Here is a 72089-nt window from a genome sequence, read left to right as displayed (position 1 = left end):
TTCAAAAAGTACTTGGAAAGTCACAAAGTAATATGGTTACAGTGGTTGGAGGTCAATCAACAAAGCCCCAGGACATCACTGCAGGAGTTCCTCAGGGCACTGTCCCAGGCCCAACCATCTTCAGCTGTGTTATGTATGCAACACTTTGTAACCACCATTCTACTGCCACCAGAGGGAGCATCTGTTGGTGTCCCAAGGAATCCCAGCATCCCTTGGGAGCACTGCATATAAGCAGGCCTCCCATGCTGTGCCGGCTGTGCCGGCACTCTGGAGTCAGAATAGAGACTAAGGACACACTTACTCTAGTCGACAGTACTCAGTTACATTGCTTTATTTGAGACATCACAACTGGCGACGAGTAATAGGTAACGAACCATCACGCAAAAATGCAGAGAACTGTTGGTATCCTGGAGAAATTCTCAGAAGATGATGATTGGGAAGCCTTCGTGGAGCGACTCGACCAATACTTCATGGACAACAAGCTGGAAGGGAATGAGAACGCTGTCAAACGAAGGGCGATCCTCCTCACCGTCTGCGGGGCAACAACCTATGGCCTTATGAAGAATCTTCTAGCTCCGGTGAAACCAACAACCAAATCGTATGAAGAACTGTGTATGCTGGCCCAGGAGCACGTAAATCCGAAGGAGAGTGTTCTGATGGCAAGGTATCGATTTTATACATATCAACGGTCTGAAGGCCAGGAAGTGGCGAGCTATGTCGCTGAACTAAGGCGCCTTGCAGGACATTGCGAATTTGGTGGATTCCTGGAGCAAATGCTAAGAGACTTTTTTGTGCTTGGCATTGGCCATGAGGTTTTTCTTTGCAATCTATTGACTGTTGAAACACCGAACCTGAGCAAAGCCATAACGATAGCCCAGGCATTTATGTCCACCAGTGATAACACCAAACAAATTTTGCAGCATAAAGATGCATCGGCAAGTACTGTACACAAAGTAACGTCATTTTCAGGCAGGAATGCATATGGCAGAATGTACACGCCTGTAGCTGCATGACCTCATTTGACTCAGAGTCTGCCATCAAGTGTTAAAGCGAGACAATTAACACCTTGTTGGCGCTGTGGAGGTGATTATCGAGCCCATCAATGCCACTTCAAACACTATGCATGCAAAGGCTGTGGAACAACGGGACACCTCTTGCGAATGTGCAGATGAGCTGCAAACCCTGCAAACCACCACGTTGCAGAGGAAGACCGATCCATGGCAGAACAAACTGAACTAGAGACTCGAACCGAGGAGGCAGAAGTGTATGGGGTACACACCTTCACCACGAAATGCCAACAATCATGTTACAAGCTGAGATGAACAGAATTCCAGTGTCCATGGTATTAGACACGTATACGAGTCAGACTATCATGAGCAAAAAGGCCTTTGAGAGGCTGTGGTGCAAGAAGGCACACAGGCCCAAGCTGAGCCCTATTTATACCAAGCTGAGAACTTACACTAAAGAGCTGATCCCTGTAATTGGCAGTGCAGCAGTAAAAGTCTCCGATGATGGAGCGGTGCACGAACTACCACTATGGATTGTACCAGGAGATGGCCCTACACTGTTCGGCAGAAGCTGGCTGGGAAAAATCCACTGGAACTGGGATGACATCCGAGCGCTTTCGTCTGGCGACGATGCCTCATGTGCCCAGGTTTTGAGCAAGTTCCCATCATTGTTTGAGCCAGGCATCGGAAATTTCTCTGGGTCAAAGGTGCAGATCCACTTGGTTCCCGGTACACGACCCATCCACCACAAGGCACGTGCGGTGCCATATATGATGCGACAGAAAGTGGAGATTGAGCTGGACAGGCTGCAATGCGAGGGCATCATCGCACTGGTTCAGTTCAACGAGTGGGCCAGTCCAATTGTTCTGGTTTTCAAGGGCGATGGCACAGTCAGAATTTGTAGGGAATATAAAGTAACGATTAACCGTTTCTCGCTGCAGGACCAGTACCCGCTACCCAAGGCAGACGACCTATTTGCGACGCTGGCAAGAGGGAAGACGTTCATCAAGTTGGACCTGAACTCGGCCTACATGACGCAGGAGCTGGAGGAATCTTCGAAAGGCCTCACCTGCATCAACACACACAAAGGTCTGTTCATCTACAATAGATGCCCATTTGGGATTTGATTGGCCGCGGCTATTTTTCAAAGGAACATGGAGAGCCTGCTAAAGTTGGATACCGCGCACCGTGATTTCCAGGACGACATATTGATCACAGGTCAGGACACCATCGAACACTTGCAGAACCTGGAAGAGGTTCTAAGTCGGCTAGATCGTGTGGGACTCAGGTTGAAACGCTCAATGTGTGTTTTCCTGGCGCCAGAGGTCGAGTTCTTCGGGAGAAGAATTGCGGCAGACAGCTTCAGACCCACCAATGCCAAGACGGAGGTCATCAAGAACACGCCGAGACCACAGAACATCTCGGAGCTGCGGTCGTTCCTGGGACTCCTCAATTATTTTGGTAATTTCCTACCCGGGTTAAGCACCCTGCTAGAACCTCTACATGTGCTGCTACGCAAGGGAGATGACTGGGTATGGGGGAAATCACAGCGACTGCTTTTGAGAAAGCCAGAAATCTGTTATGTTCCAACAAACTGCTTGTTCTGTATGATCCATATAAACGTTTAGTGCTAGCTTGCAATGCGTCTTCATAAGGGGACGGGTGTGTGTTACAACAAGCAAATGAATCAGGAACATTGCAACCGGTCGCTTATGCGTCCAGGAGTTTGTCCAAGGCCAAAAGGGCCTATAGCATGATTGAAAAAGAAGGTCTGGCAAGCATTTATGGGATGAAAAAAATGCACCAGTATCTGTTTGGGCTTAACTTTGAGTTAGAAACTGACCATAAGCCGCTCATATTACTATTCTCAGAGAGCAAAGGTATTAATATCAATGCCTCTGCTCGCATCCAAAGATGGCCGCTCATGCTGTCTGCATATAAATATGTAATTCGCCACAGGCAAGGCACAGACAACTGTGCTGATGCTCTCAGTCGGCTACCATTGCCCACCACCGGAGTGGAAATGGCACAGCCTGCAGACTTCTCTTGGTGATGGATGCATTTGAAAACGAAAAGTCACCCATTACGGCCCGCCAGATCAGGATCTGGACCAGCCAGAATCCTTTACTGTCCCTTATAAAAATATGTGTCCTCCATGGGAACTGGTCTAGCATCCCAGCGGAGATACATGAAGAGATCAAGCCATTCCAGTGGCGCAAAGATGAAATGTCCATACAGGTGGACTGTCTTTTGTGAGGTAATCTCGTGGTTTTGCCGAAGAAAGGCAGGGAAACATTCATACGCGACCTACACAGTACCCACCCAGGCATAGTAATGATGAAAGCTATAGCCAGATCCCATATGTGGTGGCCTGGCATCGACTCAGATTTGGAGTCTTGTGTGCACCAATGCAACACTTGCTCTCAACTGAACAATGCACCCAGGGAGGCACTGCTAAGTTTGTGGTCATAGCCCTCCAAACCGTAGTCTAGGATCCATGTTGACTTTGCTGGCCCGTTTCTAGGCAAAATGTTTTTGGTTGTTGTGAATGCTTATTCAAAATGGATTAAGTGTGCAATAATGTCTTTAAGCACGTCCACTGCCACCATCGAAAGCCTACGAGCCATGTTTACCATGCACGGCCTGCCTGATGTCCTTGTCAGCGACAATGGGCCGTGCTTCACCAGCGCTGAATTCAAGAAATTCATGACCCGCAATGGGAACAAGCATGTCACATCTGCCCCGTTCAAGTCCGCATCTAACGGCCAGGAAGAAAGAGTAGTCTAAACCATCAAGCAAAGCTTGAAATGTGTGTCGGAAGGTTCCCTGCAGACCCGCCTATCCCAAGTCCTGCTCAGCTACCGCACAAGACCCCACTCGCTCACCGGGGTTCCCCCTGCCGAACTGTTCATGAAAAGAGAACTCAAAACAAGGCTCTCTCTAGTCCACCCTGATCTCCATGATCATGTCGAGGGCAGGCATGTACCATGATCGTGCAAATTGGTCACGCGATATTGAAGTCAATGACCCTGTATTTGTACTCAACTATGGACATGGTCCCAAATGGCTTGCTGGTATTGTTGCAGCCAAAGAAGGGAATAGGGTGTTTGAGGTCAAATTGCAAATGGACTAACTTGCAGAAAGCATTTGGACCAAACCAAACTGCGATTCACAAACAGCCACGAGCAACCTGAAGAGAACACCACCAACTTTGACCCTCCGATACACACACAAAGGCAACCGACATCACGGTTGACCACAAAGCTGAACTCATCACCCCAGCATCCCAGCAAGGCCAGCTGCGCAGCAGCCCAGCGAAGGCCCAACCAACTCACCTGTACCGGTGTTTGTACCGAGACGATCGACTAGGGAGCGGAAAGCCCCAGATTGTAAATAAGTGTACTATTGACTTTGGGGGGAGGATTGATGTTATGTATGCAACACCTTGTAACCAGCATTCTACCGCCACCAGAGGACACATCTGTTGGAGCCTCAAGGGATCCCAGCATCCCTTGGGAGCACTGCATATAAGCAGGCCTCCCATGCTGTGCCGGCACTCTGGTGTCAGAACAAAGAGTCTAAGGACACACTTACTCAAATCGACAGTACTCAGTCACATTGCTTTATTTGAGACATAACAAGCTGCTTCATCAATGACCTTCCCTCCATCCTAAGGTCAGAAGTGAGGATGTTCGCTGATGACTGCACAGTGTTCAGTGCCATTTACAACTCCTCCGTTAATGAAGCAGTCCAAGGCCACAGACAACATTCAGGCTTGGGCTGATAAGTGGCAAGTAACATTCGCACCACATAAGTGCCAGGCAATGTCTAACTCCAAAAAGCGAGAGTCTAACTACTGTCCCATAACATTCAATGGCATTACCATCACGGAATCCCCCCCCAATCAACATGCAGGGTGATATGTCCTTACTATACAGTACAAATGCACATGAGGCCCATGCCTGAGAGAAGGTCACTCTGTGACCACCAACTTTTAGTCCCGCAATGAAGTGATGAAGGTGGGTGGAGCTTCCCCTTTTGTACCTGAAAGACCAGGTTAGGAGTGTCTCCCACAAGTTCACCACCTAGTGGTCAGTGTTCTCACGGTGTACAACTTAGGTCAGTTTATACATGGGTTACAATGACAGTTGAATATATGACATCACCACCCTCCCAAAGTCTTATTGGGATCACAGGTTAAGTCTCTCTGGTGGTTTACGCTCCCTTGTAGAGCGCCTGAGTTGGGACTCCGGTTGTTGGGCGCTGGCCTGATTTATAACAAGAGACATTAAAGGGGGAAGTGTAAAGTTTACATACTTTCACAAAAGGCACAGGAAGAGGCCGCAAACTAAAAATGGTTTAAAACAAACTTTTGGAACTGACTAGGTGGGAAAAAGGGCATCAGGTGGTGACTAATCACCGATTAAAAACAATCTCTGCGGTCAAGAGCTAAACCTGATTATGCATCAAAACAAAGGGATTGATACAATCCCAGCGAGGAGCCCCTGGATTGATTGGCCGGAGGGGGAAAAACAGTTCCCTGTAGAGACTACAAGTCTGCAAGAAGCCAGTACAACAAAGGATCCCACAAAGCATGTATTTTTGGATAACGGGGCACTAAAAATAAGGAGTTATCTTTTGCCCTGTTGACTCCGTGTGCAAATTGTGGATATCCAGACCCATCACCGCAGCCAGTTAAACGGATCACCACAAACAACAAAACCGATCCAGACGCATTAACGGAAACCTCAGCTCAGTGGGACATTTATTCATAAAATGGATATATATGCATGAGCTGGAAGCAGCTCAGAATGCGCGCATGGAAAGGAACAGAGAACGAACATGGAAGAGAAGGGAAGAGAAGAGAAGAAAGAGGGAATATCGGAGAGGAACAACCGGTCACAGAATGAACGACCACGAACCGACAATTGAAGATAACAGCAATTAACTGGATGGGTGATTGTATGGTGGCTCTGCTGCACAGGAGGGCAGGAAAAAGAGTGGGAGAGCTATAGTGATAGCGGATTCGATTGTAAGGGGAATAGATAGGCGTTTCTGCGGCCGCAATCGAGACTCCAGGATGGTATGTTGCCTCCCTGGTGCAAGGGTCAAGGATAAACTAACATAGCAGGGGGATGGAAACCTATGCAGGGAGACAGAGGGAAATAAAATTGAGGCAGAAGCAAAAGATAGAAAGGAGAATAGTAAAAATGGAGGGCAGAGAAACCCAAGGCAAAAAACAAAAAGGGCCACATTACAGCAAAATTCTTTTGGGGCAAAATGTGTTAAAAAGACAAGCCTGAAGGCTCTGTGCCTCAATGCGAGGAGTATTCCGAATAAGGTGGACGAATTAACTGCGCAGACAGCAGTTAACAGATATGATGTAATTGTCATTGCGGTGGAGGAGGATTTCCTGGAGTGTATTAGGGATGGTTTTCGAGACCAATATGTCAAGGAACCAACGAGAGAGCTGGCCATCCTAGACTGGATGATGTGTAATGAGAAGGGACTAATTAGCAATCTTGTTCTGCGAGGCCCCTTCGGGAAGAGTGACCATAATATGGTAGAATTCTTTATTAAGATGGAGAGTGACACAGTTAATTAGGAAACTAGGGTCCTGGTCTTAAGGAAATGTAACTTTGACAGTATGAGGCGTGAATTGGCTAGAATAGACTGGAAAACGATATTGTAAAGTCCTTGCTCTATAGTATTAAACCACACAAGGCACCTTCTGGGGACAAGGTCACTCTGTGACCTGAACTCTTTTTTCACAGGACTCCAAAGATCGTGACCCTGCGTGGGACCTCCCTTTTTATACCTGTGTGATCAGGTAAGGAGTGTCTCCCACAATTTCACCCCTTGTGGTCAACGTGTGCACCTCGGTTGAGTGTATACAGTAATATAGTGGTGTTACACTGTGGTTACATACATGACATCACCTCCCCCACAAAGTCTTATTGAAATCATAGCTTTAGTCTTTCAGGTGGTCTACGCTCCCTCGTGGAGCGCCGCAATTGGGGCTCCGGTTGTCGGACACTGAAGTGAGTGTCTGTCACCTGTGGTGATTCCGGCCTGTCTGGGCTGACCGCAGGGACTGTGCATTCTTCTGATTGCTCTTGTTGCTCGTTCACTGGCGGTGTTGTGAGCTCCATCTCATGGTCTTCTTCAGGTGACTCCATGTCGATGCTGAACCTTTTTTTTACTTGGTCCAGATGCTTACGGCATATCTGACCATTGTTGAGTTTTATCACTATGACCCTATTCCCCTCTTTGTCAATTACAGTCCCCTCAAGCCATTTGGGCCCCATGGCGTGATTGAGGATGAATACAGGATCATTTATTTCTATACATCTCCCCCTGGCATTACGGTCATGGTACTCGTTTTGTGACTTGCGCTTGCCCTCAACTATGTCGGTCAGGATTGGGTGAATGAGGGAAAACAGAGTTTTGAGTGTCCATTTCATTAGTAGCTTTGTGGGCGGGACCCCCATGAGCGAGTGTGGTCGGGATCTATAGGCCAGCAGGAGGCGCAATAGGCGGCATTGTAGGGAGGGCCCTTAAATCCTGAGCATACCTTGTTTGATGAATTGGACCGCACGTTCCGCCTGGCCATTGGAGGCCGGCTTGAACGGTGCGGTCCTGACGTGGTTGATGCCATTGCCCGACATAAACTCTCGGAATTCGTAGCTTGTGAAACATGGGCCATTATCACTAACCAGGATGTCCGGCAAGCCATGGGTTGCAAAGATCACACATAGGCTTTCCACGGTAGTGGATGACGTGCATGAATTCAGAATGATGCACTCAATCCATTTCGAGTACGCATGGCCTTCATCAGCACAATGCGTTCACTGTGGAGTTCCCTGATGAAGGCCTCCCTGCTCTTCTGGGGCATAACTACCCATCTGCCCCATAGTAGGCAGTTGGCTTGGATGGAGAGCTCATCCATCCATCTGTGGAACGGTCTGACCTCCTCAGGGCATGCTCCGTGTGCGGGCGCCCAATCCCCAGGATAGGAGGGGATCTCTGTTTGTCCAGATTTTGATCTGGCGGGCTGTGATGGGGAAGCCTGCGCTGTCAAAGGCATCGACAGCCATGACCATCTCGCCGCTTTGCTCAGCTGCCCCCTCAGTGGTGGCCAGTGGAAACCTGCTGAGCGCATCAGTGCAATTTTCAGAGCCGGGCCGGTGCCGGATGGAGTAGCCATAATCAGCCAGCGTGAGAGCCCATCGCTATATGCGAGCTGATGCGTTGGCATTGACAGCATTGCTGTCTGACAACAGGGATGTTAATGGCTTGTGGTCCGTCTCTAATTCAAACTTCCTACCAATAGGTACTGATGCATTTTTTTTACACCATAGACACATGCAAGCGCTTCCTTGTCGACCATCCCATATCCCGTTCTGCTTGAGAGAGCGACCTGGAGGCGTAAGCCACAGGTTGTAGTTGACCCCCAGCATTGCCCTGCTGCAACACGCACCCAACCCCATAGGACGATACATCACATGACAGAACCAAATTTTTACAGGGGTCATACAGGGTCAACAACTTGTTTGAACAAAGTAGGTTTTGCACCCGATCAAAAGCCCGTTCCTGACAGTCCCCCCAAAATCAATCGCAACTCTTACATAGGAACACATGTAGCAGCTCCAACAATGTGCTCAAGTTCGACAGAAAGTTCCCAAAATAGTTCAACAGTCCCAGGAATGAACGCAACTCCGATGTGTTGTAGGGCCTGGGTGCTCGTCGAATCACCTCTGTTTTGGATTTGGTGGGCCAAATCCCATCTGCAGCAACCCTCCTGCCCAGAAACTCAACCTCAGGAGCTAAGAACAAACATTTAGACTTTTTGAGTCGCAGGCCTACCTGGTCTAGTCGGCGTAGCACCTCCTCCAGATTGTGGAGGTGTTCCTCGGCGTCTCGACCTGTGATGAGGATGTCGTCCTGGAATACGATCGTTCCAGGAATGGATTTAAGCAGGCTTTCCATGTTTCATTGAAAAATCGCGGCCGCTGATCGAATGCCAAACGGCCACCTGTTATAAATAAACAGTCCCTTGTACATGGTGATAGTGGTCAGTATTTTAGATTCGGCAGCCAGCTCCTGGGTCATATAAGCTGAAGTGAGGTCTAACTTGGTGAACAGCTTGCCGCCTGCCAGCGTGGCAAAAAGGTCGTCCGCTCTCGGGAGCGGGTATTGATCTTGTAGGGACACCCGATTGATGGTGGCCTTGTAGTTGCCACAGATCCTGACAGAGCCTCCACTTTTAGTATGGGAACGATGGGGCTCGCCCAGTGGCTGAATTAGACAGGCGAGATGATGCCCTCTCTCAACAGCCGGCCCAGTTCGCTCTCGAGCTTTTCCCGCATCACATATGGCATCACTCTGGCTTTGTGGTGCACTGGCCTGGCATCCGGGGTGATGTGTATCACCACTTTAGTGCCTTTGAAAGTCCCGACACCAGATTGGAATAGTGAATCGAATTGTTGTAGGACTTGTGAGCACGAACTTCGCTCCACAGATGACATTGCATGAATATCCCCCCATTTCCAGTTCATCTCGGTGAAACAGCTCCTGCCCAACAGAGCGGGACCATTGCCCAGGACAATCCAAAGCGGCAGTCGCTTCACTAACCCATTGTGTGTGACAGCCAACATTGCACTGCCTAGCACGGGAATGATTTCTTTAGTGTAAGTCCGTAATTGTGGTCAACACTTGCTAATTTGGATCTACTGGCTTTAAGTGGCCATAGCTTCTCGAATTGCTGAACGCCCATGAGTGACTGGCTGGCCCCAGTGTCCAGCTCCATGCATACAGAGATACCGTTTAATAAAACCCTCATCATCATTGGTGGCGTTTTGGTGTATGAACTGTGAATATTTGCCACATGGACCTGCTGCACCTCGGCGTCCATCGATTTGCCCCAAAGATCATCCTGCCTCAAAGAACCCTCTTCTGGTCCATCCGCCTCATATATTAGTCTGGTTGCAGGCTTCCTGCACATTCGAGCTAAGTGGCCACTGCGATTGCAGTTCCTGCAGACAAACTGTTGAAATCTGCAAGATCTAGCTGAGTGTTTTCCCCCACAGCTCCAGCATGAGTTAAAGTTTCCATTGTTGGGAACAACAGGGCTGTGACCAGGCATTCCGCGCTAACTGTCCCTTTGACTACTCTTAAGTACCCTATAAGTGGGTGTCAATGGTCCCATCCCGGGCCGCATTGTCCACTGTGATGGCGTGAATGTCCGTTCAGCCTGCCATTGTCTCTGTTGAAGTCCTGCTCTGGGGTCTATTGCTTCGGACTGCCCCTGCCTGCCTGCAGGGTTCTGAGTCGCATTAATGATGTTGACTCCCTGATCCATTGCCACGTTAGAGACAGAATTGCACGCGTATATTATTTTCGTTTCTTCCTCCCCCGCCATGAAAGTTTGAGCCATCAACGCCGCCGCTCCCAAGATCAAATCCTTGGTCTCAATTAATTTGCGGAAAATTCCCGCATGATTGATGCCCTCGATAAAGAAGTCCCTTAGCATCTCCCCCCTGCTGGCGTCTGTGAACTTACAGAGGCTGGTCAAACGCCGGAGGTCCGCTACGAAGTCCGATATGCTCTGTCCTTCATGACGTCGGTGGGTGTAGAATCTGTGTCGGGCCATATGTATGCTACTCGTCGGTTTGAGGTGCTCCCCGATCAATTTGCTAAGCTCTTCAAAGGTTTTGTCCACCGGCTTTTCAGGTGCTAGTAAGTCCTTCATGAGCGTGTAAGTCATTGGTCCGCAGCTGGTCAAGAGATGAGCCCTTCGCTTGTCGGCCGCTGCATCCCCCAGCCAATCTTTCATAACAAAGCTTTGCTGAAGCCTCTCGACAAAATCGTCCCAGTCTTCCCCAAAACAGTACCGTTCCTCTGTGCTACCGGTGGCCATTCTCGTGGGTCGTGAATTCCCGTTTCTCGTCGCCAATGTAAAGTCCTGACTCTATAGCATGAAACCACACAAGGCACCTTCTGGGGATAAGATCACTCTGTGACCTGAACTCTTTATTCACAGGACTCCAAAGACCATGACCCTGCGTGGGACCTTCCTTTTTATACCTGAGTGATCAGGTAAGGAGTTTCTCCCACAAGTTCACCCCTTGTGGTCAAGGTGTGCATCTAGGTTGAGTGTATACAGTAATATAGTGGTGTTACATTGTGGTTACATACATGGCAGATACTTAAAGGGTTGATGGTGGATAAGCAATGGCAAACATTTAAAGATCACATGGATGAACTTCAGCAATTGTACATCCCTGTCTGGAGTAAAAATAAAATGGGGAAGGTGGCTCAACCGTGGCTAACAAGGGAAATGAAGGATAGTGTTAAAACCAAAGAAGAGGCATATAAATTGGCTAGGAAAAGCAACAAACCTGAGGACTGGGAGAAATTTAGAATTCAACAGAGGAGGACTAAGGGTTTAATTAAGAGGGGGGAAATAGAGTACAAGAGGAAGCTTGCAGGGAACATAAAAACTGACTGCAAAAGCTTCTATAAATATGTGAAGAGAAAAAGATCAGTGAAGACAAATGTAGGTCCCTTGCAGTCGGATTCAGGTGAATTTATAATGGGGAACAAAGAAATGGTGGACCAATTGTACAAATACATCGTTTCTGTCTTCAAGAAGGAAGACACAAATAATCTTCCGAATGTACTAGGGGACAGTGGGTCTAGTGAGAAGGAGGAACTGAAGGATATCCTTATTAGGCGGGAAATTGTGTTAGGGAAACTGATGGGATTGAAGGCCGATAAATCCCTGGGGCCTGATAGTCTGCATCCCAGAGTACTTAATGAAGTTGCCCTAGAAATAGTGGATGCATTGGTGATCATTTTCCAACAGTGAATTGACTTTGGATCAATTCCTATGGACTGGAGGGTAGCTAATGTAAAACCACTTTTTAGAACAGGAGAGAAAATTGCTAATTATAGACCGGTTAGCCTAACATCAGTAGTGGGGAAAATGTTGGAATCAATCATTAAGGATGAAATAGCAGCGCATTTGGAAAACAGTGACAGGATCGCTCCAAGTCAACATAGATTTATGAAAGGGAAATCATGCTTGACGAATCTTCTGGAATTTTTTGAGGATATAACTAGCAGAATGGACAAGGGAGAACCAGTGGATGTGGTGTATTTGGACTTTCACAAGGTCCCGCACAAGAGATTGGTGTGCAAAATGTACTGTACTGACGTGGATAGAGAACTGGTTGGCACACAGGAAGCAGAGAGTTGGGATAAACGGGTCCTTTTCAGAATGGCAGGCAGTGACTAGTGGAGTGCCGCAGGGTTCAGTGCTGGGACCCCAGCTCTTTACAATATACATTAACGATTTAGATGAAGGAATTGCGTGTAATATCTCCAAGTTTGCAGACGACACTAAACTGAGTGGCGGTGTGAGCTGTGAGCAGGACGCTAAGAGGCTGCAGGGTGACTGGACACGTTAGTTGAGTGGGAAAATGCATGGCAGATGCAGTATAATGTGGATAAATGTGAGGTTATCCATTTTGGGAGCAAAAACACAAAGGCAGAATATTATCTGAATGGCGGCAGATTAGGAAAAGGGGAGGTGCAATGAGACCTGGGTGTCATGGTTTATCAGTCATTGAAAGTTGGCATGCAGATACAGCAGGTGGTGAAGAAGGCAAATGGTATGTTGGCCTTCATAGCTAGGGGATTTGAGTATGGGAGCAGGGAGGTCTTACTGCAGTTGTACAGGGTCTTAGTGAGGCCTCACCTGGAATATTGTGTTCAGTTTTGGTCTCCTAATCTGAGGAAGGACATTCTTGCTATTGAGGGGGTACAACGAAAGTTCACCAGACTGATTCCAGGGATGGCTGGACTCTCATATGAGGAGAGGCTGGATCAACTGGGCTTTTATTCAATGGAGTTTAGAAGGATGAGAGAGGATCTCATAGAAATGTATAAGATTCTGACAGGACTGGACAGGTTAAATGCAGGAAGAATGTTCCCGATGTTGGGGAAGTCCAGAACCAGGGGACATAGTCTTAGGATAAGGGGTAGCCCATGTAGGACCGAGATGAGGAGAAACTTCTTCACTCAGAGAGATGTTAACCTGTGGAATACCCTTCCGCAGAGAGTTGTTGATGCCAGTTCATTAGATATATTCAAGAGGGAGTTAGATATGGCCCTTATGGCTAAGGGGATCAAGGGGTATGGAGAGAAAGCAGGAAAGGGGTACTGAGGGAATGATCAGCCATGATATTATTGAATGGCGGTATAGGCTCGAAGCGCCAAATGGCCTACTCCAGCACCTATTTTCTATGTTTCTATGTTTCTATGTCTTCAGTCAATTCTCTCAGAAGACTTGATCTGTAATTTTTATTTGGTTTTTGCGTAATAAAACTAACAGTTAGGTTAAGCCTAAACTTTGTGTCACGTGTATTCCTTTCCTGTAATTCCCAAGGTCTACGAATCAAAATGGAGTGTAAAAGCAAACACGCTACAGCAAGAAGCTCAAAATGGCAGGAAGGCAGGCAGGTTCTTTGTTCTCTCTCACCAAGGTCTGTACGGATGGACCACACCCAGGTCTTGCGACTTCTCCTCCTCTCCACCCCCAACTCATTGCAGTCTTATGACTTCTCCCCTTCTCTCTTTTCCCTCCCCCCCCCGCCCCCGCACCCCCGATCCTCCTGCCCCCAAACTCATTGCAGTCTTCAGAAGCCTTCCGATCGGCACCTCGCTCCCCGGGCTCAGTGCAGACAGCTTCCGCTCGGTCAGCACCTCCCCCTCAACCTCCCTCCCTCGGGCTTGTTTTCCAGCAGAGCTTTGAGCCCCGAGCCCCTGTGTCTGGGTGCAGGGCCAATTCTGCCAGCCGAAGCTACGAGCCTCCAGCCCCACTTTAAGACTTTCGGTGGTGGCGTGTGAGTGAGTAAAAAAATGAGAGAACTTCTGAAAACGAAAAAACTTCTATTTCCTACGTTGACAGATAAAAACAGTTGAACATTATTATTGATTTTTAGAGTGTTCTTGACACCCTCCAAAATCTTTGATTAAATACAATGGTGTCTTTCAACGGCGATTTGTCAATGTGCGTTGGTTTTCTTAACTCACCAGAAGGTTTTTCTGGAGTGGCCAGATACGCTGACCAAAGAGGAAAAATTTTGGGCCAAACTGTGAAAAATTATGAAAACCAGCACACACACATGACGTAAAATAAAAACTGGCCTAGAAAAATCGTAACAAAGTCAGTTACGCCGGCGCAGATCACAGGCGGAAACTTTGAAAAAAATAAATACACCAGAAAAAACGGCGCAAATGACCCGGGAAAATTGAACCCTTGGTTGGGCCAGCAAATATGCCGGGCACACCAGTCTGGTGCAGGATGAAAGCTTCGTGGCTGCTGCCAGGATACCGGGCATTAACTGCCATGATTTTGCGGTGGTGGTCGCACACCAGCTGCATGTTGATGGAGTAGAATTCCTTGCAGTTTCTGAACATCTCAGGATTGTTCTGTGGCGTCCTCAATGCAATGTGGGTGCAGTCCATGGCACTCTGGACCCTGGGGAAACCCGCAATCCTCACGAATCTAGTCTGCTGCTCCAACTGCTTCTCCCTGCTCATCGGGATGGATATGTAGTCCATCCTCCTCTTACAGAGCATCTGTCACCTGACGGATGGAGTTATGCGTGGCGATCTGCGAAATGTTCGAGATGTCTGCTGTTGCAGCTTGAAAAGATCAGTCGCATAGAAATTGAGTGCTATAGTGATAGGTGCGGCCAAATGCTTCATGGGTTCTTGGGCCTGCATTTCTTGGACCTTTGCAAGTTCCTCTACTTCATCTCAATTGTACCATGTGTCACAACCTCCCTCCAAGGCATACTGATTCTCATCTCGTTCTAAGATGCAACATCATAGCTAGAAGTAAGCAAGAATAATGAGTAAAAAGTACAGACATGGTAAAAAGCCCAAAAGTACAAAAATTATTCATTACCCAGCAAAATCATGGAGTCACAATGCAGTCAAGGTTTCAAGAAAAACACCAAGAAAATAACTTAAAAATGACTCTCTAAGAAGTCTATTGAAGTAGGTGCGATGCCTAGGACTCTGGTGTGCCCAGTTTTTATTGGTGAGGCTAACACTTAGTGGAGCCTCCCCAAACTTGCCTGAGTGGCCTAATATTAAATATTAAGATGAGAGTCTATGTAACCTGGGGTTGTATGATCTCTCAACTGCTCAGAATCTGGTTTTGTAAAATCGTCAACAGAGCAAGATCGCATGCCTGATTTTACAAATATGAAAATAGTTTGAGATAACTGTTCTGAAGACAGCAGACTGAGTTTTCTTCCCTGATAGACGAATGTATCAGTTGCTGATTTGATCATCATCATAGGCAGTCCCTCGAGATCGAGGAAAACTTGCTTCCACTCCAAAAGTAAGTTCTCAGGTGACTGTACAGTCCAATATGGGAATTACAGTCTCTGTCATAGGTGGGAGACACAGTCGTTGAAGGAAAGGGGGGGGTGGGTAATCTGGTTTGCCGCACACTCCTTCCACTGTCTGTGCTTGTCCTCCGCATGCTCGCTGCGACATGACTCGAGGTGCTCCGGACCTTCCCGGATGCTTTTCCTCCAGTTAGGGCGGTCTTGGGCTAGGGATTCCCAGGTGCCGGTGGAAATGTTGCACTTTATCAAGGAGGCTTTGAGGGTGTCCTTGAAATGTTTCCTCTGCCCACCTGGGGCTTGCTTGCCGTGTAGGAGTTCCAAATAGAGCGCTTGCTTTGGGAGTCTTGTGTCAGGCATGCGGACAATGTGGCCCGTCCAACTGAGCTGGTCGAGTGTGGTCACTGCTTCGATGCTGGGGATGTTGGCCTGATCGAGAACACTGACGTCGGTGCGTCTATCCTCCCAATGGATTTGCAGGATCTTGCGGAGGCAGCGCTGGTGGTATTACTCCAGCGCTTTGAGGTGTCTACTGTATATGGTCCACGTCTCTGAGTCATATAGGAAGGCAGATATCACTACAGCCCTGTACACCATAAGCTTGATGCCAGATTTGAGGTGCTGATCTTCGAAAATTCTCTTCCTCAGGCAACCGAAGGCTGCACTGGTGCACTGGAGGCGGTGTTGGATCTTTTTGTTGATGACTGCCCTTGCTGATAGTAGGCTCCCGAAGTATGGAAAATGGTCCACGTTGGCCAAGGCCACGCCGTGGATTTTGATGACCGGAAGTCAGTCCTGTGTGGCAGGGTAAGGTTGGTGGAAGACCTTAGTCTTACGGGTGTTTAATGTAAGGCCTATGCTTTCATATGTTTTGGTGAAGGTGTTGACGATAGCTTGGAGTTCAGCTTCTGAATGTGAGCAGATGCAAGCGTCGTCCATGTACTGTAGTTCGATGACAGAGGATGGGATGACCTTGTATCTAGCCTGGAGGCGACAATGGTTTAACAGGTTTCCATTGGTTCAATAGTTTAGTTCCACTCCAGTGGGGAGCTTATTGATAATGAGATGGAGCATTGCAGCGAGGAAGATTGAGAAGAGCGTTGGTGCGATGATGCAGCCCTGCTCGATGCTAGTCCGGACGTGGATTGGGTCTGTGGTGGATCCGTTGGTCAGGATCATGGCTTGCATGTCGTTGTGGAACAGGCGCTGGATGGTGACAACATTTTGGGGGCAGCCGAAACAGAGGAGGACGCTCCATAGTCCCTCGCGGTTGAGTGTCAAGGCCTTTGTGAGGTCAAAGAAGAACATGTACAAGGGTTAGTGCTGTTCCCTGCACTTCTCCTGTAGTTGTTGCGTGGTGAAGATCATGTCTGTTGTACCCCTCAGTGGACGGAATCCACATTGTGACTCTGGGAGGAGCTCTTCAGCCACAGGGAGAAGAGGATTGAGCAGAATTCTTGCGATGATACTCCAAGTGGCCGACAGCAGGGAGATTCCTCTGTAGTTGCCGTAGTCGGACTTGTTCCCTTTTTTAAAGATGGTCACGATTACGGCATCTCTGAGATTTCCCGGCATGCTCTTCTCCCTCCAGATCAGAGAGACGAGGTCATACATTCGTACCAATAGTGCTTCTCCATCATACTTTAGTGCCTCAGCGGAGATTCCACCTGCTCCTGATGCCTTGTTGTTCTTGAGCTGATGGATGGCCTTTTCTACCTCATACCGGGCTGGGGTTTTGCCAAGATAGTGGTGGATAGCATGCTACGGAATGGAGTCGAGGACAGTCGTGACAAAGGCAGAGCCTCGATTAAGGAGATCTTTGAAGTGCTCCTTCCAGCGGGTCTTGACTGCCTTGGTGTCCTTCATTGAGTGTCTCCCCATTCTTGGCCAGAAGTGGGGTGGGGCCTTGGGTGCTTGGGCCGCAGGTGGACTTGATTGCGGTGAAGAATCCTCGCACTTCATGGCTGTCAGCCAGCTGCTGAACCTCCTGTGCTTTCTACACCCACCATCTATTCTTTAGGTCACGTGTTTTTCACCTGACCTAAAGCTGTCTGTGGAACTGCTTTGCTGCTATCGAATTGCGTTGCTGCTTTAAGTTCAGAAATGCCCTGCCCTTGCCGTTTATTAGCTCCTTGAACTCCTGGTCATTCTCGTCAAACCAGTCTTGGTGTTTCCTGGTTGAGTGACCGAGTGTCTCTTCGCAGGCACTGGTTATGGTGGCCTGGAGGGCAGACCAAGCGCTGTAGGCATTCTCATCCTATGGTCATCGAGGGTCGCCAGGTTGGCAGTGAGGCGCTGGCTGTATAGGGCTCACTTAATTGGATCTTTTAGTGCCCCGGCGTTGATTTTGCTGCAGCATTGCTTCTATTGACATCGCCGCTTTGTGTGATGTTGATGACGGAATGGATTAGGCGGTGGTTCATCCAGCAGTCATCAGCTCCTGTTATGGTGCGGGTGATGCGCACGTCATTGCGCATTCCCTTGCTCAGACGAGTAGGTGCCAGTGCTTGGAGCGAGGATGCTGCCACGATGCCTTGAACTTGTCATTCTGCCGGAACAAGGTGTTGGTGATGACAAGGTCGTGTTCTAGGCATTTTGTCAGGAGCAGGGTACCGCTGGAGTTGGCTTTGCCTCTCCCAGGAAATCACATGGCTCTAGTTGGGGAGGAATGTAGAATGTTTCACTGTCAGGGATGTCGCAGTTGTGTGGGATGCACTGATTAGGCTGGGTGCTCTTTACCTTTCCGCCATTGTTCATCGGTTTATATGTAAACTTCAGGGCTGCTGACCGAAGGCCGTGCGGCTCTTTGTTGGCCAGTGTGGACACAATGGGCTGAAATAGCCTCCTTCTGCGCTGTAAATTTTTATGTTTCTATGTAACCTACCCCTCTCTGCTGATCATGTCTCCCCAGAGGTCCGTGTCCTTACCGATTCTGGCATTGAAGTCATCGATGAGGATCAGTTTGTCGTCCATGGGGACTCTGTTCAGGGATTGTTCAAGGCTGGAGTAGAATTGCTCTTTGGCCTCATCTGTTGCATCGAGTGTTGGGGCGTACGCACTGATAACTCTGGCGCACTGGTTCCGGGATAGGATGAACCGGAGAGTCATGAAACGTTTGCTAATCCTGCAGGGGGAGTCTCTGAGGAAGATTGAGGGAGAGAAGGGTGAAGGATGGCAGCAGATGGCCAGGGGGAAGTTTTTTCGGGGAGAGTTCCCTCGGGAGCTGCCATCCCATCTGCCATCTTGAGTGTAAGTTGCTGATTTAATCTTACATTGATAACTCACAGGAAATTCAAACAAGCAGCTTTAAAATTTTCATTTGTTTCACTTTTCTAATTATATCAAAGGAACAGAACTAACCAGGTAGCAGAATTGTTTGATGGACATTATGATGAGTCAATAAATCAATATTTCTTTTATGAAGTTAGATTCCCTCCCCCATGCATGGGTTATATCAGTTTTGCAATGTCACTGTAGTTGAAAAAAAATCAGAATAAAATAAAAGGTACTAACTAACACAACTCTGTCAAAGTACCCCTTCTATAATGCAAGTAAGTAACATCAGAGCACTTTCGCTTTTCATTCTTAAACCCCTATATTAGTATAGATTTTATGGCACTGTACTAAGACGTTTACTCACGATAATATGCAACTGTATTTGAAAGCCAAGCTAATTATTCATAATCCATTAAAAGCTTTCAAAAACAAAAATATAAATCACTTGATATAAAGCAGCAATTAAAGTATAGCCTCTTTAATTGCAGTGTAATATACATAACTTTCATCAAACCACACATGGCTGTCCAAAAATATACTGTTAATATAACAAAACATTGGATGGAAATTGCTTAGGCTGCCGGAACAATCCCTTCAGGTCGGGCCAGGCAAGAAAAGGGGGGAACAGGTCGAGCAGGAGCCGGCAATGTGATGCGGGGAGCAGTACACCAATTTTTAACACTCTCTCTCATTTTATGACCATGCAGTATCTGATTTAATAACTATCTGAAATTAATTGATCTTTTATTTCAGCCTTTCTAAACGATACATCTTAAAAAAATTAAAGACTTGCAATTACACTGTGCCCGCGAACTTGAGCACAGAGTTTGGAGACTCGCAAACGGAGTGGGTCGCAAACAGAGTGGAGGAAATTTGTGAGCGCAGGAATTGGTGGAGAGGAGAAATTCACTGGTAGGTATAAGGTAAGTTAGGTAAGTAATCATCAGACTGGAATGTGGCTTTGTCTCGTAACATAAAAGAAACTGCATGGTCAGTGGCAGTTAGCAGTTAACAGCTATTAGCTGTAAGTGGTTGCTTCAGTAGATGGTACAAGCTGTGAGCTAGAAGCTGATTAAGCAGTTGTAGATTGATTGACTTTCCATTAGGCATTAGTTTGCAAAAGCACAGAGCTGGGAGATTTGCAAACGAAGTGCGTCGCAACTAGACTGGAGTAATTTTGTGAGCGCAGGAATTGGTGGAGAGGAGGAAGGCGGCGGAGACGTCTGACTGAAAAGGTGGAGCCACAGAATCCAAGATCTCTAAGTTAATAGACACGAGGGCAGACCTGCGGGACAGCGAGAGGAGCAGCTGCAGATAAAGGTAGGCCTGAGAGCCCGGAGGGAGCGTGAGTGTCGGAAAGCGAGGTAAGTGTCAGCACATGGGAAGGAACTGATTGGTGATTGTTTTTTTTAAGTCTTACATTTATTTCTGTTAAGTTACTTAATAGTCTCTTAGGTAGAGGCATGACATAGCATCTCGATCCCATGCAATGCACATCTTGTGCCATGTGGGAACTCCAGGCCGCTTCCTGTAACCTGGAAAATGACATGTGCAGCAAGTGTCATCAGCTGGAGAAGCTCATGCTCTAGATTTCAGAGCTTGAGCGGCAGGTGCTGTCACTTCAGTGCATCTGCGAGGCTGAGAGCTACGTGGATAGCATGCTTCAGGAGGTGATCACGCTGCAGGCAAAGAGGGAATGGGTGCTCGCCAGACAGACAAGGAGGACCAGGCAGGTAGTGCACTGGTCCCGAGTGCATCTCGCTCTCCAACCAGGGGGAGGGGGTGGAGGCCTCCAGTCAGAAGTCATGGTCCATATCGTGATCAACAACACAGGTAGAAAGAGGGATGAGATCCTGCAGGCAGATTTTAGGGAGCTAGGAAAGAGATTAAAAATCAGGACCTCAAAAGTAAAAATCTCCAGATTACTCCCGGTGCCATGAGCTAGTGAGTGTAGAAATAGGAGGACAGAGCAGATGAATACATGGCTGGAGAGATGGTGCATGAGGGAGGGCTTTAGATTCTTGCAACATTGGAACCAGGTCTGGAGAGATGGGACCTGTATAGGCCGGAATGTTTGCACCTTAACAGAACTGGGACCGATGTCCTCGTGGTGAAAGCAGGCGGTGGGGGGTGGGGGGGGTTGCTAGTTCTGTTGGACAGGGTTTAAACTAATTTTGCAGGGGGATCGGCACCGGGATGCAGCATTAGAAAGAAGAAACAAGGTGCACAAGGATTGAGAGACACAGTTGGAATTGTGTTCCTAACACAGATGAGACTGCACACAGGGAGGTTAAAGTAACAGGGACCTCAGTCTTTATTAAGACACTGCAGAGTGAATATAAGAAAGTAAGAATTAGGAACAGGAGTAGGCCATCTAGCCCCTCGAGCCTGCTCCACCACTCAACAAGATCATGGCTGATCTGGCCATGGACTCAGCTCCACTTACCCGCCCGCTCCCCGTAACCATTAATTCACTTATTAGTTAAAAATCTATCGATCTGTGATTTGAATACATTCAATGAGCTAGCCTCAACTGCTTCCCTGGGCAGAGAATTCCACAGATTCACAACCCTCTGGGAGAAGAAATTCCTTCTCAACTCGGTTTTAAATTGGCTCCCCGGTATTTTGAGGCTGTGCCCCCTAGTTCTAGTCTCCCCGACCAGTGGAAACAACCTCTCTGCCTCTATCTAGTCTATCCCTTTCATTATTTTAAATGTTTCTATAAGATCAACCCTCATCCTTCTGAACTCCAACGAGTAAAGACCCAGTCTACTCAATCTATCATCATAAGGTAACCCCCTCATCTCCGGAATCAGCCTAGTGAATCGTCTCTGTACCCCCTCCAAAGCTAGTATATCCTTCCTTAAGTAAGGTGACAAAAACTGCATGCAGTACTCCAGGTGCGGCCTCACCAATACCCTGTACAGTTGCAGCAGGACCTCCCTGCTTTTGTACTCCATCCCTCTCGCAATGAAGGCGAACATTCCATTCGCCTTCCTGATTACCTGCTGCACCTGCAAACTAACTTTTTGGGATTCATGCACAAGGACCCCCAGGTCCCTCTGCACCGCAGAATGTTGTAATTTCTCCCCATTCAAATAATATTCGCTTTTACTGTTTTTTTTCCCAAGGTGGATGACCTCACATTTTCCGACATTGTATTCCATCTGCCAAACCTTAGCCCATTCGCTTAACCTATCTAAATCTCTTTGCAGCCTCTCTGTGTCCTCTACACAAACTGCTTTCCCACTAATCTTTGTGTCATCTGCAAATTTTGTTACACTACACTCTGTCCCCTCTTTCAGGTCATCTATGTATATTGTAAACAGTTGTGGTCCCAGCACCGATTCCTGTGGCACACCACTAACCACCGATTTCCAACCCGAAAAGGACCCATTTATCCTGACTCTCTGCTTTCTGTTAGCCAACCAATTCTCTATCCATGCTAATACATTTCCTCTGACTCCGCGTACCTTTATCTTCTGCAGTAAACTTTTGTGTGGCACATTATCGAATGCCTTTTGGAAACCTAATACACCACATCCATCGGTACACCTCTATCCACCATGCTCGTTATATCCTCAAAGAATTCCAGTAAATTAGTTAAACATGATTTCCCCTTCATGAATCCATGTTGCGTCTGCTTGATTGCACTATTCCTATCTAGATGTCCCGCTATTTTTTCCTTTATGATAGCTTCAAGCATTTTCCCCACTACAGATGTTAAACTAACCGGCCTATAGTTACCTGCCTTTTGTCTGCCCCCTTTTTTAAACAAAGGCGTTACATTAGCTGCTTTCCATTCCGATGGTACCTCCCCAGAGACCAGAGATTTTTGGTAGATTATAACGAATGCATCTGCTATAACTTCCGCCATCTCTTTTAATACCCTGGGATGCATTTCATCAGGACCAGGGGACTTGTCTACCTTGAGTCCCATTAGCCTGTCCATCACTACCCCGCTAGTGATAGTGATTGTCTCAATGTTCTCCCTTCCCACATTCCCGTGACCAGCAATTTTTGGCATGGTTTTTGTGCCTTCCACTGTGAAGACCGAAGCAAAATAATTGTTTAAGGTCTCAGCCATTTCCACATTTCCCATTATTAAATCCCCCTTCTCATCTTCTAAGGAACCTACTTTTACTTTAGTCAATCTTTTCCGAGGAACAGGCCTTCGGAGCTGGCTTATATACAGTGCTCCCAAGGGATGCTGGGATCCCTTGGGACTTCAGGGGATACATTCCCTGGTGGCGCAACATGGGAGTGCATGCTTTACAGATACACAACATCACTCCTCCCCAAAGTCAAAATGAAAACTATTTACAAGGTGAGGCGATCGGGAGCCTTTCTTTCCCTGGTGGACCTCCTCAGTACAAATGTCTGTTCTGGTGTGTTAGCTCTGCCCTCGCTGGGCTGGCGTGTTGTTGGCCCTGCAGGGCTGCTGGGTGAGCCTGGCTTTGCTGGGCTGTTGGGTGTGATGGGTTCGATTTCCTGGTCCAGGGTGGTGTCATTGATACTTTGGGTGTGTGTTGTGGGCTCGAAAAAGGTGGTGTCTGCTGTGGATTGTTCAGGGCAGTCTGTGAACCGCAGCCTCGTTTGGTCCAGGTGCTTTCTGCAAATTTGTCCATTGTCTAGTTTGACCACAAACACCCTACTTCCTTCTTTAGCTATCACTGTGCCCGCGATCCACTTGGGACCATGTCCATAGTTTAGCACATACACATGGTCGTTCAGATCAATTTCCCGTGATACAGTGGCGCGACCATCGTTGACACTTTGTTGCTGCCGCCTGCTCTCTACCTGATCATGCAGGTTGGGGTGAACCAACGAGAGTCTGGTTTTAAGTGTCCTTTTCGTGCGTAGCTCAGCCAGGGGCACCTCTGTGAGCGAGTGGGGTCTCGTGCGGTAGCTGAGCAGTACTCGGGACAGGCGGGTTTGAAATGAGCCTTCTGTGACTTATTTAAGGCTCTGTTTGATTGTTTGTACTGCCCACTCAGCCTGCCCATTGGAGGCTGGTTTAAACAGGGCCGAGGTGACATGTTTGATCCCATTGCGGGTCATGCATTCTTTAAATTCGGCACTGGTGAAACATGGCCCGTTGTCACTGACCAGTATGTCAGGCAGGCCGTGGGTGGCAAACATGGCCCTCAGGCTTTCAATGGTGGCGGTGGCGGTGCTTCCCGACATTATTTCACATTCAATCCATTTTGAAAAAGCATCCACCACCACCAGGAGCATTTTACCAAGAAACGGGCCCGCGTAGTCAACATGGATCCTTGACTGTGATCTGGAGGGCCAGCACCACAAACTTAGTGGTGCCTCTCTGGGCGCATTGCTCAACTGAGCACACACGCTGCATTGCCGTACACAGGACTCTAAGTCAGAGTTGATACCAGGGCACCATACATGGGATCTGGCTATTGCTTTCATCATTACTATACCCGGGTCTGTGCTGTGGAGATCCGAGATGAACGTCACCATGCCCTTTTTGGGTAGCACCACGCGGTTACCCCACAACAGACAGTCTGCCTGAATGGACAGCTCATTCTTTCGCCACTGGAATGGCTTGGTTAGCTCTTGCATTTCAAAAGGGATGCTGGCCCAGCTCCCATGCAGTACACAGTTTTTCTCTAGGGACAGCAGAGGATCTTGGCTGATCCAAGTCCTAATCTGGCGGGCCGTAACAGGTGATTTTTCATTTTCAAATGCTTCCATGACCATCAACAAGTCTGCGGGCTGCGCCACCACCAACAAGTTTGCAGGCCGCGCCATTTCCACCCCTGTGGTGGGCAATGGTAGCCGACAGAGAGCATCCACACAGTTCTCGGTGCCTGGCCTGCGGCGGATGGTATAGTTATACGCTGATAGTGTGAGTGCCCACCTTTGTATGAGGGTTGAGGCATTAGTATTTATCCCCTTGTTTTCAGCGAACAGGGATGTGAGGGGCTTGTGATCGGTTTCCTGTTCAAATTTGAGGCCAAACAGGTACTGATGCATTTCTTTACCCCGAACTCACACGCTAATGCCTCTTTCTCAATCATGCTGTCGGCCCTTTCGGCCTGGAAGCATAGGTGACAGGTTGCAACTTCCCCGCAACGTTAGCTTGTTGTAATACACACCTGACTCCATATGACGATGCATCACATGCAAGCACAAGTCTTTTACACGGGTTATACAATACAAGCAGCTTGTTGGAGCATAAAATGTTACTGGCTTTCTCAAAAGCAATTACTTGGTTTTTTCCCCATACCAAGTTTTCACCTATACGCAATAACACATGTAGGGGCTCTAAAAGGATGCTTAACCCCGGTAGGAAGTTACCAAAATAGTTGAGGAGTCCCAGGAACGTCCGCAGCTCTGTGACATTCTGTGGCCTGGGCGCGTTCCTGATAGCTTCTGTCTTGGCGTCTGTGGGCCGAACTTCTGTTGCCATGAAGACGCATTTCAACCTTTTCAGCCGCAGCCCTACGTGATCCAGTCGCTGGAGGACCTCCTCCAGGTTTTGTAGGTGCTCGGCAGTGTCCCGACCCGTGACCAATATGTCGTCCTGAAAGACCACCGTGTGTGGTACCGACTTGAGTAGGCTCTCCATGTTTCTCTGGAAGATCGCTGCAGCTGACCGAATTCCAAACGGTTATCTGTTGTAGATGAACAGTCACTTGTGTGTGTTGATGCAGGTGAGGCCCTTCAAAAACTCTTCCAGCTCCTGCGTCATGTAGGCCGAAGTCAGGTCGAGCTTGGTGAATGTCTTGGCTCCTGCCAGCATCGCAAGTAGGTCATCTGCCTTAGGTAGCCGGTATTGGTCCTGTAGCGAGAAACGATTAATAGTTACTTTATAATCGCCGCAAATCCTGATCGTGCCATCAGTTTTGAATACTGGAACAATCGGGCTGGCCCACTTGCTGAATTCCACTGGGGAGATGATGCCCTCACGTTGCAGCCTGTCCAGCTCGATTTCCACTCTCTCCCTCATCATGTGAGGTACCGCTCGCGCCTTGTGGTGAATGGGTTGTGCCTCTGGGACCAAGTGGATCCGCACCTTCACCCCGGAAAAGTTTCCAATGCCTGGCTCAAAAAGGGAAGGAAATTTTTTAAGAACCTGGGTACATGAGGCCTCATCAACATGTGATAGCGCTCGGATGTCATCCCAGTTCTAGCGGATTTTGCCCAGCCAGCTCCTTTCAAGCAGTGTGGGGCCATCGCCCGGGATAGTCCAGAGTGGCAGTTCATGCACCGTGCCCTCATAGGTGACCTTGACAATGGTGCTGCCCAGGACAGTGATAAGCTCTTTCGTGTACGTTCTCAGTTTCGTGTGGCTGGGGTTCAGGGCTGGTCTGAGTGCCTTGTTGCACCACAGTCTCTCAAACATCTTTTTACTCATGATGGATTGGCTAGCACCCAGTGCCCAGTTCCATGGCTACGGGTAAGCCATTCAATTTTACATTTAGCATTACAGGTGGACATTTCTTCGAAAATGCGTGTACCTCATGTACTTCAGCATCTGCCTCCTCGCTCTGAGGCTCGAATTTGCTTTGATCCACCATGGACTGATCTTCCTCTGCCATGTGGTAGTTAGCAGATTTTGCATAGCTTACAGCTCATCTGCAAGCTCGTTTGAGGTGCCCCATTGTTCCACAGCTCTTGCAACCATACCCTCTGAAGCGGCATGAATAGGCTGAATGGCAGCCTCCACAACGCCAACAATGTGTGAATTACCTTGCATTTATCCTTTGTTGCGGACTCTGAGTCATCTGGGTCACCTGAGGCCTGCTGGCAGTTGCAGTTTCTGCCCTGTACATTTCTGCTCACAAACACAGTTCCAGTTAATTTATGAACATTGCTAGCACTTGTGTGCTGAGAGATTTGTTTGGTGTTATCACTGTTGGACATAAACGCCTGTGCTATCGCAATGGCCTTACTGAGGGTCGGTGTCTCTACAGTCAAAAGTTTTCGTAGGATGGTCTCGTGGCCAATACCCAATACAAAAAGATCTCTGAGCATTTGCTCCAGGTAGCCATCAAACTCACATTGTCCTGCAAGTCGCCTTAGCTCGGCGACGTAGCTCGCCACTTCCTGACCTTCAGATCGCTGGCACATGTAAAACCGATACCTCGCCATCAGCACGCTCTCCCTCGGGTTAAGATGCTCCCGAACCAGTGTGCACAGCTCCTCATATGACTTATCTGTGGGATTCACCAGAGCCAGAAGATTCTTCATGAGGCTGTAGGTCGGTGCCCGCAGACCATGAAGAGGACCGCTCTCCTTTTTGCAGTGCTTCCTTCTCTGTCCAGCTCGTTGGCTACAAAGTACTGGTCTAGCCGTTCGACATAGGCTTCCCAGTCCTCACCCTCCGAGAACTTCTCCAGGATGCCCACAGTTTGCTGCATCTTTGCGTTGGATTCATATACTCGTCGCCAGTTATTGTGTTCCTAACACAGATGTGACTGCACACAGGGAGGTTAAAGTAACAGGGACCTCAGTCTTTATTAAGACATTCCAGAGTGAGGAATAGGCCTTAGGGGCTGGCTTATATACAGTACTCCCAAGGGATGCTGGGATCCCTTGGGACTTCAGAGGATGCACTCCCTGGTGGTGCAACATGGGAGTGCATGCTTTACAGATACACTTGCGTAAGAAATAGTACAATATTAGGTGGAGTTAGACTAAGAGAATAAAAAAAGGTCTAAGATAGGTTTATAATGCATGTGTGTGAATGCATGGAGTGTTGTAAATAAGGTTGGTGAACTGCAGGCACAAATAGACACATGGGAATATGATGCTATGGTGATAACGGAAACCTGGCTCAAAAAAGAGCAGATTGGGTACTAAATATTGCTGGATATAAGGTGTTAAAGAAAGATAGAGAAGGAAGGAAAGGATGTGGGGTGGCAGTATTGATTAATGAGAATATTACAGTGCTGGAGAGAGACGATGTCCTGGAGGGGTCAAGGACAGAATCTATTTGATTAGCATTGAGAAACAATAGAGGTGCCATTATACTACGATGTGTATTCTATTGCCCGCCAACTAGTGGGAAGGATATAGAAGAGCAAATTTGCAGGGAAATTACAGAGAGGTGTAAGAATTATAGATTCGATAATGGGGGACTTCAACTATCCTCCTTATAGACTGGAATAGTAATAGTGTAAAAAGCAGAGAGGGGAAGAATTTCTGAAGTGTGTTCAGGAGAACTTTCTTGATCAGTATGTTTCAATGAGGAAGGAGGCATGGCTGGATCTGGTTCTGGGGAAAGAGGTGGGTCAAGTAGTGCAAGTATCAGTAAGGGAACATTTTGGGAACAGTGATCACAGTATCATAAGGTTTAGGCTAGCTGTGGAAAAGGACAGGGAGCAATCTAGAGTAAAAGTACTTAATTGGAGGAAAGCCAATTTCAGTGGGTTGAAAATAGATTTGGCCTGGGTAAATTGGAATCTAAGATTGGCAGCCAAAACTCTAATCGAACAGGCTGCCTTTACAGAGGAGATGGTTTGGGTGTACAGGCCACAATTTCAAAATTTACAGATGACACAAAAATTAGAAGTATAGTGAAGAGTGAGGAGGGCCTTTATTGCAAAGGGGATGGAGTATAAAAGCAGGTAAGTCTTGCTGCAGCTATACAGGGTATTGGTGAGACCACACCTGGAATACTGCGTGCAATTTTTGTTTCCATATCTACGAAAGGATATATTTTCTTTGGAGGTAGTTCCGAGAAGGTTCACTAGGTTGATTCGGGAGATGAGGGGGTTGATTTATGAGGAACGGGTGAGTAGAATGGGCCTCTTTTCATTGGAATTCAGAAGAATAAGAGATGATCTTATCGAAACGTATAAGATTATAAGGGGGCTTGACAAGGTGGATGCAGAGAGGATGTTTCCACTGATGGGGGAGACTAGAACTAGGGGGCATAATCTTTGAATAAGGGGTCACCCATTTAAAACTGAGATGAGGAGGAATTTCTTCTCCCAGAGGATTGTAAATCTGTGGAATTCGCTGCCTCAGAGAGCTATGGAAGCTGGGACATTGAATAAATTTAAGACCGAAATAGACAGTTTCTTAAATGATCGGGGATAAGGGGTTATGGGGAGCGGGCAGGGAAGTGGAGCTGATCTTGAGTCCATGATCGGATCAGATCAGCCATGATCTTATTGAATGGCGGAGCAGGCTCAAGGGGCAGTATGGCCTACTCCTGTTCCTATTTCTTATGTTCTTATGATAGTAATAGACTTTGTTGGAGCAGATTTTTGGACACTTGTCTAGTATACCAAACATTTGTTCCCCTCGAATGATTTTTGTAAGAGACAATACTGATGCATTATTATATGCTTGCCTTTACTGGTTGTAGGAAGCCTGACACTTTTTTTTCTCTGTGATAACAGGGGAATTAGTCCTCTTGTAGGTGTGTAATGGCCTGTCACAATGCGAGGCTGGCTTATATCAAGAGCCCAGCCTTGAACGGTAATTGTATGAAAAGCTTTGTAAACCTAGTAATGCGATGATTGGATATAAGGACTATTGCTAAGGCACGTGATGTAAAGTGACGTAATTTGTAAGATAAAGGTACCTCACAGGCGATTTCAAATTGAGAAGTTGGTTCAGCAGACGTGGGTCTCTAACACTTCTCCCAAAGCTTTGTCTCCGTTTTTAATAAACCTCTCTGTAAATATTATACAGTCTCGGAAATATTTTTCCACAACATAATGGCATCACGAACAGGATACTGTCCGATCAGACGTGATCAATTAAGACAGTATCTGGAATCTGGTGTTAGAGACTGAAAGAGAGGCATTCAAAGCCACCCTGTGATGTCCGGCGGCCCCTGTACAAAGTAAAAAAGAGGGAAGGAGATATGTGTCTGCACTAGTAGGGGGCCGACAGTGTGAGATGCTAGTGGACACGGGAGCCTCAATATCCATGACTAATATGCCCCTTCGCGTCACCGACAAGAAGGCTCTGATAAATGGAATAGAAGGAAGGCCCACGCTGGCCTACCTGAGCACCACCCAATTGGTGGAAATTGATAATTTATATACACCCATGAGGTTTTACGTATGCAAGAATTGTGAGGGAATAATATTGGGAAATGACATAATGAGGGAATTCAAGGCCCTGATTGATTGCGGCAAGGGAAAATTGACATGGCCAAAGGCGGATGGCAGTAAGGGAGATCTGGGACAGATAGCCCATGTGGAAAGTATCGGTGTGGCTACAGCCACAAAAACTGACTGGCTCACTGGAACTGGAGGGTATGGAGGCATCTGTGCCGTCTGGGCACAGACCAAATTGGATACCGGAAAGGCGAAAATGGATCCTATTAAAGTCCCTGGACCACCTCATAAACCACACCGACAATACCCTATAAGACCTGAAGCTAGAACAGTGGTTGTAGAAATAGTAAAAGGGCTAGTGGAAAAGGGCATCTTAAGAGAAACAATTAGCACCACTAACTCCCCAACATGGCCGGTAGGGAAACCAGATGGGAGTTATAGACTCACTATCGATTACACTGCCCTTCACAAGGTCACCCCCAAATTATACCCGATAGTGGCCAGCCCCTCCACAATCCTTAATGGATTATCCTCTGGACATAAGATCTTTACAGTCCTGGTCATAGCCAATGGTTTCTGGGCCCTTCCCCTCGACCCCGAATCACAAGAGAAATTTGCTTTCACGGTGGAGGATAAACAATATACGTGGACCCGATTACCACAAAGATTCCATAATAGTCCTGCCATATTCCATCGAGTCATGAGTGATATACTAAAACAAATAGAAGTACCGGCAGGAAATAGTATTTTACAATATGTCAACGACATATTAATAGCCTCAGAAACTAAGGAAGGACACCAGGCAACCCTATACTTAGTATTACAGGCTCTGGAGACGGCGGGTCTTAAAGTTAACCCCAACAAGGCCCAGGTAGGGAAATCCCAGGTCCTTTACCTAGGGTATTGCCTCTCAAAGGGGCTGAAAGAAATGCCCTCGGATAGGAAAAAGGCTGTCAAGGACATGCCTAGACCAGTAACGGTAAGGGGGGTGAGGAAGGTACTGGGCCTCTTTAATTACAGCCGGAACTTTGTCACTGATTTTGCAAAGATTAGTGAAAGGGGGGAAACCGGCCCTAGACCTCATAGAGTGGGGCCCGGAACAGGCTCAGGCATACAGTAAACTCAAGTCAGAACTAGTTTCCGCACCTGGATTGGGACTGCCTGACATGGGTAAAGATTTCCACATCCACTGTAACAATGAAGGTGGGTTCTATACAGCCGTGGTCACCCAAGATCACTGGGATAAAAGGAGACCTATAGCCTATTACTCTACCACCGAAGGCCCGGTGGTGACTGGATTATCCAGATGTATAGCCGCGCTAGATTGCACAGCTTGGGCGGTAAAAGTAAGCGAGCCTGTGGTGATGACTGGAAACATCATTCTCCACACTAAACACACATTGGTAGAAATGTTAAACACAGGAAAACTGAGAACCGTATCTAATATGAGACGGGCAAAGTGGGAAGCAGTCCTCTTACCACCCAACAAAGCGGTAACCATAATTAGGGATGTAGGAAACAACCCTGCAGAAGGGATGATGAGTGAAGGAGAACCCCACTTTTGCGAAGAGGTAGGTGAGAATATGGAAGAGGATAGAATAAAGGACGCCCCCCTTCAAACCGCAGAACAAACCTTATTTGTGGACGGCTCACGAAAATACGTAGAGGGACTACCTCGTACCGGATGGGCCGTAGTTAACCAGGATCTAGAGAGAGTCGAATTAGGACAAATTAATGGGGAGTCGTCAACCCAAGTGGCAGAACTGGTAGCCCTCACCCGGGCACTGGAATTATCGGAAAATAAGATTGTTAATATCTATACGGACAGTAGATATGCATTCGGGGTAGTACACGATTATATGACAGCTTGGGGGAGAAGGGGTTTTATTACAACTAGCGGACATCCCATAAAACACCAGCTGAGAATAGAAGCTCTTTTAGCAGCCAGTAATAAACCAAAATTTAAATTAAAGGCCACCAAAGGGAATCGGACCGAACCAGTCCAGATTGGCTGAGTCACCAGGAGAATAAAGCTGCAGACATAGCTGCACAGAAGGCATTAGAACAGGAAGAGTGTGAGGAAGCCTCAGTCAGTGCCGCTGGGGCCCGAGACGAAGAGATAATTATTGAGAAACAACACCAGGACACTTCTGAGGAGGAAATAGGTATGTGGACAAAGCAGGGCGCAACGCAAGGGAAGGATAACATTTGGAGATGAAACGACAAGGTAATGGCGCCTGAATGCATACAGAATACCTTATTGGAGTTGCATCATGGCCTGTCTCATTCAGGACGAGAGGCCATGACCGGGAGTCTTGGGAAAGATTGGTGGTGGAAAGGGATGGGGAGAGATAGTGCCAAACATTGCCATCGATGCGTTACGTGCGCTCAATATAATCCAGGCAGGCCCATTAAAATTAAAATGGGACACCAGCCCCGTCCACAGGGGCCATGGGAACACGTACAAATTGATTTCACAGGTCCTTTGCCCCCATCCCATGGAAAAAGATATTGCCTAGTGATTATAGATCAATTTACCCGGTGGGTGGAAGCTTTCCCCACATGTGATTGCACTGCCTCAACAGTGGCAAGGATATTGACCGAGCAGGTGATTCCCCGATGGGGAGTGCCTCTTCAGATAGATTCCGACCAAGGCACCCACTTCACCGGGAAGATTGTAAAAACAATATGCCAGCTGATGGGCATAAAACAAAAATTCCACATCCCCTACCACCCACAGAGTTCTGGAATGGTAGAGCACATGAACCGTACCCTCAAAAACACCCTGGCAAAGGCCATGCAAACGTCAGGAAAAACGTGGACGGAAGTATTACCCATTATATTGATGAAGTTAAGAGCCACGACAAACCGGACAACCGGATTAACCCTTTATGAACTAATGACAGGAAGGGCGATGCAATTAACAGAGAACATCATAACAGGTGGGGCCGATGTAGGCCCATTAAAAGACAAAATAAAACGGTATGTTTTGGAACTAAGTACTCAATTAAAAGGGATACTTAAATTAGTTAGGGACAATCAGGAAGAAAGAGACGCGGAAGCAGAGCTTACAAAGCTCCCTGAAGTCCTGTTGGCGGGAAGTCGCGTTATGGTAAGGGTCCTCCCGGGAAAACCGGGGTTTGCCCCAAAATGGATAGGACCATATGAGGTTATAATCAGTAGGGATACTGGTGCCTGCATCGATATTAAAGGGAATGGGCAATGGAAGCATTGGACCCAACTTAAGGTTTTTGAACCAGCCGTTTAGCACACGTATTAGTTGTTGTTGTTGTCCATTTACAGATTGACAGCGAGAGATTCGTCAAGCAAGCCATACGGCCATTTTGCCTTTGACTATTTGTTAAATATAGAGTAATAAGATTAAATTATATGTTGCGATCGGTGTGATTATCATAGTTCGTGTTAGGTCCGGCCTGCTAGCTAGACCGAAGCGAGAGTTACATGTGAATACCTTTTTGTACATGTCTTATATTTCGGAACCTTTCTACTTGCTGGGTATGTTCGCACATCCCCATACATAGCAAAGGAGGCATCCCCTTGAGGTCAATCTCCCTTAACATTTCGGAAGTAGCGGAGTGAGTAATGCGACAAAACGGTACAGGAGAAGTAAATGATACTTGGAACCAGAGTGGGGATAAAGAAATGTGGAGATCGGGGGGTTAACTTTTGGATGCATTTGACGGATGGGACCAGCTGGAATATAATAGGTCGGTACGACCCCCGTTCCTGGTTTTGACCAACACCTCAGGAATTGAAAGGCCCACCGCTGACATTTGTTTCACTAGAAACCTGACTAGTGAGGAAACAGGTTTTGTAGCAGGATATAGCAATTGTACGCAATACTTTAACCTCACCAGGTGGATCATAACAGACAGCAAAACAACAAACCAGGGGTTCTTTGAAATGGAGGGTTTGAAGAATCAGACAAGTAGCCAGGACTGGAAGCCTAAAATTAGGTGGCGACGGGGGCTGAGAGAGAGATTGGGATCGAATCTAACAGCATACAATGGCACTTATTTTGTGTGTGGGCACAAGGCCTACCCCTGGTTGCCTCAGGACTGGAGGGGTTCCTGTTATTTGGGATATGTGGTCCCCTTCGTCAGACGGGTACGTACTTTAGCAGAAGTACAGACGCCAGGTTGACTAAGACGAGATCTTACCCCGGTAGAGAGGCTATTTGGCGTCATGATGCTCCCATTTGGGATAGGATGCACCATGGATGAATTATGTAACCTAGAGAGAGTACTGGAACGGATAGCTAACGACACTGCTGAAGCAATGGAGGGCATAACGGCTGAAATGGTAGCCATACGCACAATGGTACTCCAGAACCGAATGGCCCTAGATTATATACTAGCACAAAGTGGGGGCACATGCACCTTAATTGGAGCTGAATGTTGCACTTACATTCCCGATAATTCAGAAAACATAACCAACCTCGCTGATCACATAAGAAGGGAGGTAAAGAAGTTATCCACGCCAGCAGGAGGACCTGGCTGGTTTGACTGGCTATTAGGGGAATCCTGGGGGTCCTATCTTACGCATGGAGTAATTATTCTGGTTGTAATAATAATTACTTGCTGTCAGATTATCGGATGTTTTAATATCTGCTGTAAAGTTATGATGGCCCGACTGATGCCAGTAGCCAGTGTAATCGCCAAAGAAGAAGCACACCTGATGGAAATACCTGAAGACACAAAGGATGAAGAAACAGACGACGTTGACACCGACCACTATCTTTGAAGGGTAGCCGAGAGCTACAGGCAAGGTGGACATACGGAACATCAGGGAAGTAACATACCCCAAAGGCCGTAACACCATGCTACCATCATTGTGGTCATCTGGATTTTGTGAACATCCTCCAGGACCAATAGGGGGAACTGCTGATGCAGATTTTTGGACATAATAAAGCCTAGGAGGACACTTGACTAGTATATCAAACATTTGTTCCCCTCGGATGAATTTTGTAAGAGACAATACTGATGCATTATTATATGCTTGCCTTTACTGGTTGTAGGAAGTCTGACACTTTTTTTTCTCTGTGATAACAGGGGAATTAGTTCTCTTGTATGTGTGTAATGGCCTGTCACAATGCGAGGCTGGCTTATATCAAGAGCCCAGCCTTGAACGGTAATTGTATGAAAAGCTTTGTAAACCTAGTAATGCGATGATTGGATATAAGGACTGTTATTAAAGGCACGTGATGTAAAGTGACGTAATTTGTAAGATAAAGGAACCTCACAGGCGATTTCAAATTGAGAAGTTGGTTCAGCAGACGCGGGTCTCTAACACTTCTCCCAAAGCTTTGTCTCCGTTTTTAATAAACCTCTCTGTAAATATTATATAGTCTCGGAAATATTTTTCCACAACAGACTTCAAGAAGACAGACAGGCTGGTGAAATGGATGGACACGTGGCAGATGAAATGTAACGCAGAAAAGTGCAAAGTAATACATTTTGGTAGGGAAAATGAGGAGAGGCATTATAAACTAAAGGGTAAAATTCTAAAGGATGTGCATGAACAGAGAGATCTGGAGGTATATTGTTGAAGGTCGCAGAGCAGTTTGAGAAAATGGTTAAAGAAGCATATGGGATCCTGGGCTTCATAAATAGAGGCATAGAGTACAAGAGCAAGGAAGTTATGATGAACTCTTATAAAACACTGGTTCTTCCTCAACTGGAGTATTGTGTCCAAATCTGGGTGCCGCACTTTAGGTAGAATGTGAAGGCCTTGGAGAGGGAAACAAGAATGGTTTCAGTGATGAGGGGCTTCAGCTATATTGATAGACTGGAGAAGCTGGGGTTGTTCTCCTCAGATCAGAAAAATTGAGAGGAGCTTTGATAGAGGTGTTCAAAAGCATGAGGGGTCTGGACAGAGTAGATGGAGAGAAACTCTACCTATTGGCAAAATTGTCAAGAACCAGAGGACACAGATTGAATGTGATTGGCAGAAGAACCAAAGGTGACATGAGGAAAAATATTTTTAAGCAGCAAGTGGTTAGGATCTGGAATTCACTGCCTGAAAGGAGGGAGATTCAATTGTCGCTTTTGAAAGGGAATTGTATAAGCACCGGCAGGGAAAAAAAAATATGCAGGGTTACTGTAGTGTATGGAGAAAGAGTCAGACTGAACACTATGAGCTCAAAGTAAAGTGTGACCTTAGTCTTTTATTGCAGGTCTCCAGAGTGCCTCTCCAACCTGTGAAGCCTTCTTAAATACCTGTGCTCCCAAGGGATTATGGGATGTACAGAGTAAATACAAGTCCACATATATAACAACATTCCACCCCAAAGTCAATAGTGTAACTATTTACAATGTGAGTAGATCTGGGGCCCTTCTTGCCCTGGCTGATCATCTCAGTGTGAAAGCTGGTGTTGTTGTATCATTTGTTGGGTCCTCGCTGGGCTGCTGTGCAGCTGGCCTCGCTGGGCTGCCTGGTGTATTGGGCCCTGCAGCACTGCTGTGGATGATGGGTTCTGCTTCGTGGTCAACCGTTGTGTCGGTTGCCACTGGTGTGTGTGTGTGTTGGGGGATCAAAAAAGGTAGGGTCCAAGGTGGGTTGCTCAGGGTAGTCCGTGAATCTGAGTTTGATTTGCTCCAAGTGTTTCCGATGAATGAGTCCATTTGAAAGTTTGACCCGAAACACCCTGCTCCCCTCTTTGGCCACGACAGGGCTAGGAAGCCACTTGGGACCTTGTCCATAATTTAATACAAATACAGGATTATTGACTTCAATCTCACGTGACACATTTGCACTATCATGGTATGCACTTTGTTGAAGCCGCCTGCTCTCTACCTGTTCATGTAGATCAGGGTGAACTAACGAGAGCCTTGTCTTAAGTGCTCTTTTCATGAGCAGTTCAGCAGGTGGGAGCCCAGTGAGTGAGTGTGGTCTCGTGCGGTAGCTAAGCAGGACTCGGGATAGGCGAGTCTGCAGTGAGCCTTCAGTTACCCTCTTCAAGCTTTGCTTGATGGATTGCACTGCTCTCTCTGCCTGACCATTGGACGCTGGTTTAAACAGGGCAGATGTGACATGTTTGATCCCATCGCGGGTCATGAATTCTTTGAACTCAGCACTGGTAAAACATGGCCCATTGCCGCTCACCAGGACATCGGGTAAGCAGTGTGTGGCAAACATGGCCCGCAGGCTTTCAGTGGCGGCAGTGGACGTGCTAGCCGATATTATCTCACTTGGAGTTCGTGTCTACAACCACAAGGAACATTTTACCCAAGAATGGGCCTGCATTGTCGACATGTACCCTAGACCACGGTTTGGAGGGCCAAGACCATAAACTTAGCGGCGCATCCCTGGGTACATTGCTTAACTGCGAGCAGGTATTACATCTGTGAACGCAGGACTCTAAGTCCGCATTGATACCGGGCCATCATACGTGGGATCTGGCTATCGCTTTCATCATTACAATGCCTGGGTGGGTACTGTGGAGGTCACTGATGAAGGTATCTCTGCCCTTCTTGGGAACCACTACTCGATTGCCCCACAGAAGGCAGTCTGCCTGTATAGACATTTCATCTTTATGCCGCTGGAACGGTTTTATCTCTTCTTGCATTTCCACTGGGACACTGGACCAGCTCCCGTGAATCACACAGCTTTTGACTAGAGATAATAAGGGGTCCTGGCTTGTCCAGGTTTTGATCTGCCAGGCAGTGATGGGTGATTGCTCACTCTCAAATGCTTCCATAACCATGGCTAGATCTGTGGGCTGCGCCATTTCCACCCACGTGGAGGGCAATGGCAGCCTACTGAGAGCATCGGCGCAGTTTTCTTTACCTGACCTGTGGCGGATGGCGTAGTTGTATGTGGGCAACATAAGCGCCCATCGGCCTTTTGGCTAAGATCATGCGTAACTGACCTGACAGGGGAGTAACCATGACCCCAAAGTGGTTCTCCCTGGATCAGGAAGGTGGTTCTCCTATGCTTTTTGGAAATAGGAGGTGGGTGGGGTGGATTGACCCATCCACCTCCACGGAGGTGTGTGGGGGGCCTGACCCATCCACCTCCATGGCACGAACCTGGTATTGCAGTACTTCCAGGAACGGTGCAGTGGCTCGCGGCCTTTTGGCTAAGAGCATTGGCGCAGAGTGATCCTTGATGTGTGCAAGGTGACCTCTGGCGTTTGTGATTTGACAAAGAATTGGAAAGATTGGATACGAAAAATTATTTTAAAAAAACATAAGCGCCCATCTCTGGATGCGGGCTGATGTGTTAGCATTTATCCCTTTACTCTCAGAAAACAGGGATATAAGTGGCTTATGATCAGTTTCCAATTTGAATTTTAGCCCAAGCAGATATTGATGCATTTTCTTTACCCCATAGACACACGCTAACTGTGGTGTCCCTGCACTGTACTACAAACTCACACGAGGCATGTACTGCAGACACAGTCACTACGTGACCTTAACCTTTATTCCCAGGACCAAGGAGTGTTGACCCGGGTGGGACCTCCCCTTTTATACCTGGAAACCCAGGTGAGGAGTGTCTCCCACAATTCACCCCCTGTGGTCAGGGTGTGCATTTCTAGGGTATAAGTACAGTGTACAGGAGTTGCATGAAGGTTACATTGACATGAAGATTACTGTTGCATGATGGTTACATACATGACATCACCTCCCCCCTTACGTCTTTTTGTGTCAAAGGTTAAGTCTTTCAGGTGGTCGACGCTCTCTCGTGGAGCGCTGCAGTTGTGGCTCTGGTGGCTGAGCCTCGGCATACGTCTCTGTCACCTGAGGTGATTCCGGCCTGTCCGGGCTGGCCGCAGGGACTGTGCACGCTGTGGATTGTCCTCGTTGCTTGTCCACTGGCAGTGGTGTGGGTGACATCTCATGCTCTTCTTCAGGTTCCTCCGTGTCTTTGCTGAACCTTTTCTTTACTTGGTCCAAGTGCTTGCGGCATATCTGCCCATTGTTTAGTCTGACCACTATGACCCTATTCCCTTCTTTGCCAATTACTGTGCCCTCAAGCCACTTGGGTCCCAAAGCATGGTAAAGAACAACTACCGGGTCATCCACTTCTATATACCTCCCCCTTGAGTTTAGATCATGGTACTCGGTTTGGGACTGGCGCTTGCCCTCAACAATATCTGCCAGGACTGAGTGAATGAGGGACAGCTGCGTTTTAAGCGTACATTTCATGAGGAGTTCCGCTGGCAGGACTCCCGTGAGCGAGTGTGGGCGGGACCTGTAGGCCAGCAGGAGACGTGATAGGTGGTACTGAAGGGAGGGTCCTTGGATGTGTAGCATGCCCTGTTTTATGACTTGGACCGCATGTTCCACCTGGCCATTGGAAGCCGGCTTGAACGGCGCTGCCCGGACGTGTTTGATACCATTGCCCGACATAAACTCCTGGAATTCATGGCTGGTGAAACACGGGCCATTGTCGCTGACCAGGATGTCCGGCAAGCTGTGGGTCGCGAAAACTGTACGCAGACTCTCCAAGGTGATGGATGTCGTGCACGAGTTTCATATGATGCACTTGATCCATTTCGAGTATGCATCGACAACGATCAGGAACATTTTCCCCATGAACGGGCCCGCATAGTCTACGTGAATACATGACCATGGCCTAGTGGGCCAGGGCCACGGGCTGAGTGGGGCCTCCCTTGGGGCATTGCCCAGCTGGGCACACGCCGTGCACTGCGAACCCAGTGTTCCAGGTCTGAGTCAATCCCCGGCCACCATACATGTGACCGGGCAATGGCCTTTATTAACACGATGCCAGGGTGCTCGCTGTGGAGTTCCCTGATGAACGCTTCCCTGCCTTTCTGGGGCATGACTACCCGGCTGCCCCATAGCAGGCAGTCGGCTTGGATGGAGAGCTCATCCATCCGTCTCTGAAACGGTCTGACCTCCTCGGGGCCCAATCCCCAGTCAGGACACATTTCTTTATCATGGATAGGAGGGGGTCTCTGTTGGTCCAGAGTTTGATCTGGCGGGCTGTGATGGGGGAGCCTGCGGTGTCAAAAGCCTCAATGGCCATGACCATCTCAGCGCTTTGCTCCGCTGCCCCCTCGGTGGTGGCCAGTGGGAGCCTGCTGAGCGCGTCAGCGCAATTTTCGGTGCCTGGCCAGTGCCGTATGGTGTAGTCATACGCAGCCAACGTGAGAGCCCATCGCTGTATGTGAGCTGACACATTGGCATTGACAGCCTTGCTGTCAGACAACAGGGATGTTAATGGCCTGTGGTCCGTCTCGAGCTCAAACCGTCTACCGAAAAGGTACTGGTGCATCTTTTTCACACCGTAAACACAAGCGAGTGCCTCCTTCTCGACCATGCCGTATCCACGCTCTGCCTGGGAGAGTGACCTGGAGGCATAAGCCACCGGTTGGAGTCGGCTGTCATCATTAGCTTGCTGCAACACACACCCAACCCCGTAGGACGATGCATCGCACGTTAAAACCAGTTTTTTTACAGGAGTCATACAAAGTCAACAGTTTGTTAGAACACAGCAGGTTCCTCACCTTATTGAAAGCCCGTTCTTGACAGACCCCCAAAGCCATTCACAACCTTTATGCAGGAGCATGTGTAACAGCTCCAACAACGTGCTTAAGTTCAGCAGAAAGTTCCCGAAATAATTCAAAAGTCCCAGTACTGATCGCAACTCCGATGTGTTGCCGGGCCTGGGCGCCCGGCGGATCGCCTCAGTTTTTGATTCAGTGGGCTGGATCCCCCGTCTGCGGCAACCCTCCTGCCCAAAAACTCGACCTCTGGGGCCAAGAACACACACTTGGCCTTTTTCAGCCGCAAGCCTACCCGGTCTAGTCGGCGTAGCACCTCCTCCAGGTTGTGGAGGTGTTCCTCGGTGTCTCGACCCGTTACAAGGATGTCGTCTTGAAATACGATTGTTCTAGGAATGGATTTGAGCAAGCTTTCCATGTTCCACTGAAAGATAGCTGCCGCCGAACGAATGCCAAACGGACACCTGTTGTAGATAAATAATCCCTTGTGCCTCGTGATGGTGGTCAGAAGCTTAGATTCTTCAGCCAGTTCCTGAGTCATGTAGGCCGAAGTGAGGTCCAGCTTCGTGAACAACTTGCCATCTGCCAGCATGGCAAAAAGGTCCTCCGCTCTCGAGAGCGGGTATTGGTCTTGCAGCGACACTCGGTTGATGGTGGCTTTGTAGTCGCCACAAATCCTGACCGAGCCATCTGCTTTAAGGACAGGAATGTTGGGACTTGCCCAGTCGCTGAATTCAACGGCCGAAATTATGCCCTCGCTGAGCAGCCTGTCCAATTCACTTTCAATTTTCTCACGCATCACATACGGCACCGCTCTGGCTTTGTGGTGCACTGGTCTGGCGTCCGGAGTAATGCGTATCACTGCTTTAGTGCCCTTGAACGTTCCGACATCGGGTTGAAACAGTGACCCGAATTTTTGTAGGACCTGTGAGCATGAACTTCGCCCCACAGATGAAATGGCGTGCACATCCCCCCATTTCCAATTCATCTCGGCTAGCCAACTCCTCCCCAAGAGCACGGGGCCATTTCCCAGGATGATCCAGAGTGGCAGCCGGTTCTGTGATCCATTATGTGTTACCGCCAAGTTTGCACTGCCTAGCACTGGGATGATCTCTTTGGTGTACGTCCGTAGCTGCGTGCCAATGCGTTCCAGTTTGGGCCTGCTAGCTCTGTGTGGCCATAGTCTCTCAAATTGTTGGGCGCTCATAAGTGACTAGCTAGCTCCTGTATACAGCTCAATGTGCACCGGGATGCCATTCAATAAAACTTTCATCATCATGGGTGGCGTTTTAGTGTATGAGCTGTGGACGTCAGCCACGTGAACTTCAGCATCCATGGCTTTTCCCCAGGCATCATCCTGCATTGCAGACCCCTCGTCTGGTTCCTCTGTCTCGCAAATTAGCCTCGCCACAGCCTTTTTGCACATCCTGGCCAAGTGCCCACTGACATTACAAATCCTACAGGTATATTGCTGGAACCTGCAGCTTTTCGCAGTATGTCTACCCCCGCATCTCCAGCATGAGCTGAGATTGTTGTTAACAAAAGGACTGTTACCAGGCATTCCTCTCTGATTGCCCATTTGGTTGTTTCTAAGCAGTCTGATGGTGGGTATTAATGGTCCCATCGCGGGACGCATTGTTCCTCATGATGGCGTGAATTGCCGATCCCCTTTCCATTGTCCCTGTTGCGGGCCCACCCTAGAGTCTGTTGCTGCCTGGGCAGTTTCAAAATGCCCTTGCCTGCCTGCGGGTTCCCTAGGCGTGTTCACAATGTTAACTCTCTGGTCCATCGCCACGTTGGGAGCAGGGCTGCGTGTGTAAATTAGCTTGGTCTCCTATTCCCCTGCCATGAAGGTCTGAGCTATCAACGCCGCCCCTTCTAAAGTCAAGTCCTTGGCTTCTATGAGCTTCCTGAAAATCCCGGCATAATTAATGCCCTCAATGAAAAAGTCCCTTAACATCTCCCCCGCCCTGCAGGCATCTGTGAACTTACAGAGACTGGCCAAGCGGCGCAGGTCCGCAACGAAGTCCGAGATGTATTGCCCCTCCTGACGTCGGTGTGTGTAGAACCGGTGCCGGGCCATGTGTAGGCTACTCGCCGGCTTGAGATGCTCACTGATCAGCTGGCTGAGCTCTTCAAAGGACTTGTCCGCTGGCTTTTGGGGTGCGAGCAGGTCTTTCATTAGTGCATACGTCTGTGGACCGCAGCTGGTCAGTAGATGCGCCCTCCATTTGTCAGCCGCTGTCGCTCCCAGCCAGTCCTTCATGACAAAGCTCTGCTGGAGTCTTTCCACGAAGTCGTCCCAGTCCTCACCCACACAGTAACGTTCCTCTGTGCTACCGGTGGCCATCCTCGTGGTTCGGTGATTCCCGTTTCTCGTCGCCAAATGTAATGTCCCTGCCCCATACTACAATCTCACACGAGGCATGTACTGCAGACACAGTCATTATGTGACCTTAACCTTTATTCCCAGGACCAAGGAGTGTTGACCCTGGGTGAGACCTCCCCTTTTATACCTGGAAAACCAAGTGAGGAGTGTCTCCCACAAGTTCACCCCCTGTGGTCAGGGTGTGCACTTCTAGGGTATAAGTGCAGTGTACAGGAGTTGCATGAAGGTTACAGTTACATAAAGATTACCGTTGCATGATGGTTACATACATGACACTAACATTTCTTTTTCAATCATGCTGTAGGCTCTCTCGGCCTTAGACAGACTCCTGGATGCATAAGCAACCGGTTGCAGTTTCCCGAAATCATTAGCTTGTTGTAATACACACCTGATGCCATATGACAATGCATCACATGCTAGTACCAAACGCTTACATGGATCATACAACACAAGCAATTTGTTTGAACAATTTTACAAAGGCATTTTCTTGGCTTTTGCCCCAAATCCATTCGCCCCCTTTTCGTAGTAAGACATGTGGTTCTAGCAGGGTGCTGAGATCCGATAAGAAGTTACCAAAGTAGTTCAAGAGTCCCAGAAACGACCGAGCTCCGTCACGTTCTGTGGCCTCAGTGCGTTCTCAATTGCCTCCGTCTTCGCGTTGGTGGGCCTGATGCCGTCCGCCGCAATCCTCCTTCCCAGGAACTCCATTTCAGGTGCTAGGAAGCGTTTTAGCCTGAGCCCCACGTGGTTGTGTCGACTAAGAACCTCCTCCAGCTTCTGCAGGTGCACGACTGTGTTCCGGCCTGTGACCAAGATGTCGTCCTGGAAGACCACGGTGTGCAGGACCGACTTCAATAAACTTTCCATGTTTCTCTGGAATATGGCCGCCACTGATAGGATTCCAAACGGGCATGTTATAAACAAAAAGATCTTTATACGTGTTGATGCAGGTGAGGGTCTTCGATGATTCATCCAGTTCCTGCAGGCTGAAGTCAGATCCAACTTTGTGAACGTCTTTCCTCCCGCCAGCGTTGCAAAGAGGTCACGGCTTTTGGTAGTGGGTATTGGTCCTGCAGGGAGAAACGATTGATAGTTACTTTGTAATCGCCACAGATTTTGACAGTGCCGTCTCCCTTGAGGACTGGGATATTGGACTGGCCCATTCGCTGAACTCAATCGCTGAAATGGTGCCCTCTTGTTGCAGCCAGTCTAGCTCGATCTCTACCCGTTCTCTCATCATGTACGGTACTGCTTGCCTTGTGATGAACAGGTCGCGCCCCTGGAATTAGGTGATTCTGAACTTTTGCTCCTTGGAATTTCCCAATGCCCGGTTCGAACAGCGAAGGAAATTTGTTTAAGACCTGGGCACACGAAGTGTCATCAGCGGGTGATAGCGCTCGGACGTCGTCCCAGTTCCAGTGTATCTTTCCCAGCCAGCTCCTGCCGAGCAGCGTGGGATCATCGCCTGGTACTACCCAGAGTGGTAGCACTGCTGATTACAGGAATCAGTTCTTTCGTGTAAGTTCTTAGTTTCGTGCGAACTGGAGTTAAGACTGGCCTTGAGGCCTTGTTGCACCACAACCTTTCGAAAGTCTTTTTGCCCATGATGGACAGGTTCGCGCCCGTGTCCAGCTCCATTGACACCGGGAGTCCATTTAGTTCAACATTTAGCATTATCGGGGGAGAATTCGTGGTGAATGTGAGCACCCCATGTACCTCTGCCTCCTCGATCTGAGGCTCTGGTTCGTAGTGATCCTCCGTGGATCTGTCCTCCTCTGCAATGTAGTGGTTTGCAGGTTTAACAGTTCGCCTGCACACTCGTTGGAGGTGTCCCATTGTTCCACAGTCCTTGCAAATGTATCCTTTGAATCAGCATGAATGGAAACGATGATCACCCCAGCAGCATCAACAAGGTGTTAATGGCCTTGCATTCATCACCCTTGATGGTGGACTCTGAGACATCTGCGGACGTGTAGCTGCAGGTATGTGTGACCTGCCCTGTACGTTATGATTCGAAAACAAGATCACTTTGTTCACAGTACTTGTAGCAGCACTTGTGTGCTGAGAGATTTGCTTAGTATTGTCACTGGTGGCAATGAACGCCTGGGCTATCGCTACGGCCTTACTCAAGGTTGGGGTCTCTCGTCAAAAGTTTGCGAAGTATGGTTTCGTGGCCAATGCCAAGTACGAAAAAGTCTCTGAGCATGTGCTCCAAATTCGCAAAGTCCTGCAAGGCGTCTCATCTTGGCAATATGACTCGCCACTTCCTGGCCTTCAAACCTTTTGTAGGTGTAGAACCGATACCTCCGCGATCAGAATGCTTTCCTTCGGGTTCAAATGCTCTCAGACCAGTGTGCACAAATCGTCGTACAATTTGTCCGTGTGTTTCGCTGGAGTGAGCAGATTCTTCATGAGGCCATACTTTGGTGCCCCACAGATGGTGAGGAGGATCGCTCTACATTTGGCAGTGCTCTCTTCCCCATCTAGCTCATTGGCCACAAAGTATTGGTTGAGTCGCACCACAAAAGTTTCCCAATCATCTCCCTCCGAAAATTTCTCCAGGATGCCCACTGTTCTCTGCATCTTTGGGTTCGCTATCTGTATCTCGTCGCCAGTTGGTGTGTATGGAGAAAGAGTCAGGCTGAACATTGTGAGCTCAAAATAAAATGTGACCTTAGTCTTTTATTGCAGGTCTCCAGAGTGCCTCTCCAATCTGTGAAGCCTTCTTAAATACCTGTGCTCCTAAGGGTTTATGGGATCCCTTCGGACTCCAGGGAATGAGCCCTCTAGTGGCTTTACAGAGTAAATACAAGTCCACATATATAACAGTTACAACAACAACTTTTATTATATAGCACCTTTAACACAGTGAAACATCCCAAGGCGCTTTATTCACAACAGTGTTATAGGAAACAACAAATAAATTTGACACAGCCATATAAGAAATTACAGATGACCAAAAATAGGTCAAAGAGGTAGGTTTTAAGGAGCGTCTTAAAGAAGGAAATAGGTAGAGATTTATGGAAGGAGTTCCAGAGCTTAGGGCCCAGGGAGCACGGTCACAATTATAATCAGGGATGCTCAAGAGGGCAGAATTTGAGGAACACAGACATCTCGTGGGGTTGTGAGGCTGAAAGATAGGCCATGGAGGGATTTGTAAACAAGGACGAGGTGTTGCTTAACCAGGAGCCAATGTAGGTCAGCAAGCACAGGGATGATGGGGACTTGGTGCGAGTCAGGACACGGGCTATCAAGTTTTGGATGACCTCACATTTTCATAGGGTAGAATGTGGGAGGCCAGCCTGGAGTGCATTGAAGTAGTCAAGTCGAGAAGTAACAAAGGCATGAAGCAGAGTTTCAGCAACAGATGAGTTGAGGCAAGGGCAGAGATGGGCAATGTTACGGAGGTGGAAATAGGCGGTTTTAGTTGTGCCATGGATATGTGGCCGGAAGCTCATTTCATAGTCAAATATGAAGCTTAGGTTGCGCAGTCTGGTAGATGCTAGGGAGAGGGAGTCAGTGGCTAAAGAATGCAGTTTGTGGCGAAGACCAAAGACAATGACTTCGGTCTTCTCAATATTTAGTTGGAGAAAATTTCTACTCATCCAGTACTGGATGTCAGACAAGGAATCTGACAATTTAGAGACTGTGGAAGTGGTCAAGAGGAAGTGGTAGTGAGGTAGAGCTGGGTATCATCAGCATAAATGTGGAAGCTGACTCAGTGTTTTTGGATGATATCGCCAAGGGGCAGCAAACAGATGAGAAATAGGAGGGGGCAAAGGATAGATCCTTGGGGGACACCAGAGGTAACGATGCAGGAGAAGGTAGAGGGCATTGCAAGAAATTTTCTGGCTACGATTAGATAGATAGGAATGGAACCAGACGTGTGCAGTCCCACCCAGCTGGACAACTGTGGAGAGGCGTTGGAGGAGGATGGAGTGGTCAACTGTGTCAAAGGCTGCAGACAGGTCGAGGAGGTCAAGGAGGGATAGTTTGCCTTTGTCACAGTCACAAAGGATGTCATGTGTGACTTTGATGAGAGCCGTTTCGATACTATGGCATAGGCAGAAACCAGATTGAAGGGTTTCAAACATGGAGTTCTGGGAAATATGGGCACAAATTTGGCAGACAACAGCACGTTCAAGGACTTTGGAGAGGAAAAGGAGGTTGGAGATGGGGGCGGGAGCTTGCAAGCACAGTGGGGTCAAGGGTTGTTTTTTTGAGCGGAGGAGTGATGACCGCAGATTTGAAGAAGAGGGGGACAGTACCTGAGTAGAGAGAACCGTTAACAATGTTGGCTAACATAGGTGCCAGAAAAGGAAGTTGGGTGGTCAGCAGTTTAGTGGAAATAGGGTCAAGGGAGCAGGAAGTGGGTCTCAGGGACTAGACAAGCGTGGAGAGGTCAAGAGCAGAGATCAGAGAGAAACTGGATAAAGATGCGAGTTTAGAACTAGGGCAGGGGGGAACTTCAGAAGAACTTTGCCCCTGTGGACTAGGAGAAGGAAGGGAACTGGCAGAGGCAGCTGATTGGATGGTCTCAATCTTTGAGACAAAGAAGTCCATGAGCATCTCACACTTGTTGGAGGCGAGTGTGGTGGAGACAGGGGAGGGGGGTTTAAAAAGACTGTTAGCAGTAGAGAATAGTAGCTGGGGGTTATCTTTACATTTCAGAATGATCCTGGAATAGTGAGCAGTTTTGGCAGACAAGAACAGAACCCAATAATGCTTTATTTGGTCCAGTCAGATCTGGCAGTGAATGGCTGAACTATTTGTCCATCACATTCAAGTCTGCATCCCATGGACTTGAGGGAGCAAAGATGAGGGCTGTTCCAGGGGAAATGGCCAGGGTGAGAGAGAGTAATGGTTTTAATAGGGACGAGGGCAGCAAAGATGGTGGTGAGGGTATGGTTGAGTAGATCGGTGGCTGCAGAAATGGCATTATGAAAGGAGGGCCAAAAGCTGGACAGTTTGGAGTTGATAAGTGCAGTTGTAAGAGAGTTTGGAGAGGGTTTTTTCCAGGATGGATGCAGAAGGAAGTAGGGTTGGGTGGGGCAAGGGGGATGTGTGTGGAGTGCAATACAAGGAACTGGTCAGAAATGGAGGAAGATATTAAGGGAGGATAGAAGGGTAGTGAACTCAAAGGAGAGCGAGCATGATGAATTGCGATGGAGATTGATATCACCAAGGATGAGAAGTCACTCGGTGCAGAGGCTGAGAGAGGAAAGCAGTGGAGATATCGCCAAGGTAACATTATCATCATACTTGGGTCGGCGGTAGAGAACAAGAATTTTAAATGAGAGTTGAGATGGGTGGAATAAAATGAGATGTTGAAAGGAGGAGAAAGTGGCGGAGGAGTAGGGGGAAAGACCAAGGTATGATTTGGTGGTGAGAGCCACATTGCCACCACAGCAGGGCAAGTGGTGGAAGGTATAGCCAGGCGGGGAGGCTTTGTTTAAAAGGCAAGGTGTCATCAGGGGCGGATTAACCATGCGGTGGATGGGGCTGCAGCCCCAGGCTCACCAAAGAACATAGGCCCACCAAATAAATGTAGGAAAAATATGTAAGGCTGAATAGAATAGACAATAAGGGAAGAAAAACAAGACCAGGGAAAATATTGTTTATTGGCCTAATTTTGCAGAGTACCTACATACACTTATGTACCTATATACAGAACAGAATATGTACTAGCCTGTTTTATTTCACATGTTAGAGAGAAATTTGCATATACGTAGAGGAATGGTCAATGCAAAGAGCATTCGTAATAAGGTGGACGAATTAACTGTGCAGACAGCTGTTAACGGATATGATGTAATTGAGATTACGGAGACATGGCTCCAGAGTGACCAAGGCTGGGAACTCAACATCCAGGGCTACTCAATATTCAGGAAGGTAGACAGAAAGGAAAAGGAGGTGGGGTAGCGTTGCTGGTTAAAGAAGAGATTAACGCAATAGTAAAGAAGGACATTTGCTTGGATGATGTGGAATCTGTATGGGTAGAGCTGTGGAACACCAAAGGGCAGAAAATGCTAGTGGGAGTTGTGTACAGACCACCAAACATTAGTAGTGAGGTTGGGGATGGCATCAAACAGGAAATAATGGATGCGTTCAATAAAGGGACTGCAGTATCATCGGTGACTTTAATCTACATATAGATTGGGCTAACCAAACTGGTAACAATACAGTGGAGGAGGATTTCCTGGAGTGTATAAGGGATGGTTTTCTAGACCAATATGTCGAGGAACCAACTAGAGAGCTGGCCACCTTAGACTGGGTCTTGTGTAATGAGAGGATGAATTAGCAATCTTGTTGTGCGAGGCCCCTTGGGGAAGAGTGATCATAGTATGGTAGAATTCTTCATTAAGATGGAGAGTGATACAGTTAAGTCAGAGATTAGGGTCCTGAACTTAAAGAAAGGTAACTTCGATGGTATGATGAATTGGCTAGGATAGACTGGCAAATGATACTTAAAGGGTTGACGGTGGATAGGCAATAGCAGACTTTTAAAGATCTCATGGATGAACTTCAACAATTGTACATCCCTGTCTGGAGTAAAAATAAAACAGTGATGGTGGCTCAACCATGGCTAACAAGGGAAATTAGGGATAGTGTAAGATCCAAGGAAGAGGCATATAAATTGGCCAGAAAAAGCAGCAAACCTGAGGACTGGGAGAAATTTAGAATTCAGCAGAGGAGGACAAAGGGTTTAATTAGGAGGGGGAAAATAGAATATGAGAGGAAGCTTGCAGGGAACATAAAAACTGACTGCAAAAGCTTCTATAGATATGTGAAGAGAAAAAGATTAGTGAAGACAAATGTAGGTCCCTTGCAGTCAGAATCAGGTGAATTTATAATAGTGAACAAAGAAATGGCAGACCAATTGAACAAATACTTTGGTTCTGTCTTCACTAAGGAAGACACAAATAACCTTCCGGAAATACGAGGGGACCAAGGGTCTAGCGAGAAGGAGGAACTGAAGAAAATCCTTTTTAGTCAGGAAATTGTGTTCGGGAAATTGATGGGATTGAGGCCGATAAATCCCGAGGGCCTGATAGTCTGCATCCCAGAGTACTTAAGGAAGTGGCCCTAGAAATAGTGGATGCATTTGTGGTCATTTTCCATCAGTCGATAGATTCTGGATCAGTTCCTGTGGATTGGAGGGTAGCTAATGTAACACCACTTTTTACAAAAAGGAGGGAGAGAGAAAACAGGGAATTACAGACCGGTTATCCTGACATCGGTAGTGGGGAAAATGTTGGAATCAATTATTAAAGATGTAATAGCAGCGCATTTAGAAAGCAGTGACAGGATGTGGCCAAGTCAGCATGCATTTATGAAAAGGAAATCATGCTTGACAAATCTTCTAGAATTTTTTGAGGATGTAACTAGTAGAGTGGCCAAGGGAGAACCAGTGGATGTGATGTGGTCCTACACAAGAGATTAGTGTGCAAAATTAAAGCACATGGTATTGGGGGTAATGTATTGAGGTGGATAGAGAACTGGTTGGCAGACAGGAAGCAAAGAGTAGGAATAAAGGGGTCCTTTTCAGAATGGCATACATTGACGAGTGGGGTATCGCAATGTTCAATGCTGGGACCCCAGCTATTTACAATATGCATTAATGATTTAGATGAAGGAATTGAATGTAATATCTCCAAGTTTACAGATGACACTAAGCTGGGTGGAAGGGTGAGCTGTGAGGAGAATGCTAAGAGGCTACAGGGTGACTTGGACAGGTTAGGTGAGTGGGCAAATGCATAGCAGGTGCAGTATAATGTAGATAAGTGCGAGGTTATCCACTTTGGTGGCAAAAACAGGAAAGCAGAATATTATCTGAAATGGGACAGATTAGGAAAAGGGGAGGTGCAACGAGACCTGGGTGTTATGGTACATCAGTCATTGAAAGTTGTCATGCAGGTACAGCAGGCGGTGAATGCGGCAAATGGCATGTTGCCTTCATAGCGAGAGGAATTGAGTATAGGAGCAGGGCGGTCTTACTGCAATTGTACAGGGCCTTGATGAGGCCACACCTTGATTATTGTGTACAGTTTTGGTCTCCTAATCTAAGGAAGGACATTCTTGCTAGTGAGGGAGTGCAGCGAAGCTTCACCAGACTGATTCCCGGGATGGCAGGACTGACATATGAAGAAAGACTGGATCGACTGGGCTTATATTAACATAGAAACATAGAAACATAGAAAATAGGTGCAGGAGCAGGCCATTCAGCCCTTCTAGCCTGCACCGCCATTCAACGAGTTCATGGCTGAACATGAAACTTCAGTACCCACTTCCTGCTTTCACGCCATACCCCTTGATCCCCCGAGTAGTAAGGACTTCATCTAACTCCCTTTTGAATATATTTAGTGAATTGGCCTCAACTACTTCCTGTGGTAGAGAATTCCACAGGTTCACCACTCTCTGGGTGAAGAAGTTTCTCCTTATCTCGGTCCTAAATGGCTTACCCCTTATCCTTAGACTGTGACCCCTGGTTCTGGACTTCCCCAACATTGGGAACATTCTTCCTGCATCCAACCTGTCCAAATCCGTCAGAATTTTAAACGTTTCTATGAGGTCCCCTCTCACTCTTCTGAACTTCAGTGAATATAAGCCCAGTTGATCCAGTCTTTCTTGATAGGTCAGTCCCACCATCCCGGGAATCAGTCTGGTGAATCTTCGCTGCACTCCCTCAATAGCAAGTATGTCCTTCCTCAAGTTAGGAGACCAAAACTGTACACAATACTCCAGGTGTGGCCTCACCAAGGCCCTGTACAACTGTAGCAACACCTCCCTGCCCCTGTACTCAAATCCCCTCGCTATGAAGGCCAACATGCCATTTGCTTTCTTAACCGCCTGCTGTACCTGCATGCCAACCTTCAATGACTGATGTACCATGACACCCCGGTCTCGTTGCACCTTCCCTTTTCCTAATCTGTCACCATTCAGATAATAGTCTGTCTCTCTGTTTTTACCACAAAAGTGGATAACCTCACAATTATCCACATTATACTTCATCTGCCACGCATTTACCCACTCACCTAACCTATCCAAGTCACTCTGTAGCCTCATATCATCCTCCTCGCAGCTCACACTGCCACCCAACTAAGTGTCATCCGCAAATTTGGAGATACTACATTTAATCCCCTCGTCTAGATCATTAATGTACAATGTAAACAGCTGGTGCCCCAGCACAGAACCCTGCGGTACCCCACTAGTCACTGGCTGCCATTCCGAAAAGTACCCATTTACTCCTACTCTTTGCTTCCTGTCTGACAACCAGTTCTCAATCCACGTCAGCACACTACCCCCAATCCCATGTGCTTTAACTTTGCACATTAATCTCCTGTGTGGGACCTTGTCGAAAGCCTTCTGAAAGTCCAAATATACCACATCAACTGGTACTCCTTTGTCCACTTTATTGGAAACATCCTCAAAAAATTCCAGAAGATTTGTCAAGCATGATCTCCCTTTCACAAATCCATGCTGACTTGGACCTATCATGTCACCATTTTCCAAATGCGCTGCTATGACATCCTTAATAATTGATTCCATCATTTTACCCACTACTGAGGTCAGGCTGACCGGTCTATAATTCCCTGCTTTCTCTCTCCCTCCTTTTTTAAAAAGTGGGGTTACATTGGCTACCCTCCACTCCATAGGAACTGATCCAGAGTCAATGGAATGTTGGAAAATGACTGTCAATGCATCCGCTATTTCCAAGGCCACCTCCTTAAGTACTCTGGGATGCAGTCCATCAGGCCCTGGGGATTTATCGGCCTTCAATCCCATCAATTTCCCCAACACAATTTCCAGACTAATAAAGATTTCCCTCAGTTCCTCCTCCTTAATAGACCCTCTGACCACTTTTATATCCGGAAGGTTGTTTGTGTCCTCATTAGTGAATACTGAACCAAAGTACTTGTTCAATTGGTCTGCCATTTCTTTGTTCCCCGTTATGACTTCCCCTGATTCTGACTGCAGGGGACCTACGTTTGTCTTTACTAACCTTTTTCTCTTTACATACCTATAGAAACTTTTGCAATCCGCCTTAATGTTCCCTGCAAGCTTCTTCTCGTACTCCATTTTCCCTGCCCTAATCAAACCCTTTGTCCTCCTCTGCTGAGTTCTAAATTTCTCCCAGTCCCCAGGTTCGCTGCTATTTCTGGCCAATTTGTATGCCACTTCCTTGGCTTCAATACTATCCCTGATTTCCCTAGATAGCCACGGTTGAGCCACCTTCCCTTTTTTATTTTTACGCCAGACAGGAATGTACAATTGTTGTAATTCATCCATGCGTTCTCTAAATGTCTGCCATTGCCCATCCACAGTCAACCCCTTAAGTATCATTAGCCAATCTATCTTAGCCAATTCATGCCTCATACCTTCAAAGTTACCCTTCTTTAAGTTCTGGACCATGGTTTCTGAATTAACTGTTTCATTCTCCATCCTAATGCAGAATTCCACCATATTATGGTCACTCTTCCCCAAGGGGCCTCGCACAATGAGATTGCTAATTAATCCTCTCTCATTACACAACACCCAGTCTAAGATGGCCTCCCCCCTAGTTGGTTCCTCGACATATTGGTCTAGAAAACCATCCCTTATGCATTCCAGGAAATCCTCCTCCACCGTATTGCTTCCAGTTTGGCTAGCCCAATCTATGTGCATATTAAAGTCACCCATTATAACTGCTGCACCTTTATTGCATGCACTCCTAATTTCCTGTTTGATGCCCTCCCCAACATCACTACTACTGTTTGGAGGTCTGTACACAACTCCCACTAACGATTTTTGCCCTTTAGTGTTCTGCAGCTCTACCCATATAGATTCCACATCATCCAAGCTAATGTCTTTCCTAACTATTGCATTAATCTCCTCTTTAACCAGCAATGCTACCCCACCTCCTTTTCCTTTTATTCTATCCTTCCTGAATGTTGAATACCCCTGGATGTTGAGTTCCCAGCCCTGATCATCCTGGAGCCACGTCTCCGTAATCCCAATCACATCATATTTGTTAACATCTATTTGCACAATTAATTCATCCACCTTATTGCGGATACTCCTTGCATTAAGACACAAAGCCTTCAGGCTTGCTTTTTTAACACCCTTTGTCCTTTTAGAATTTTGCTGTACAGTGGCCCTTTTTGTTCTTTGCCTTGGGTTTCTCTGCCCTCCACTTTTCCTCATCTCCTTTCTGTCTTTTGCTTTTGCCTCCTTTTTGTCTCCCTCTGGAATTTAGAGGAATGAGAGGGGATCTCATAGAAGCATATAAAATTCTGACAGGATTGGACAGGTTAGATGCAGGAAGAATGTTCCTGATGTTGGGGAAGTCCAGAACCAGGGGTCACAGTCTAAGGATAAGGGGTAAACCACTTAGGACCAAGATGAGGAAAAACTTCTTCACTCATAGAATTCTGAACTTGTGGAATTCCCTCCCACAAAATGTTGTTGTGGCCAGTTCATTAGATATATTCAAAATGGAGTTCGATGGTCCCTTATGACTAAAGGGATCAAGGCGTATGGAGAGAAAGCAGGAATGTGGTACTGAAGTTGCATGATCAGCCATGATCATACTGAATGGTGGTACAGGCTCGAAGGGCCGAATGGCCTACTCCTGCACCTATTTTCTATGTTTCTATTTTTCTATGAATCTAGCATTGCAATGTTACCAGAACCAGAATATAGATCTACTTGATACAGAACATATGCTTTCATTTTTAAATACATTGGCCTATGTTTTCATACTCAGAATCAAAATCATATACGTAATGTAATGAACATGAACAAACATATCTATAGACCCATTTGGATCAGTTTGTCCCAGGCCCATCAGGCCCTTAATCTGGCATTGGGTGTCATCTTCCCTCAGGCAAGTTTTCGTCAGGGCCATTTCGATGCAATCATCCACGATAGGCTCACGGATGGCAAGGGCCTTGTTCGCACGTGAACCGACATTCTGCAAGGAGATCCAGAGAGGATCGGTGATGGCTGATCCACTGCCAGCTTACACAGGGTCAGTGCTTAAAGGGATGAGTTGAACGGGGAGGAGATTGGCAATATTAGCCCCCCACAGGCAAACTCGAGAGAGTAGGATGAGACAGTTCGGGTTGCTACTCATGAGTAGACAGTGACGAATACCACGGTGGGCCCTTCAGAGGATGCCAAGAGAGGCACAGAGGGAAGCTGCAGACTTGTCTAAAAGGGAGTCGAGCCTGGGACAGCGGCAGGGGAGTAGGAAGGCCAAAGGGTAATGAAGTTACGGGAAAAGGGCAGGGGAGTGGGACTATCTGAAGTGCTCTTGGAGAGCCAGCACAGGCTCAATGGCTTCCTTCTATGCTATAACCATTCTATGATTCTTCCATGAGCTCAAGTCATGCCAAAGCACTTTACACCCAATGAAGTACTTTCAAAGTGTCGTCACTGACGTAATTTAGGAAACGTAGGAGCCAATTTGTGCACAAATTGTAAAAAAAATAGACCAATACTTGTAGTGTATTTACCCATGAGATTTTATCAAACCATAATTGATCAGGATACCTTGTAATCAATTTTCTCCATACAGAATTAAATAAAGTGCACTCAATCTTTCAAAGTCCATTACAATATAGTATAAAACATGTATAGATTTACAATGGATCTGCTGATGCAGGTACATGAATGGGTTGTACAAGTAAAAAGGATTATAGTTCAGAATATGAATGAAATGGCTGTCACAAACATTTATTACAAAACTCTTGCCAAAACTGCAGAAAATGTTAAGTTTACTGTGTACCCTGTATAAGTATAACCAAAGAAAGTAATCAACCATTTCATAAGAGTAGCTTATGATTTGTAACATTAATGGTAAATTTAATGGCAGCCCTGTTCTACCTCAGTTACTGGGCATCATAATCAGTATCATGATATGTAAATCCCCAATGGTTATAGTTATTGCTTAATGCAGGTGAAGCTGCTCTGTAAACCTTAATGGTGCACTGGAATAAATCAAAACAGGCTGTTATACATGTTCCTTGGCAAAGAATACAGTTTCTCTTAACACTAAAGATCGTAAGGATAGATAAATAATAGACAGGCAAAATATTATATTCATATGATGGAAAATGCTACACTTGAGTATTTTATAATAATGGGATCACAAAAAGGAATGTTTCAATTAATATATTAATCTTCCTTTGCATTATTTTTGTGGTGAGCCTTAAAATGTCAGTTTGATTAAAGCCAGACTGTTTAGCTGCACATGTGCTAAATCCTGAAGTTACGGTCAGTTTCAGAGAGGTAATGATGACAAAAGCGGACAGTTTCGCCATTCTTACCACCTCAAAATCCATTTTCAGTTCATAGAGAGTGAATTGTTTATACAATTGACTTTTGAAGTAAGCACTAGTGAAAAAAATATCAGGAGAGCTCTGAATTCTAACAGAAGATTTAGAACAAATGCTGCATAGAGGAGCATGGGGTACTGATGAAGTTTTGAAACCAGTGCAATTATCTGCTCATCCACAGTAACTGGTGGACCAGGGGGTTGTCCGAAGCAGTATTAATAAACACAAGCTGTTAATTTACCACACTGATAGTTTTCCATCTATATAACTCTACAAAACTACAGTCTTAAATCACACAGCAACTGCAAACATCAATACATACAAACTTGCTAATCTTTATGTACATTTATACACCTGCACTCAGGTTTGGCTGCAATGCCCAGTTGCGACTGGTAACTCTGATTTCAAGCAAAGCAATTGAAGGTAAACAAAGGAAACAACTACAGAAATACATACAGCACACACTGCTTTTTTGTGGGATTACCTCTTGTTGGGCATCACCCTCAATTGCAGAATGCTGCATGGCTGATATTGAAGCCCTGGAAAAGGTTCAAAGGAATGACATGAGAATGATTTCTAGCTTAAATGTCCTTAGTTATTGTACTAGGCTTGGAGAACGGGGTTTTTAAACTGCAGAAAATAGATTTCGGGAAGATTTAATTGAAGTAATTAAAATGATATATGGACAAGACTGCATTTGAACTAGATAGGTTAGGGAAAACGAGGAGTCATATCTTTAAGCTACTCAAGCATTGGTCTAGCTCATATAGTGTGCAGTTTTTCTTTATGCAAAGGGTTGTCCATGCCTAGAACAAGTTGCTGACTTAGTGCTGATCCACTGTGGCAGTTCCTTGTTCTGGCTAACATCCTGTGTACAAAAGGTAGATGGGTCTGGGATTTGTATCTCACGGTCACAGAGATCCCCTGGAACTTGTTTTGATCAATTTAGGGTTTCAGAGAGGAATGTCCTTTGTTCTTTTCCTTGTAGTTTTCTTGTATCTGATTTTTGCATCTACCAGGAGATTGCATAACTATTAGTGAGACAGAACACTGGGAATTACAATGTTTTATTACATTAAAGGCACTATATAAATACAAGTACAAAAGCAAAATACTGCGAATGCTGGAATCTGGAATAAAAACATAAAATGCTGGAAATCTCAGCAGGTCAGGCAGCATCCATGGAGAGAAAGCAGAGTTAACGTTTTGGGTCGATGACCCTTTGTCAGAACTGGAGAGTGTGCGAAAAGAATAGATTCTTATCAAGCACTGAAAGGGGGAGGAAGAAAAAACATTTCATCCTTCGCTTTAACCAAAAAAGTTTTTCCTTCCTTTCAGATGTCAAGGATCATAAACTTCAACTCTTGGACACCAACACCCCTCCGGAACCTTCTTCCCCCACACTTCCTTCTGATCCCATCCCTTCTTCCAATCTCACCCCCTGCTGTGTTTTCACTATCCCCTCTGACCTTCCCCTCTGACCCTGAACGATCAATTATCAGCAAAGGCCTGAGCTTCATCCCCTTATGCCCCCACCTCAATGAATTTTGAGCTCGGCATGATGCTGAGCTCTTTTTCTGCCACCTTCACCCCCATGCCCACTTCTTTGGCCAGGAGTCTTCCCCCTACACAGCTGACCCTTTCTCCCATTTTCAGAATTCTCGCCCTACCTGGACCCCTCCCTCTGGCCTCTCTAGACCTCTTCATTGCAAACTACCAATGGAACACAGCCGTCTCAATTTCTCTGCTCCCCTCACTCACTCCAACCTACCTCCCTCTGAACTTGCAGCGCTCCGCTCGCTCAGATCCAAACCTAATCTCGTCATCGAACCTACTGACAAGGGTGGTGCTGTTGTTGTTTGGCGAACCGACTGCAACCTTGCAGAGGCTGATCACCAAATCTCTGACAATTCCTCCTACCTCCCCCTGGACCATGACCCCACTACTGAACATCAAGCCATAATTTCCCAGACCGTCACTGACCTCATCTCCTCTGGAGATCTTCCCTCCACAGCCACCAACCTCATAGTTCCCCAACCCTGCACAGCCCGCTTCTACCTCCTTCCCAAGATCCACAAATGGGACTGCCCTGGTAGACCCATCATTTCAGCCTGTTCTTGCCCCACAGAACTTTTTTCTTCCTATCTTGACTCTATTTTGTCTCCCCTTGTCCACTCTCTTCCCACCTACATCTGCGACTCCTCCGACTCCCTCCGTCACTTTAACAGTTTCAACCATCTCCTTTTCACCATGGATGTCCAATCCCTCTATACTTCCATCCCCCACCAGGATGGCCTGAGGGCACTCTGCTTCTTCCTCGAGCAGAGGCCCAACCAGTCCCCATCCTTCTCCTCCACCTGGCTGAACTTGTTCTCACATTGAACAACTTCTCATTCAACTCCACTCACTTCCTCCAAATTAAAGGTGTTGCTATGGGAACCCGCCTTTTCGTGGGATATGTGGAACATTCTTTGTTCCAGTCCTACTCGGGTCCCCTCTCTCACCTCTTTTTCCGTTACATTGATGGCTGTATCAGTGCCATTTCCTGCTCTCACCTTGAACTTGAAAATGTCATTCACTTTGCATCCAATTTCCACCCTTCCCTCACTTTCACATGGTCCATCTCCAACTCTTCCCTTCCTTGACTTCTCCATCTCCAGGGATAGGCTTTCGACCACTATTCACTATAAGCCCACTGACCTCCAGAGCTATCTGGACTACATTTCTTCCCACCCCGCATCCTGTAAGGATTCCATTCCATTCTCCTAGTTTCCCCATCTCCGTCGCATCTGCTCTGACGATGCCACCTTTTATACTAGTGCCTCTGACATGTCTTCCTTTTTCTTGAACAGAGGATTCCCCTCCGCTGTGGTTAACATGGCTCTCGACCGTGTCTGTTCTATTTCCCGCACTTCAGCTCTCACCCCTTCCCCTCCCTCTCAGAACCATGATAGAGTTCCCCTTGCCCTCAGCTTTCACCCCACCAGTCTCCACGTTCAACAGATCATCCTCCACCATTTCCGCCACCTCCAGCATGATCACATCTTCCCCTCCCCTCCCAGCATTCCAAAGGGACCGCTGCCTCCACGATACCCTGGTCCATTCCGCAGTCACCCCCAGCACCTTTCCATGCAAGCGCAGGAGGTGCAACATCTTCCCTTTTACCTCCTCCCTTCCCACTATTCAGGGCCCCAAATACTCCATCCAGGTGAAATGGCAATTTACTTGTTCTTCTTTCAATTTAGTATATTGTATTCGCTGCTCACGATGTGGTCTCCTCTACAAATGCAGATTGGGTGACTGCTTTGTAGAGCACCTCCATTCAGTCCGCAGGTGTGACCCTGAGCTTCCAGTTGCCTGGCCCTTTAATGCTCCACTCCATTCCCATGCTGACCTCTGGAACAGTGCAGGAGACCAAGGACAATGAAGCTTAACGTAAGCTCGAGGAACAGCACCTTATCTTTTGTTTAGACACTTTACAGTCTTCTGGACTCAACATCGAGTTCAAAAATTTCAGAGCATAATCTCTGCCAATCTTTGGCTACCTTCCCCCCCCCCCGCCCCAGAGCTGGTTTCTTTTTTTCTCCTTGTCTCTTATGGCAGTTGGTCATAATCCCCCATTCACACGCTATCTCGATTAATGTTTTTCGAACTCCTGGCATTATCATTTGAATTTGGGCCATCATCCCTTTTGTGTCTCTAATCTCTCTTGGCTTCCAACCTATCACAGACCTTCCCTTTTTATTTTTTCTTCCCCTCCCCCTTTCAGTGCTTGTTAAGCATCTGTTCTTTTCGAACACTTTCCAGTTCTGATGAATGGTAATCGACCCAAAACATTAACTCTGCTTTCTCTCCATATAGAAATACAAGTGATTGCTGTTGTTGACCAGTTTTAACAGGTCTGCTTGGACCAACTTTGAAAGTCTGAGGCATTCACATTGCCAATGAAAACAAGAATGCATTGGAAATCTGCAACTTCCAAATGACAAAGTGAACAGATCAATATATTCCACTGAGCCTCAATGGGTCACAAATCATCATATCTCCATTGAACTGTGAATGAAATGAAGGTTTTGGCATTCAAATAGATAAATGTATGAACAGAGTTCTGTGAGTTATCAGTGTCAGTAAACCACCACATTTCAATGTGCATCCTTTGTTTCCACTTATAAAAGTATCAAATTTATTCCTTTTGATGAATATTTCTTCATTTATACTCCTTCCTGCTCTTATAAGCTTCTTCTGAGATGCAAGGAGCATCTAACCACATTTGTCTTAGTAAACAAATTATATAGTACAAACCCACACCGGTAGTTATAATGGGAGACTTAATTAATGAATTTTAATATTTTTCAACATAATCCTTCAGTGTGCACTGAAAGTCAATGGCACATTCCATAACAAATTTCTTTCTTTATGATTAAAGTACTTCTCAAGATAGCTTTAATGATCTGAGGTAAAAGCAGATAAGCTACAATCTCCAAATCAAATACCGGAGCCAATGTACACTTGGAAAAACACAAGGGGGCTGAAATTGCCCCTTTCCTCAAGGCCTGTTACCATCAGAAATCGGCGGCCACGCTGCGGAGTGCAAAAGCCATCGACTTCACGTGTAATGGCCGCCATTATCAAAATTCCGTTCCTGCGGTATACCGCCGGTGACCCACTCCAACCGCCCCCCCCCCCCCCACCCACCAACCACCACTCTGCTGCTGCTGATTCGTCCTAAATGCGTTATCACAAGGCGCACCACCGATGTTCCTCCCTGATGGCGAAATTCCACCGTGAAAATTTTCCTCCCGCCGGACGGTGCCAAAAGCTGCTGTTTTCAGACAGTGCAGTGAGGCTGCGGCCTTTTAAGAACATAACATAAGAAAAAGGAGGTGTAGGCCGAATGGCTTCTCGAGCCTGCTCTACCATTTAATAAGATCATGGCTGATTTGATCATGGACTCAGCTCCACTTCCTCGCCCACTCCCCATAACCGCATATCGGTTAAAAAACTGTCGATTTCTGTCTTAAATTTATTCACTGTCCAAGATTCCACAGCTCTCTGAGGCAGCGAATTCCACAGATTAACAACCCTCAGAGAAGAAATTTCTCCTCATGTCTGTTTTAAATGGGCGGCCCCTTATTCTAAGATCAAGCCCTCTTGTTCAAGTCTCCATCAGTGGAAACATCCTCTCTGCATCCACCTTGTCAAGCCCTCTCATAATCTTACACGTTTCGATAAGATCACCTCTCATTCTTCTGAATTCCAATGAGTAGAGGCCCAACCTACTCAACCTTTCCTCATAAGTCAACCCCCTCATCCCCGGAATCAACCTAATGAACCTTCCCTGAACTTCCTCCAAAGCAAGTTATCCTTTCGTAAATATGGAAACCAAAACTGCATGCAGTATTCCAGGTGTGGCCTCACCAATACCTGTAGCAAGACTTCCCTGCTTTTATACTCCATCCCCTTTGCAATAAAGGCCAAGATACTATTGGCCTTCCTGATCACATGCTATACCTGCATACTATCCTTTTGTGTTTCTTGCACAAATACCCCCAGGTCCCGCTGTACTGCGGCACTTTGCAATCTTTCTCCATTTAAATAATAACTTGCTCTTTGATTTTTTTTTCTGCCGAAGTGCATGACCTCACACTTTCCAACATTATACTCCATCTGCCAAATTTTTGCCCACTCACTTAGCCTGTCTATGTCCTTTTGCAAATTGTGTGTGTCCTCCTCACACATTGCTTTTCCTTCCATCTTTGTATCGTCAGCAAACTTGGCTACATTACACTCAGTCCATTCCAAGTCATTAATATAGATTGTAAATAGTTGGTGTTCCAGCACTGATCCCTGCGGCACCCCACTAGTTACTGGTTGCCAACCAGAGAATGAACCATTTATCCCGATTCTCTGTTTTCTGTTAGTTAGCCGATCCTCTACCCATGCTAACATATTACCCCCAACCCCATGAACTTTTATCTTGTACAGTAACCTTTTATGTGGCACCTTGTCAAATGCCTTCTGGAAGTCCAAATACACCACATCCACTGGTTCGCCTTGATCCACCCTGTTCATTACATCTTCAAAGAACTCCAGCAAATTTGTCAAACATGACTTATTCCTTCATAAATCCATGCTGACTCTGCCTGACCAAATTTTACTTTTCCAAATGTCCTGCTGCTGCTTCTTTAATAATGGACTCCACCATTTTCCCAACCACAGATGTTAGGCTAACTGGTCTATAGTTTCCTGCTTTTTGTCGGCCTCCTTTTTTAAATAGGGGCGTTACATTTGCAGTTTTCCAATCTGCTGGGACATCCCCAGAATCCAGGGAATTTTGGTAAATTACAACCAATGCATCCACAATCCCTGCCGTTACTTCTCTTAAGACTGTGATTGTGATTGTGTTAAGTTCCTCCCCCCCCCCCCCCCCCAACCTCTATAGCCCCTGGACTATTCACTGTCAGAATATTGTTAGTGTCCTCTACCGTAAAGACTGATACAAAATATTTGTTCAGAGTTTCTGCCATCTCCATGTTCCCCATTACTAATTCCCTGGTCTCATCCTCTAAGGGACCAACATTTACTTTAGCCACCCTTTTCCTTTTTATATACCTCTTGCTATCTGTTTTTATATTTTGTGCTAGTTTACTTTCATAGTCTATCTTCCCTCTCAATCATTTTTTTTAGATGGCAATTTTTGAAAAGACAGTGCGGCTCCCATTAAAGGGGAGGATGCATTGCCGCTGCCGCCATGTTTTTTTTGTTGTCAGCCGATTACCATGTTCGGCTGACAATTATGCCCCCGGGTTTGGCAGGGCCACCAACAGGCAGCCTGGAACCCCCTCTGGAGGTTGGCAGACACTACACCGCACCCCTCCCAAAATTCCGCCCCTCTCGCCCCCATCATGAGCGACATCCGATCCGCCGAAATAAAAGAGTCAAAGAGGGGAATTTCGCTCAAGAGGCCACCTCATCGGTAAAAGCCCCAGAAGCAGGGTGCGTGCACCCTGTTTCCAGCGGTGGGCAATTTTGGCCCCAAGGAGTCAAATGTGTGTCAAGTCAATGGAGTCTAATAAGTTGAAGATTTCATTTTTACAAGTTCTATTAACAGAACAGTTCTTAATATGACTTCCAAGGAAAGGGTGGAGGAAATTATGTAACAATGTATAATTTTTAATTACAACAGTGTCATGCAGAGAGCCAGGTATAACGGAGTAATATTCCTAAAGCTACGAAAGAAATTCAAATGAATTTCATGAATAAATATGTAATTATCATAAGTCATACTCTGCCATAAAATGTAGAATCAAGGCTTAGAATTAATTAATGCTGGTCCTGTTGGAAATGATAGAGTAGAAGCATCATTCAAAATGCTCCTTACTTGAGGGAGATGGTTGTTGTACACATCAATTGCACAGCAATTATTTAAACTACTCCCTCATCAGGTATCATTGTGTACTCAATGTTTATTATACTGCATATTAACAAAATAAATGAATGATTTTTTTTTCCACTGCATATCTAAGTAGAGACAAAGAAAAATAACTGAAAGACTGAATGCTCCATAGGGATCTGCTGTGTTTTCTCCAACCCGTGCACCTCCACTAAATGAAACCAATGTAGATAAAACCCAGAGAGACAAACAGGAGGATAGTTGTAACCAACTGTATATCTTGCTTCCAGGTACAACTGCTTTTGAATACTTGGTTCACCTTGCTATAAGATTTTTTAAACTAGTTAGTGATATGCTGTACAGTGGGTGCAGAACACCAATACGTGATGCCACAAGTAACAAGATGCAGATTTAATTCTGAATTGGTCCCAGTAATGTAGAGGAAGACGAAAACCCCTCATTTTACCCAGAAGGAAAAGAGCTGTGGGATCTGTCTGTGCTGCAGCAGGCCAGTGTCCTGGAAGGAACAGGGAACCCAGAACCAGATGTGGATTGAAACCGAGACGGTTTGGCCTTGGAAGGGCAGTGATTGGACGGGGGAGGACACCGGCGGGCCAATGATGGGACAGTCAGCCCAAAGCAAGGGACTCCAAGCCAATGGGCGTGCCCTTGCTCGAAAACTCAGGACTGACTCATCACCAATACCAAGCTATTGTCTCCCCTACGTTTACACTATGGAGGGATATTATGTAGGCCTTAAGAAAACGAGGGAACCCAAAAAAAACCAAGGGCCTACACAATGGCTACAGGAGGCCCACACCCTGCCAACCCAATTAACACCTACTCAACCCTTGATTAGGTTATCAGTGGTCAACGACGCCTGTACAGTGACAGGATGTAGCCTGGCCACCCGGGTACGGTGTATATATTTTCCCTTCCTGTTTTATTACTGTGTGTTGTGTGCATATATGTTTAGGTAAGGTAGTGACTGTTGGGTACAGCATTTTTGTGCTTGGAACATGTTACGCGAGCCAGGCCTGGAGAGGTCTCTCAAGGCAAGGCCATGTTCTTCTTGCCTTTCAGATGTCAACACCTCCCTACTGGATGCTGGTATTGCTAAGGATCTGCACCAGGTACCGAGGGGACATCGAGGACTCTCTGGTTTTCAGATGATCCAGGGGCAGAGCGCCGACAGTGACCACAGGAGAAGGGACTCCGGCAGTGGATGGCCGGGTCACCTACTCCCACGAGGGGAGATGGCCTGGGTGGTTGGGATCGAACTCCACTAAGTACTCCAACCACGAGGGCTTCACCTACGGAGAGGCCTCCATCCCCTGCCGGGAGATCACTATGGCCACTTCCAGAGTTAGAGTGACAGAAGGCAGGAAGGTGTGCCTAACTTGCCAAGGGGACATACCTCTGGGACAGTGGTGGTGGTGGCTCAGAAAGCTCAAGAGGGACATGGGAGACCGACACTCGGACTGGGAACGTCTGGATAATGATACCTACCGAACCATCACGGGGTCATCTGGCGGGGTCACGGTGTGCTGGGAGAAATGATGGGCGTACGACCAAGGGATTTATTTGTGTATGTGGGGATCCATTCGCGTGTATTCAGCGGGGGTCTCCATTGCTTTCTATAGGTGGTAAAAGGATGTCGGGGATGGGGTGGAATGGGATCACAGCGGGGAAGGCGTATGTAACCCCCTATCCCCGGGTACCAATAAACGCCACCGAACTAGTAGTTCAGGAAAGGAAGCCCCCACCCACGGCCAAGCCCATCGTCCCACACGGGTGCCCGACAACAATCAGGGGGCCGGGGAATGGTTTAGTGTTGGTCCCCACCGAGAAACTACTTTATCAGGGGGTACACTACGCGGTGGCATCAGTGGTGCTAAATCTCACAGAAGTCCGCCTACCTATGTGGTATATCAGGCTCTGCTGCAGGGGGTGTTCCGGAAATTCTACGAACTGGACTTCGGGCATGTCAGTGTGGCAGACCTGTATAAACAGTGGGATAGGGCCGAACCGGGCAGGCAGAGGCGAGGGACTTTAAATGACATTTTCACAGTGTTTAACACCGGGGCGTCCACCATAAACAGTTTGGATAACATGCAGCTGGCCCTCCAGATAAATGGGTTGAAGAACCAGCTGCGCAAAATCCTGGGGGACGAGAATACCGTAGTGGGATCCACGCTCCACGAAGAGGTAGCAATGATGGTTCACTTAAAAGGAGATTATCTCTCAATTGGAGGCGCAGGCTAGGGCTGTAAACGCCTTGATTCGGGAGGATAGAAACGCCTCCGATCAAGCTGCCCAAAATGAGGTGTGCGTGCTCTATGGGGCCTGGTTGCTGGGAGAGGGACGAAGTAACCTCGAGGATCTGAGACAGGGACAGGTCCCCTCCTGGATGAGCAACCAGCACTTAGCAGCACTGCACCCTTATGATAATGTTTTGAGTCCTTTCCAACTTCGTGTAGCATCGGAAGACTACCCGGTACCGGTGTACTGTGGAAAGTCAAATCATACCATCATTGGTGTGGTGGTCAGAATGCCCGTGATGGGGGGTGTCCCCACGACCAGCACCCTTGTACCGAGTGGAGAATGTAGGAGTCATTCGTGGAGGGGTGCATGTTCGATTCCAAGAAGTCCCACCTTATGTCACAATGTGGGAGCACACTGTGACAGGTACAGACCTCTCGGGGTGTCGGAGCAGGGGAGCACAGGTAATCCTTTGCCCCCAGCACGTGAACGCTTTTGCAAGGCCACAGTGCGGGTTTAGCCCTGCTGGGACAGACCCTATCAATTACACAATGGAGGTAATGGCCCCTAACCACATGCCTCCACAGTTTGCATATGCAGGCAGTGGGACATATTGTGTCACCACAACTGCTCAACAGTATGAACACGGACCGGGAAGGTGGTGTCCAAGCTTTTGCTTTAAGTGACACACACCAGAATAAAACCCATCCCAGAACCTTCCACGATTCACCTCACGGTACAAAACAACCTCAGCCACCTATAACAATATGTCGCCCATTTTGGCTATTCCATTGCCCCGCTACCTGAGAAACTTACAGCCGTCCTCCAGAAATTCTAGCAGGGGAGATTGCCCAGATTAAACCGCCAGCATGGTGGGATTTGGGGATATGGGCAGACATACCTCTGTGGATCCGGGTGGGATCGCACGCCTTGGTGATCGGCCAACTCCTGATTGTAGCATATCTGCTAGCTACAAGCTATAAGCTCAGGAGAAAAAGGAAAATAACTCAGTTCCTAAAGCTACTACACAGAGAGGAGAGCCATTGCTAAACACTCAAGACGTGTAAACAAAACTTGACCGCAACACTCAGGCTGTTTGTTATTCGAAGGTATTACCGTTTTTCATACATGGCCCCGGGGGAGTTTACAGGGCAGGTTGTTTGTTTTGCGGTTAAGACTGAAATGACAATGTCTGGGGCAGCCAGAATAAGACTCAATGGACAAATACTGCTGTAATCTTAGGCATATGTATACATTGCTGTTGTAAATGTTGTAACCTGTTGGATTTTGTGTTCTGCACTGTGTTAAACAGGGATTACGATGTATATGGACTGGGACAAGTTTAGAGTTAAACTGGGGAAAGTTGGGCAATTTGGGAGACCAGGGGTTTTCTCACCACCCTGAACTTTGACACACTCGAGTGGTGTCTGACTGTGTCAGATGGGGGGAGGGATTATGTAGGGGAGGATGAAAAACCCTCATTTTACCCAGAAGGAAAAGAGCTGTGGGATCTGTCTGTGCTGCAGCAGGCCAGTGTCCTGGAAGGAACAGGGAATCCAGAACCAGATGTGGATTGAAACCGAGATGGTTTGGCTTTGGCAGGGCAGTGATTGGACGGGGGAGGACACCAAAGGGCCAATGGTGGGACAGAGTCAGCCCGAAGCAAGGGACTCCAAGCCAATGGGAGTGTCCTTGCTCGAAAACTTGGGACTGACTCATCACCGATATTGGGCTATTGTCTCCCCCACGTTTACACTATGGAGGGATATTATACAGGCCTCAAGAAAACTAGGGAACTCAAAACAAGCCGAGGGCCGACACAATGGATACAGGAGGCCCACACCCTACCAATCCAATTAACACCTACTCAACCCTTGATTAGGTTATCAGGAATGGCCAGTGAAAAAAAACACCAGCGAAATCCAACACTGTTGCATTTTTCAAAAATCACAAGTCCACCAATGGGAAGGATTTATTTCAGCATGAAAGTCTGGCTGGATAACGGGATATAAGAAGGGTGTTCTGCCCCGACAAGTTGTTCCGTTCTCATGTTCCAGCAAGCAGTCAGCCTTTCGACACAGAAGGAAGACTAGTGTCCGAAGACAGAAGAAGCAAACCACCATCCCGAGACGGCATCAGTTCAGCCTCCTTTCGCTACTGGAGACTGAACCTTTTCTTTTTCCACAAGGATCTTCCCTTGAGAGCTGGACTCAGGTAGATCCACAGCAACAACAAGACGCAACAACAACCAAGTTTCCAAGAAAATCACAACCGAAAAAGTAACTTCAAGATCCTGAAGATAGCAAAAGGAGAATCCGAAACCGCATTTTGACCTGGAAAGACTGTCAAGGCTGTGGTGAGTATAATCTCTGGTCCCAGAACCCCCAAACTCAGTTAGGTCAGGAAGATGGGAGGTTGGGCATTGCACTGCTGTTAAACTTGTGTAAAAATTTTCGTGGTGTCAGTTTAGTGGGATTTTGGGGGATTGTTTTGTTGGTGTATTGCTGTTTGTTGAGATATACCTTGTCAAATAAATTGAAAGCTTAAAGTTCCTCTTGGAATCGCCTTGTCTCAGTTCTGTTGTATTACATCTCCTGATTGTGAATCTTGTGTCAGAACAGTGTAAGGGAAGCCAGGAGCTCAACTGTGTGCCACAGATTAGGGAAGAAAGGGCTTTGGAGTGTTTGACACCCACAGGTGCCTCACAGGCTAGTCATAAGCTGTGAGGATGCACGAGTCTCAAAACCCCCTTCATAAGCTGTGGACACAGTCTCTCCAAGAGTGCTCTTGCAGCACTCAGGATACCTCACAGGCCAGGCATAAGCTGTGAGGGCAGAAGCCCAGAGAGAGACACCCAAGGCACAACACTTCCCAGAACCCCTTACAGTAAGCTTGTCATTTTCTATTCTATTTCCATTTCTAATGGTCAGTGTATACAGATATTTCATGAATTAAACATTTCGGGACTATCAATTTTTTTGATTGGCATCTGCTAAAAAGTTTCTAATATTGACATGTGTAGACTTTTCATAAATTTTTCCCATAGCTTAAAACAAATATGTACTTTTTGGAATTAAAAAGAATTATGAGGCAGCACTTCAGTAATATGCTCACGTAACAGAGTAGAGAGAGGGAAACTGTTCCCATTACTCGAAGGGTCGAGAACCAGAGGACATGGATTTAAGGTGATTGCTTGAAAGAGTGGTGGAGGCAGACGCAATCTTATCATTCAAAAGGGAGCTGGCTAAGTATCTGAAAGAAAGAAATTGCAGGGCTATGGGGAAAGGGCAGGGGAGTGGGACTCGTTGAGAGCTGGCATTGGTTCGACGGGCCGAATGGCCGCCTTCTGTGCTGTAACCATTCTCTGATTCTATGATACTAACATTCTTCATTTTATTGAAATTGTATCCAATTAAATTTTAAATAAAACTCGCCCTCAGGAAATGGAAAATGAGTGAATTCGCTCTCAACCAAAAATATCGTTAGTCATAGGGGAAGAAATTCGCAGTTTTCAAACGATTTCTTGCCTGAGGCACAGGGCAGCTACCGCCTCATGTGAAATAGCATGGGAATTGGCATGTGCAAACCAGTAACGCTCCAGGCCGCTGTGTCGGCAATGAGGACCTCGTCGCTGTGCGCAGTGACCCATTTTCGCCCCAGAGTGGAAATTGGGTAGCACCCTGTAAGGCTGTCGCAGGCAATAGAAACATAGAAAATAGGTGCAGGTGTAGGCCATTCAGCCCTTCGAGCCTGCACCGCCATTCAATAAGATCATGGCTGATCATTGCCTCCGTACCCCTTTCCTGCTTTCTCTCCATACCCCTGATCCCTTTAGCCGCAAGGGCCATATCTAACTCCCTCTTGAATATATCCAATGAACTGGCATCAACAACTCTCTGCGGTAGGGAATTCCACAGGTTAACAACTCTCTGAGTGAAGAAGTTTCTCCTCATCTCACTCTTAAAAAGCATACCCCTTATCCTAAGACTGTGTCCCCTGCTTCTGGACTTCCCCATCATCGGGAACATTCTTCCCACATCTACCCTGTCCAGTCCCATCAGAATCTTGTAAGTTTCTATGAGATCCCCTCTCATCCATCTAAACTCCAGTGGATAAAGTCCCAGTTGATCCAGTCTCTCCTCATATGTCAGTCCCGCCATCCCGGGAATCAGTCTGGTGAACCTTCGCTGCACTCCCTCAATAGCAAGAACGTCCTTCCTCAGATTAGGAGACCAAAACTGAACACAATATTCCAGGTGAGGCCTCGCCAAGGCCCTGTACAAATACAGTAAGACCTCCCTGCTCCTATTCTCAAATCCCCTAGCTATGAAGGCCAACATACCATTTGCCTTCTTCACCACCTGCTGTACCTGCATGCCAATTTTCAATGACTGATGAACCATGACACCCAGGTCTCGTTGTACCTCCTCCTTTCCTAATCTGCCACCATTCAGATAATATTATGCCTTCGTGTTTAAGTGGTTAACCTCACATTTATCCACATTATACTGCATCTGCCATGCATTTGCCCACTCACCTAACCTGTCCAAGTCACCCTGCAACCTTCAGAGCTCTCCTCACAGCTTACACCGCCACTCAGCTTAGTGTCGTCTGCAAACTTGGAGATATTACACTCAATTCCTTCATCTAAATCATTAATGTATATTGTAAAGAGCTGGGGTCCCAGCACTGAGCCCTGCGGTACTCACTAGTCACTGCCTGCCATTCTGAAAAGGACCCGTTTATCCCGACTCTCAGCTTCCTGTCTGCCAACCAGTTCTCTATCCACGTCAGTACATTACCCCCACGTATTTTGATTTTGCACACCAATCTCATGTGTGGGACCTTGTCAAAAGCCTTTTGAAAGTCCAAATACACCACATCCACTGGTTCTCCCTTGTCCGTTCTACTAGTTACATCCTCAAAAAATTCCAGAAGATTTGTTAAGCATGATATCCCTTTCATAAATCCATGCTGACTTGGACCAATCCTGTCACTGCTTTCCAAATGCGCTGCTATTTCATCTTTAATAATTGATTCCAACATTTTCCCCACTACTGATGTCAGGCTAACCATTCTATAATTATCCGTTTTCTCTCCCCCTCCTTTTTTAAACAGTGGTGTTACATTAACTACCCTCCAGTCCATAGGAACTGATCCAGAGTCGACAGACAGTTGGAAAATAATCACCAATGGATCAACTATTTCTATGGCCACTTCCTTAAGTACTCTGGGATGCAGACTATCAAGCCCTAGGGATTTATCGGCCTTCAATCCCATCAATTACCCCAACACAATTTCACGCTTTAAGAATATCCTTCCGTTCCTCCTTCTCACTAGACCCTCGGTCCTCTAGTACTTCTGGAAGGTGATTTGTGTCTTCCTTCGTGAAAGCAGAACCAAAGTATTTGTTTAACTGGTCCGCCATTTCTTTGTTCCCCTTTATAAATTCACCTGATTCTAACTGCAAGGGACCTATGTTTGTTTTCACTAATCTTTTCCTCTTCACATATCTATAGAAGCTTTTGCAATCAGTTTTTATGTTCTCATACTCTATTTTCCCCCTCCTAATTAAACCCTTTGTCCTCCTCTGCTGTATTACAAAATTCTCCCAGTCCTCAGGTTTGCTGCTTTTTCTGGCCAATTTATTTGCCTCTTCCTTGGATTTAACACAACCTTCATTTCCCTTGTTAGTCACGGTTGAGCCACCTTCCCCGTTTTATTTTTAATCCAGACAGGGATGCACAATTGTTGAAGTTCATCCAAGTGATCTTTAAATGTTTGCCATTGCTTATCCACCGTCGACCCTTTAAGTATCACTCGCCAGTCTATTCTAGCCAAGTCACGACTCATTCCATCGAAGTTACCTTTCCCAAAGTTCAGGACCCTAATCTCTGAATTAGCTGTGTCACTCTCCATCTTAATAAAGAATTCTACCATATTATGGTCACTCTTCCCCAAGGGGCCTCGCACAACAAGATTGTTAATTAGTCCTTTCTCATTACACATCACCCAGTCTAGGATGGCCAGCCCTCTAATTGGTTCCTCAACATTTAGAAAACCATCCCTAATACACTCCAGGAAATCTTCCTCCACTGCATTGCTACCAGTTTGGTTAACCCAATCAATATGTAGATTAAAGTCGCCCATGATAACTGCTGTATCTTTATTGCACGCATCTTTAACTTCTTGTTTGATGCTGTCCCCATCCTCATTACTACTGTTTGGTGGTCTGTACACAACTCCCACTAGCGTTTTCTGCCCTTTGGTATTCCGTAGCTCCACTCATACAGATTCCACATCATTCAAGCTAATGACCTTCCTTACTGTTGCATTAATTTCCTCTTTAACCAGCAATGCCACCCCACCTCCTTTTCCTTTCTGTCTATCCTTCCTAAATGTTGAATACCCCTGGATGTTGAGTTCCAAGCCTTGGTCACCCTGGAGCCATGTCTCCGTGATGCCAATTACATCATATCCGTT

The sequence above is a fragment of the Pristiophorus japonicus genome, chromosome 2, assembly GCF_044704955.1.
Source record: "Pristiophorus japonicus isolate sPriJap1 chromosome 2, sPriJap1.hap1, whole genome shotgun sequence".
Taxonomy (NCBI): Eukaryota; Metazoa; Chordata; class Chondrichthyes; family Pristiophoridae; genus Pristiophorus; species Pristiophorus japonicus.
This window is presented reverse-complemented; position numbering follows the sequence as displayed.